The sequence below is a fragment of the Plecotus auritus genome, assembly GCF_963455305.1.
Source record: "Plecotus auritus genome assembly, chromosome: X".
Taxonomy (NCBI): Eukaryota; Metazoa; Chordata; class Mammalia; order Chiroptera; family Vespertilionidae; genus Plecotus; species Plecotus auritus.
Window position 1 is genome coordinate 115327750 of NC_137784.1, and position 72089 is coordinate 115399838.

Consider the following 72089-nt stretch of genomic DNA (forward strand, 5'->3'; position numbering starts at 1 on the left):
GGGGGAACAGATTGATGTACTCAATCAAAGGCTTCTGTAGACAATATAGTCCAGTTATGACTGGGGCTAGAGTGATTCTGAAAGGAGAATTATTTAGAAAGCGTCTCCTGCTGACTGCCAGATTCCTTCCTAATGTCCCCATCATAAGCTGTTAACACTTCTAGCAAAACCATAAAAGAATAGTCTGCAGAATTCATATACTACAATCTCTTCATTTTACCCAAGAGGAATCTGAAGCCCAGAGAGGCCATGTGATTTCCCAAAAGTCAACCCCAGATCCTCTGACTCCTCTAATTGATATTATTTCCTTGCATTGTGCTGTCTCTGCATGAAATGGCATTCAGCTATTCAGCCATTGTTTAATGAATACCTATATTGTGCTAGGTGTTACAGTTAAAGAAATGAGTAAGAAAAAGTCCCATCCTAAAAGATCTCATAGACAGTACTATTCAACTCCCCTCATTTCATTATATTCACAAGAATGAATGTATTATAGGTGTCTTTAGCCTGAGCACAAGGGTGCCCAATGGTAAAGAAGCAATCAGATGGGCTACTTCTCTTGTTAAAGGAAGGCCACAGCATGTCTTGATTGCCCTTCCGTGTGCCATTTACTGGCCTGGGTGCAAAAGGTAGCCTCTGCCTTCAGGAAGTTCAAGGTAGAATACAATGATAGAGGCCAACCTTAAGACAATTCAGTAAACAGTTATGAACATCTGCTCTATTTCAGGCCCTGATCTAGGTGCAGAGGATATGGTAGTGAGCAGAGCTGACAATCTTTCACATTTGCAAGAAATGTGTATGTGTGTGTGTGTGTTTTTTGAGATCTGCATTTGGTTCAGAATATATCTCTATGGAGGTCTTATTACTGGAGTGGTAATGCTAGTTGTAAATGCTAGTTTCTAAAATTGGGATGGGGTGGGTGGGTGAAGGCCACCATCATACCTAGATTTTGGTATCAGGGGGCGTGGGAGAATTTGATGTGTTTTATTCTCTTGCATGGAAGTGGTCAAGATGGAAAGCAATGCTTACTATGACTATGACAATTGAAATTGTCAATACACACTGGATTGCTTAGTCAGGGAACCTCACCCTTTTTTCCAGGGGGATCATGTAGTTCTGGGAGGAGGAAGGCACTTCCCCAGAAAGCAAGTAACCTCATGATTTGGCCTCATTATTATTTTTTTCTTTCATTTCCTAATGCTCTTCTAGTCATGTTGCCAGAAAATTCTTCTAATTTGTAAGAAAGGGCCCCTTCTGTTGTTTCCTAAACACTAATCAGATCAGGCTCCTCAGCTGGTCCTCAGAGCAGCACAGCATGGTTGTTGAACTTTTACTTGGTAGGAGCTAATTGCTTGCCCCCCAAGGATGCTGCTCATCCAAACTATAGCCAAGCCACTTGGAAAAATAGTGCCAATAATATTTCACGTTTGATCTGCAGCTATCACCTGTGTCACAATGGAAGAAATGAGTATGCGTGCCACCCAGATGCAGAAGCCTATAAAGACTGAGTGGAATTCTCGGTGTGTCCTTTTCACCTATTTTCAAGGGGACATCAGCAGCGTAGTGGATGAACACTTCTCCAGAGCTCTGAGCAATGTCAAGAGCCCCCAGGAATTGAGCCTCTTGAGCCAGAATGGAGATGTGATCCTGAAGAATGGTGAGCATGTTGTGGGGGAAGAGGCTGGAATTTCCAATCAAGGCTATCACTGAAAGATAGTTGTCTGATTCTCTTAATGCACATAGACATGTATATATTTGTTGAAGGCAAGCCACATTGTCAGAAAGATGCTGGCACCCCTTTCTTAGAAGTTTAATGTGATAATGGACACTGTTTAATCAAATTAGTTCACCTATTTCATTTTTTCTCAATTGTGTCAAATGCTGGCTGGATTAACTACTCGGTATACAATAAGAGCACCATAACTGTTTGCTATTATTACCTTTATCAGTATTATTATTATTATTATTATTTATTTATTTATTTATTTTATTTTTTTAATAATATATTTTATTGATTTTTTACAGAGAGAAAGGGAGAGGGATAGAGAGTCAGAAACATCGATGAGAGAGAAACATCGATCAGCTGCCTCCTGCACACCTCCCACTGGAGATGTGCCCGCAACCAAGGTACATGCCCTTGACCGGAATCGAACCCAGGACCCTTCAGTCTGCAGGCCGACGCTCTATCCACTGAGCCAAACCAGTCAGGGCTATTATTATTATTATTACTACTACTATTACTACTGGCCTCACAGGGGCAGGAAGACCAAAATATTCACGATATAAAAAAGCATGTCCCATATAAGTACACCCAGACTCCTCTCTACTAATAGTGGATGATCTGATGGCCAGGGATGGGGCCAGAGAGAGGTAGATGGAGCCTTACCACAACCCTCTTTGCACCCTTAACAGTATCAGGGGTGGCTATTGAATTAAGTATTTAGTAATTATTTTAAAATATACATTCTTATATCTCAAAAACAATTATTTCAAGAGCTATGTAAAAATGTGCTCATCAAAATATATGTTTGGAGAAAGCCATAAATAAGCTGGCAAGGCCTGCAGTATGGCTTTTATGGACCCTAGACACTTTGCTTCATAGGCCCATTCCTCCGTAAAGATATGAAAAAGGACATTTTATCCTAAAATTGCATAAAAACAAATATAATCCAGGCTGCATTCATTTTATATATTCATTATAATTATATTTATTTTTTCTTCCAATTTTAAAAGCAGTTAAAATATTTATTTTCATGTATTCATGGGCCCTAGACACTGTACTTGCTGTGCCTAATGGAGAAGTCACCTTGCCAGATGGATGTGATTTGATAGGGCTCTTTATCACCTTTTTGAAATGTGCAAATAGACCAGGGTCTGATTGATTTTTTTAAAATATGTTTTTATATATTTTTAGAGAGAGAGGAAGGGAGAGGGAGAGAGAGAAAAACATCTGGCCCTGACCTGTGACCTTTCGGTGCATGGGATGATGCTCAACCAACTGAGCTATACCAGCCAGGGCAGGTCTGATTGATTTAAGAGCTCTTCATTGCAGTTGCTGAGCACACATTGAATGCCTTGCTTCCACTGGAAAACGTACATGCCTCCAAATTGGACATTTTGTGCAAAGCAGCCATGCAGGGCCTCTGCCCCCATAGGAAGAGCTCCTCTGTTTTTAGATGCCATCACTCTGGCTTTGTTCTTTGGATTTGGACAAGGAGTTGGTATACATCTGATGTATTTACTCACCTTTGCAGAATTTACTTTTCTTTAAGAAATTTATTTTCCACTCAGGAGATGTGATTTTCTTAGACACTCTTGTGGATTAAGTAAACATGTGGAAGGCGATGTGGTAGTAGCATATAATAAAGGAAATGCTGTAGATCTTGTTAAAATGGGAACAAGGAGGTAGATGGAGAGGTGAGGAGGTGATGTTCAAGAGTGTGCTGAGTACTTCAGAGCAGGAGAGGGAATTATGGATCTTGAGTCATTTGGGGAATTGATAGGTGGAAACTGGGATTCAGAGGATCTATCTGGCCCCAAAGAAGGGACAAAACCCCAGGCTCTTTATGGACAGACAAGATATTACTAATTTTGGTTCTTTGATTTAGATCTAAATACATTGGCTTGGATTCATTACAGTCATTCCTTTGTAAGTACCATCCATCCATAGTTCCTCACTTCCTTTATTCTGCTTGCCTGGTAAAACCTAACCTGAGATAAAACCAATTCTTAGCCGAAACCGGTTTGGCTCAGTGGATAGAGCGTCGGCCTGCGGACTGAAGGGTCCCGGGTTCGATTCCGGTCAAGGGCATGTACCTTGGTTGTGGGCACATCCCCAGTAGGGGGTGTGCAGGAGGCGGCTGATCGATGTCTCTCTCTCATTGATGTTTCTAGCTCTCTATCTCTCTCCTTTCCTCTCTGTAAAATTTCAATAAAATATATTTAAAAAAAAAAACAAAAACCAATTCTTAGCCTATTGACCCATTTCTGTGCTTCATTTTGTAGCAACACTCAAAAGTAGTGTCCATGCACATTCTGTCCTCTTCCTCTCCTTTCCTGCTCTCTAGAATCCACTCCTCAAGTTTCATCCTCATCACTCCTTGAAATTACTTTTATCAACGTGAGCCAGTGACCTCCACTTTCCAACTCCAATAGTCCTCTGTTCTCATCTTATTTGACCTATGAACAACATTTGCTGCAATTGATTACTCCCTCCTTTTGGAAATACCTCCTTCACTTGGATTCTATAACATCATACTCTTCACTTTCCTCTTACTTCCCTGGTTACTACTCTTCAATCTCCTTTGGTAGATGTTCTTTTCTCTTCAACTTCTAAATGTTTGAGGCTCCAGGACTCAGGTCTCAGACAAATTCTCTATCTACATCCAGTCCCTATGGGATCTCTTTCTTCTCTTTGTCTTAAATACCATCTGTATGCTGATCAATTTCAAATGTATATCTCCAGTCAAAGATGGATTTCAGACCCACTTATCCAGCTGCCTACTTGATACTTTCACTTTATGCATCTAATAGGAATCGCAAAAAAAACAAACAAAAACAAGCTGAACTATTAATCTTCTTAATCTGCTCCATTCATAGTCCCTCCATCTCAGTAAATGGCAGCTGCATCTTTCTAATTAATTGGAGTCATGTTTAACTCCTCTCTTTATCTCACATCCCATATCCAATTATTAAAAAAATTCTGTAAGTTCTACCTTCAAAATATCTCCAAGATCTTACCACTTCACCCCATCTTCACTGCTATCGCCTTGGTCCAAGAAGCCATCATCTCTCCCCTGGATTTTTGCAGTAGCCTTTGCCCTTGCTCTCCTTCAGTCTATTCTCATGATAGAAATCAGAATATACCATTAAGTAAAAGCCATATCATAGCACTCTCCTGTTCAAAATCCTCCAACAGCTTCCCATCTCACTTGAAATCAAATCCGAAGTTTTTAATGGGGCCCTACCTCATCTGGGCCCATTATCTTTCTGATCTCATATCCTGCCACTTCCCATCTTATTCACTCTGGTCTATCCTCCTTGTTATTTGTAGAACGTGCCAAGTACAATCCTGCCTCAGGCCCTTTGCAACATCTCTCCCCTCTCCCTGAACTGCTCCTTCCCCATATAACTACACGACTTATTCTTTCTTCATTCAAGTTTCCATCCGAATGTCCTCTCATCATGCAATCCTTCTCTGAACAATCTATTACAAAATAGAACCCCAAACCCTCTGTCTTACCTTTTTAGCATTTGTCACCATTAGGCATCTACACTAATAAAAGAGAAAGATGCAAATTGACGGTACCTTCATGACCCCCACCAGCCAATCAGGAGTGAATATGCAAATTAACCCAACAAAGATGGTGGGTTAATTTGCATACATATCTCCCTCCCTTGCTCCATGGCCGAGAAGATGGGGGCATTCTGCACCTCCTCAGCTGCTCTGGGCCTCTGGGAAGCATGGGAAGGCAGAAAGGTGGCTCCAGGCTGGAGCAAAGGTGGTGCCGGCAGCCAGGGGAAGGGAGGCTCATTCTTGCATGAATCTTCATGCATCGGGCCTCTAGTATTATATATTTATGTGCATCTTGTCTCTCCCCACATCCTATACTCTAAATTTCATGGCAGCAGGGACTCAACCTGCTAACTGCTGCTTTCCAATGACCTAGCCCAGTGGTCGGCAAACTCATTAGTCAACCGAGCCAAATATCAACAGTACAACGAATGAAATTTCTTTTGAGAGCCAAATTTTTTAAACTTAAACTATATAGGTAGGTATATTGTTATTAACTTAATTAGGGTACTCCTAAGCTGGCCTTTGCTAAAAACTCAAGGGGCCAAAGAGCCGCATGTGGCTCGCGAGCCGCAGTTTGCCGACCACTGACCTAGCCCAATGCCTGACACATGAAAGGTGCTCAATAAATAGTGCTTGGATTAATGAAATTGTTATTTGGATCACAGGGTATTGATGTCTGCCACAGATAGAATCACTATAGAGAGGGAGTATCATGTGGTATACAGCTTTAGAACTAGGCAGTCTGGGGCCAAGCTAGCTTCAACATTTATTAACAATGTGATCTCATGTACATCACTTCATCTCTCTGTGCCTCAGTTTCCTTATCTCTAAAATTGAGTATTATTTAACTATAAGAATCAATAAGATAATTCATGTCAAATGGCATATAGTAAGTGTCATGTAGGTGTTAGTTAGTGGTGGTGGCACCAAAGCTTGACATGTGTTTTTGATTGTCTAGAGTGGATATGAGTGCCTGCGTTCAAAACATTAGAATCACAGAGCAGCAGGCCCCTGCTGTAAGTCTCCAAGTTGTTCCGGGGCTTCTACTGTGTGGCAGCTGTACTGTTTCTCATGTATTTTGACTTCACTCTATTCCATAAAGCCCTGGTCCACTAAAACTCTGGCACGTGGCCATTGGTTGCCCAAGCCAGCCTTCCCAAGCCAAACAAAGAGGCAGTTTTCATCTCCACTTAACTTCTTGGTTGTTGCATTTTCCCTGAAGTGAATCGCAGATCCTTTGACTGTGAAGATGTCTTCCTTAAAGAGTGTAGTGTGGACTAGGCAAATGTTTGTATAGCTAGTTGTGCAAAGGAAGGAGAAAGCCAGTCTTCCTCAAGGCTTCTCTTATTGCAGTTAGGAGTCATGTTTCTCATAAGCTCTGCCTCAGAAGAGGGCCACATGCTTCTCACTGGAGATGTTATATGAGATACCTGCAGCTTCAAAAATAATGAGAAATGTGTTAGGTGGCCATTCCTGACTGACCATTAGCATCCTCTGAGTCCCTGAGCCATGCCTAGAACAGGCTTCCATTCATGGGCTCCCAGCACTGACTGGCCTACATTCTAAGGGTGCTCTGTCAAGCCAAATATGCAAATCCCAAACATAGGTCTCTGTGGCTAGAAAATGCCATCGAATTTCCTGGCTGCTTTTCCCAAATCAAAGTTGTTGTTGTTGTTTAAGTAAGTTTACGTATGTATAATTTATACTGGCTGTACTTTTCCCTTTAAAAAAAGGACATTGATGATTTCAGAATAGATAACTCAAAAAGCTTCAGTAGTTACCATTATGGAAGGCACAGTCCTGGTGCACATCCCACCCTACATTCTTCCTGTTGCACCCCTGATTCCAGCCCCAGGCCTGGCAACACTGCTTGAGGGCTGCTGAGAAGGTGATGGTGCACACCTGAGTGCCTAGGGGCCTTTTATAGCCTTTCTAAAAGGGTCGCAAAATCCTCCCTCCCTTGCTCCATGGTCTAGTGAGGGTGAGAAATAAATGTTGGGTTTCTTTTTTTAGTGTGAATAGCTGTATGAGATAGAGTCATCCTAGTTTTTTATGACCCATGTGAACACTGACAACTTGGTGTCTTCCTTTTTAGCCAGGGAGAGGAAACTGCCAATGTATATTGAACTCCTATTGGATGCCAGGCACCAGGCTACAATTACTGCATCCGCTTCAGTGTTTATAAAGGTCAAAGATGGACAAACTGAATCAATGTTGTTAGAAGATAGGAGATGGGTTATTTTGGGGTATGGGGGTTAGTGACTGGATGTGGGCATGAGGGGGGCTTCTGGGATGGCGGTCATATTCTGTTTCTTGATCTGGTTGCTCATTACTCAGTTTGTGAAAACTCCCCAGCTGTATACTTTATATTTGTACGTTTTTCTGCATGTGTGTTGTACTTCACAAAACCACTTTACAGTGGATTTCTATATCCTCACAGAATAGGAACTGCAACCCAGAGAGGGTAAATGACACGGTGCATCTCACAAGCGAGTGATAGAGACTGAAATCCAGGTCAGTCAGACTTCAGAGCCAGTCTCTTGACTACTTCACTGTCCTGCCTTTGTAGACTCTGACAACACCCTGGCAAGAGAGTTAATAATGCCCATAAGAACTATAGCTAATACTGTTTACAATGGCTAATATTTACTAAGCACATACTTTCTGTGAGTGAGACCTCTTGTTAGGGTGTATCACATGGATGATCTAATTGAATCCTCATACCAACTTACTGGTTAACTCTTACTGTGTCCATTTCATGGTAAAGAAACTGAGGTTCAAAGAGTCTAGTGACTTGTCCAGGATTCCACAGCTAGAAAGGGGCAGCCATTCATAAGCAAATCAGTTTGACTGCTCTTAGCCACTTTCTGTATTTCACATGTTCTGTATTTCATCTCCATTTTCAGTTGGGAAAAGGAATCTGGATAAATCACCAAAACACTAGGTATCTCAGGGAAGTGATTGTGAAGTATGGTGAGGGACTGAACAGTACCCCACCCCCACTCCCAGTGCCTAAGAACAGGACTGTCTCCTAAAAGCTGTCCCTCTATCTCTGGTATTATTTTTATCTTAGCTAATACAAACAATATAATGCAAAGAAGGCAGAGAGGAGAGAGTCAATGTGTGCAGATTGGGCAGGCCAAAGTTTGGACTTTCATGGTGCAAGATGTGGGTGTGTGTTCTGAGGGATCTCAGTTTCAATTTAATCACAAAGCAGGATTTGTATTAAAGGCAGAGACAGAGAGAGAGAAGGAAGGAAAGAAGAAAGGATGGATTGAAGGGAATCAGGCATTTATGTGTTGGTCTTATCATAATTGTGAACCAGAGTCAATGAATCGAGGTTTTTTTAAAATTTTTACTTTAAAATAACTTTTTCTAACCACAAAAATAATGTGTTAATTTTTGAAGAATTTAGAAAACACGGGAAACAATCAGGGCACAAAACCACGTATGCATCTATGCACACATACTAAGTTTTGCAACATAACATTATTTTGCACAAAATGGGTTGTAACTTTTTTTAATCGACAATAGTCATATATCTCTCGCTATGCCATTATATGTTCTACTACAACATCAAGAATATCTTCCTTATAGACATACCAAATCTATTAAAAGTTTTAGACATTTACGTTATTGCCAATCTTTAACTGTATTATAAATGCCACTTTGAATCATTGTGGCTAAATTTTTACATGCATCATTGATTATATCCTTAAAATAAATTGCTATCAGTGCAATGATTGGGTCAAAGAGTACACACTAATTTTAGGGTTTTGACATGTACTGACAAAGTGCTCCCCAGAAGTGTTATGCCCATCTGCCACCCATCCAACCCTAGTAGTGTGGGGAAATGCCCATCTCACAGTACTCTTTGCAATGTTGGAGAGGCATAACCAGTAAGAGCATGAGGATTGGAATCATACAGATTTATCACTTGCTAACTGTGTAAACTTAGGCAAATTACTTTAACCTCTCTGAGTCTCTATTTTCTCATCTGGGTTGCAGTATAAGACCATGTATGTAGAGTGTTAAGCAAAGTGTCTGCTCCATAGTAAGTGCTCAATAAAGAAAAGCTTTTATAGATTTATAGTTGTTCTTGCCCATCTCTGACATAATCTTCCCTGGGAATGGACAAATACTGAGCACAGGCTTCTGAAATCTCTTTTAGAGCCAGTATCTATTCGATCCTCCACATAATCCCTGAAGTGCTACTGCTGCTGTGGGCTTTTTTGTTTAGTCCTTTCCTCTCTTCCCTTTCTGGCACTGAGGGCAGGACACTCAGGCCTCATACATTACCATTTTGCTTTTTCCTAGGTTGATTACATGAGTGTTGCAAACTAGGAAAGAAACCTATGAATATGAGCCCAAACTGGGTTTATAAACCAAAATAATGATTAACAATAATAGCAATAGCTATCACTATTGAGGGCCCATTATGTACCAGGAACTGTGCCATGTCCTTTACATGGATTGTCTCATTTAATTTCACAACAGTCCGAGAGGCTCAGAGGTGGGAGGGGACATGCTCAGTGTCACACAGCTTGGAAGGAGCAGAGCTGGGATTAGACTCCAAGCCTGTCTGACATCTGACATCAAAGTCTGTGCTCTTAACCACTTTGCATGCTGTTCTCATCAGTGTAGAAAGATTTAATGGAGAAGTATGTGTTTGTGCATATGTTTGAGAATGGATACATGTATGTGTAAGCGTATGTGTACGTTCATTAGAATAATATTTAGTCAGGGCCTACTAAGTGCCAGGCACTGTGCAAGTTCCCGAGAATATGGTGGTGAACAAAAGAAAAATTATCTCAGTCCTCTCAAAGTTTACTGGCTAACAGAGAAGGCCAATAGTGAGTGAATGAATAAATGAAGAAATTACAGATTAGGATTACTGCTATGAAGGAAATAAACAGAACATAGTCATAGTCAATAGCAGGATAACAAACTCTAGATTGGAGGGTCAGGGAGATCCTTTCTGAGAGTGCATTCAGTGCCTAGGTCATATGTACGATATCAGTAAGGCCAGTTCAGATGGAAACTGTCTAGTAGTCAGAGGGTATACATTGTTTTTAATTTGTTCTTAAGACATGTAGTACCCCCATTGAATACAAAGAACGGACAAGATTATACTTAGTTAGCTTAATCACTCTATTTGTGCTATACAGTGCCCTGTATTGGTACTGGCCTGCAGATATCAGTTTTCAAAAGTAGCATCCATCCCCAGGAACAAATCTTATTATATGTTTCCTTGCCCTTGATTTCACTGAAAGAGGCCAACCATTGTAAATGATGTGAAATGTTGGGCAGAATGTCTGTGCCACGTAGGTTAGGGCTTTTTTGCTGTTATCTATATGACATCAAAAAGCTATGGTGGTTAGTGGGAGCACTCCAGTATCACTGGGTAGACCTCTCAGATGTTTTTTTCTTGTACAGAATCCGGGCAAACTGAACATTCAGAAGAGCCGAGAGAGGCACATGTGGAGGGAAAAGAGACCAGACAACCTCTCCAGCCTTCCAACCTTCCTCTGTCTCTACACCCATGTCCCCTTCATTATCTTGGATAGTTGAGAGGCTCCAAGCTTTAAGTATCTGCCAAAACTCTCTCCCTCTTCCCCTTTTGCTTGAGTGGGTATTGAGAATAGAGAAAACATCCATCATGAAACACCCATGTCATGAACTATCCTAGACTTCTTGAGAACTGAAATTCTGCTGCATTTATAGGTACAATTAGAATTAGTGTTTCTGAGACCAAAGGTGCCTCTATCCTCATTAGTTAGTCCGCAAGAAGAAACTAAGTTACTGCTTGACCTTGAATGCTTTGCTTATGTAGGAAGAGGTCCAAACAACCATTTCCCTACCCCATCACTTATCACTCCATCTTAGATTCCTACTTGGCTAATCTGCTTTGCTAACTTGGTCCAGTCTCCTAACATCCCTATGCCCCAAATCCCTCTTGAAAATTGGGTTTCAACCCCTAGATTTGTGTAAGTTATGGACATAGGCAAGTGTTACACTCCTTATAAAGTTCTGTAGAGTCTTCATAGTCTGTGTACTTAAAGGATCAGCTATAAAATAAAGCCAAACAACAGCAACAACCACACACAAATCACCTTTAATCAAGCAATCATTCTAGAAGTTTCCCTGAGGGGCTAGTTGGACAAGGATGCAGAAATGTATATACAAACGTGTTCATCACAATGTTGTTAATATGACAAAATTACAAATAACTGAGTTGCTCACAAATACAATGTTTGCTAGTCATGTTACTACCTAATGATAGAATACTGTGCAACCATTTAAAAAGCTGATGTTGGCTCCATTCATCTCTATGGGGGATATTTGTGGTATTTTAATGATGTGAAAGCAGCCTTAAAAACAATATGTGATGTGAAAACAATGCAGCCCTGGCTGGGTAGCTCAGTTAGTTAGAATGCCATCCCAATATGCCAAGGTTATAGTTCGATCCCCAGTCAGGGCACATATAAGAATCAACCAACGAATGCATGAATGGGTGGGACAACAAATTGATGTTTCTCACTCTCCTCCCTTCCTCTCTCTTTCTCTCTCTTTCTAAAATCTCTCTCCTCTCTCTAAAATCAATAAATAAAAATAATACAATGCATACATGAATACAAACAAATCATAGTAAGAAATACACCTAAAGGTGGACAATGGTGGTCTCTGGATATTATGATGAATTATTTTTTAAATCTTTTCTACATTTCTTCACATTAAAAAATATATTATTAACCAGAAAAATTAAGTTACTTCCATTTTGAAAACAATAAATATACACCTAACATATCTTCTAAATCTTTCCTTCCCAGATAGTGACATGCCTCCAAATCAGTGGCGTTTCTCTTCTCAGTGGACAAAGCCACAACCAGAAGTATCTTTTGCAAATGGCACCGTCAACTGCATCACGAATGGGTTTGGTCCCATGGCTATGGATCAGTACCCACTGCCCCTGACTGGGAGTCCCTCTGTTCAGTCTGGTGAGCTGTGGCATTTCTCCTCCCGAACCAGCCCAGGCTCTCCAGAGCCAGAATACCCTCATGCCTTCTCTTCTGGGCACCTGGTTCCAGAGGTCCAGCCTAATGGGAAATATGAGTCCCTCCTAAATTTGCTCCAGCAAGAGAGATGTGTAGCCTATCCTCAGCAATCTGCCATGTGGGAGAATTGCAACTCCGCCCAAGCAGCCAGAAGCACGGGACTGCCCTTCAACCTGCCTTCCAGCTCAGTCCACTGTAAGTAAATGCTTGCCTCTGGGTGGTTGGTGTTGAGAGTGAGTTGGCATGAAGTGGGTTGTCAAGATTAATTGCTGTTACTCTGGACATGGGGGTTCTGAGGGACAGAATGTTCTGCTTAAATGTTCCATATATCTTCACAAGGCTTCAGTGACATTCACAGTTTAATGAATAAAGGGTTATATAGAGAGCCAGTCAGATGAACTTGACCTGGAATATTCATCCAGTCTGTTGACTTGGACTTATCCTAGAAAAATGATGGCTTGCTGCCTAAAATTGTAGGGGTCTGTATTCACCTCACTGTGAGCCACCAAATAATACATTTATAAAACAGGACTCCTGCCCTGACCAGTTTGGCTCAGTGGATAGAGTGTCGGCCTACGGACTAAAGGGTCCCAGGTTCGATTCCAGTCAAGGGCATGTACCATAGTTGCGGGCACATCCCCAATAGGGAGTGTGCAGGAGGTAGATGATTGATGTTTCTAACTCTCTATCCCTCTCCCTTCCTCTCTGTAAAAAATCAATAAAATATATTTAAAAAAACAAAAAACAGGACTCGGTGCTATACCTCTAAGCTAAACCTCTATTCTCCAAACAGGTTGGCAACTTTCAATGATGTCAGGCTCAGGCAAAAACAAGGGCAATATATACCAGCCATCTGCTCCACACATTAAAATTCAAAGCAACTGTAGAAGCATCCTATTGCTGCCTGGAGACCATGACAGTGCCTGTGCACTTGGCTCCTCCTGCTTGGTTTTCCTTGGAGTCCTGTTCCCTGATCATCACCCATCCCACTGAACTAAAACACTTCTTCACTTACCCACTCATTCAATAAATATTTAATTAGTGCCTACTAGATGAAAAAGACCCATAAAAAAGATTCCTTTCTTTGTAAAAATGTGGGAAAGAATTGGCCCCGGGGTACATTTTCACCAAAAGAGCAACCCACTCTGCTATAAGATTTGCCTTTCATATGAAATACTGGAGATATACACTGAGTGGCCAGATTATTAGGATCTCTGAATGCATAATAATCTGGCCACTCAGTGTGTGTGTGTGTGTGTGTGTGTGTGTGTGTGTGTATATATATATATATATATATATATATATATATATATATATATATATATATATTAGAGGCCCAGTGCATGAATTCGTGCATGGATGGGGGCCAGCCTGCCTGCTGGTCGAACTCCTGGTCAAGGGGACAATTTTCATATTAGCCTTTTATTATATAGGATATACACTGAGTGGCCATATTATTATGCGTTCAGAGATCATAATAATCTGGCCACTCAGTGTATATATAATAGTTTCATGGGGCCAAGTCTGCACTCTGGGTGAATTTTCTTTTATAGTTCTCAAATCCATAAATATCTGTGGTTCTAGTGTCCCATGCCTGAAATAAATTGCTAAAAGCTGCCTTTACTCTGAACTAAGTATATAGTACACAAAGGGTCTGTTCAGCATAGCCTTCCTAAGTCAGACCTTGTGTTCCATCCTAATGTTGAAAAAATTTCCCATTAAGATACCAGTCCATCATTTCCAGAGTTTGATTAAAAATGTAAATATTTAAAAAGAGTAAATTATAAAAATGTCATGATTGGGAAACATATGAAAATTCCTACCCTATATTCTTTGTCAAAAATCTGTTTCTACTATATTCAGAGGGAAGATTAGGCCAACTGTGTTTGTGTATATGCCTGTGTATATACACAGCAGAGCCCTGTTTCAACAGTTGGTTAGAACACATATGGCTTAAATTATTGCCTCCCAAGCATAACTCTATATAGTTTATATCCAATCCAGCAAATACTTAGTGAGCTTGTACTATAGGCAAAACTATAAGGCAGGCACATTCTCAAATGTTTGTCACTACAGTCTTGACTGCTGCAAACTCTTAGCACTTTTCTGCTAATGTTGACATTAGTCATATTAATTAGTGACTGATGCTTCCATATCTGTTGAGGAAGTTAGTGACCCTTACTCAGAAACACTGCCTAGAAGATGGGGACAAGGCCCAGGGGACCTTAAAAACAGACGCTTTTTTGTAGCATCTAAGAGAAAATATACCAAGTGTCCATAAACGGAGGAGCAGCTGATTTGGAGGTGCTGGGGTACAACTAAGCACTTACTAACTTAGCCCTAGGAATTTCATTTTCAATCATATTTTTTCTTTACTAGGTAAGAAATATTTCCGCCCAGATCGTGGATCTGCCAGTGCCAGCCTTGCCAATGCCAGCCTTGCAAGTGGAAGTAAGTATATAGTTCTGCTCTGTGTCCTGAGAACAAACTTGTGGAGAAGCTTGTGGTGTAAAAACCAAGACTTTTAACAACTGAAAAGACTCTCATTTGTATTACTTAGTATTTTCATAGTTAGAACTTGTTTCATAAGAATCTCAAAGATTCCATGCACTTGGAATCTTACAAAATTCTTGACCATTTTCTTATTTTAACATAGATGCAACTCTATTGAGTTTTTGTAAAAATCTGAGCTGGATTTAACTGAGGTTACCAAGGTGACTCAGAAAAATGAACAAGTTCATAAGATTAGCTTGCTCTGTCCCAGATGTCCAGTTTTCAGCCAAGAACACAGGGCCACCCCAGAACTCTACAGTCAGGGAAAATGACACTGGAGACAAAAGGCCAGGACTATGGGCTTCACACTCAATTTGAAAGTGGTGTCAGTAGGAACTTACAAATGAGGACAATCTGGGTGGAATGACATGAGGATTTTTTTTTTTTTTTTTTTTTTTTTTTTTTTTTTAGAAAAGCCAGTGTAAAGAACTTTTATTGCAATAATAAAACTTGAAACTCATATGTAGTGCAGGGGAGGTGGGTGGGAGGTAGGCAGCAATAATTTCTTTCACCAAATCACTACACAGGACAGCAAAGGAGTAAGAGGAGGGAAAAAAAACCCCAGGAAACTTTGAGCTCAGCAGGGGGAGGTGAGCATCAAAACAGGAGATGCTGAAGCTGTGATGACCAGTATCATTTTCTTAAGACAACACTGAAGGATTTGTCATGATGGCTGGACTTTTATTGGGTTTTAAGTGTCTACAAACAGCACCTTCAATTTAAACTTTTGATTAAAGTTCTTAAAATTTAGGGAGTGGAGCCTGGATAGTTATGACATTCTAAAAGTTGTGAATATCTACTGGAAAAAACCCCACAGGATTGGGGGCTGTCGGGGGAAGCCATGCCATGAAGAAGGCTTCAGAGGTCTCTGCTGGCCCGGGGTTGGATACCTGTAGTGTCCAACATCGCAGTGAAAACGATTTGCCTTTAAAAGGCAGAGGGTTTAGGGAGAGTGGGGTATGCTGCCACATCCACATAGCCAGCAACTGCAATAGTGCCTAGCACAGAGGTCAATGCATATTTTATGAATGAGTGAATGCTGGAAACAATAAAAACATTGATAATGGAAATGGTACAAATATATCTGCCAATGTAGTACAAATTATTTTGTTTGAAGCCCTTGTCTGAGAGTAACAAATAAACAAGCCACAAACCACCCTGAGTGATTAATTGTACATGCCCCAATGAGGAGATGGATTTAGGGCTGGTTCAAGAGCCTTAGCATGGCTGAGTCAGATTTTGTATCAGTCTCTGCCCAAGTGAGTGAGCTCTGCTGGGCTTCTAATTAATGAAGTCAGGATTATAAAGTCTCCTAAATACTTGTTAATAATTTATACATTTTTAAATTGTATTAAATTGTAAGCCTTAGAATTATTGAAAATTTGATATGTTTAATTGTTCTAGGCCAAAAATAATAGCAACATGTATGGGTAGTGACTATGAGCCAGATACCTCACACACCATCCTGCTCAATCCTCACAATAACCTCATGATAGGCATATGAGTGTATCTTAGGCGCTTTACACATTAGGTTTTCAGTAAATAGGGATTGAACAAATGAATAAATATTCCTATTTTATAGATGAAAAGACTTGCTTTAAGATCACAGCAAGAAGCAGAGGTATCTCTGCTTTCACAGTGTCAAAATATGATCAAAATCATAAATTACAATAATAAAAAAGAATTCCAACTTAAATTAAATATGTACAATAGTGAAAATTAGCAACTGGTAAGATTGTTTTACTGTATCTGGGTTCAATGTCTATCTGTGGCCAGGACACTATCCTAGAATAAGCAGAGGGATGTAGAAGGCTTAGAAAGCATGCAAAGGAGCAATATTACCTTAGGAAAGGGGCAGGGAATGAGCTTTCACGTGGAGAGTAGTTAAGGAGAGGTGGCTATCCTGCCACTTTGGCTCTTAACAGAGGGATGCAGAAGAACATGGCAACTGGGAAGGGGCAACTTAGGGCTCTGAATAAAAGGATCAGGAAACACAGAAAAACCCATGCATGCTCTTAGTCAGTCTCCCAGTCTTGCCTGATGGTGAGAACCATAGGGGGGAGTTAGTGAAATGCACAGACTCTGCACCCTCACTTTTTGGTTTGATAGATTTGTCATGGGACTCAGTTGCCTCTGTATATTTGATTCTTTATATATTTTATATTAACCTGATTTCAAAGTGAACTGGATGAACCTTTCAGTAGGAATTTTGGTAGTTCTGAAAGATTTCCTATGTGAGGCCCCAGATAAATTTTTGTAAAAAGAAGGAAGGCAGAGTCTCCTCCTGTCCTTCCAAAATGGCCTAGTCCCCACATGTAGGCTATCAGGTACCTCAGATGCAGTGACCATGTGGAAGAGAAGAGCAATCAGCCAGAGGGGTGGTCAGATTTTCTCAAGGTGATTTAAAAACTTTGGTGCCAAAATTTTTAGTGAATTTTATTTTTTTCATTGGTAGAAATAACACTGGATATATATAGCTTCTATGTCCACAGATAATAATAGCATTGGTATTGCTATTTGCCAGACTACATATGAATAAAACTGTCTTCATCTCTCTCCTCATAGAGTCTAGTGGGAAAGGCACCCCCCACCCCAATAAAAGGAAAAACAACAAATTTGTAAGTTATGATTAAGTGCGGCGAAGGAACATACAAGGTGTTGAAATAGGGAAAGATGGGGGGCAACTTTGTATAAAGTGGTCAAAGAAGACTTCTTGGAGGAAGTGGCATGTGAACAGAGGCCCGAAAGAAGTGAGGGAGCCAGCTTTAGGAAGAGTTGGGGTAGAGATGGAGGGAGGTGGAGTAAGCTGCCCCCTGCAAAGACCCAGAAGTATGAGAGGAATGGGTAAAAGGTCAGTGTGGCCAGTGTAGTGAGAAATAGAGTAACACAAAAGCAGGCTGGAGAGGTAGACAGGGACCAGATGACAGAGGGTCTTATGGGTCATGCTGAGAATTTGGATTTTATTTTCTAAGTGATTTGGTGAGCCCTGGAAGACCCTTATTAAATCCAATGTCCACTTAACGAGGTCACAAAAGCTGTGGTAGAGAGGATAGTTTGAAGAAAGGCAAGAATGAAAACAGACCAGTTTGGGGGCAAGAAGCATGAGAAGATGTTAACCTGGATTAGATTGCAGGAGTGGAGATAGAAGTATATGTATCTGATATCTATTTGGGAGGTTTAGCTCTTAGGATTTTCTAATGCTCTGGATGAGAATGGCAAGGAAAAGGAGTTCGATGATGGAGGCGAATGAGGATAACTTCATGGGTGAGGTCATTGAGGAGATCTAAGGGACATAAGGAAGCATTGCCATTTGCTAGGAAGAGAGAACATTCTACTGTTGAAAGTGTACCAAAAAAAAAAAAAAACGATACAGGTACAAATATATTTACAGGCTTGTTTGTGGGGAGTTACAAGGTACTAATCAAATGATTTATATTTTCTCATTCAAATATGGGGCAAGATCATTAGCTGAGATTGAGAATGTGTGATATTGGGCACTGGGAAAGCAAGCCTTCTGGTAGACAAATATGAGCAGGATTTCTGAGTGCTAATCTTAAGTCTGAGATCATGAATTTTATGTGGAAATAGCTGGGTTGTGTGATTTTCACCAGTGTTGTTACATTAGTGTAATGCACAGAGAAGGCAAATGGTGAGGCTCAGCCAGGGTTGAGGTTTTGGCAAGTTAGTATGATGGATCAAGAAAGAGGAAAAAGAGTCTAGGGTATTTCGCAAGTGAGTGATTATCACAAGGGACCATAGTGTCTAAGCTGCACAAAGACTGAAACAGATAGATGGAGGGTGATGGGTAGTGGAGGTTGATGGAATGGAGGATTAGATTATGTAAAAATGCAGTAATAAGACTAAGCCAATGAAATGGGGAGTGGTGGTTGGAGAGTAGATGTTTGAAATTGAGATGACAAGGGTACCACCTGTATAGATGATGACAAAGTCTAGTATGTGACTATGGGAATGTCTGATTGAGGTAGAGTGAAGTAAAAGGTCATCAGGGATGAGGAGAATGGCAAGAATCACAGAAGTGAAGAAAAATAAGAACCAATATCTACCTGTAATAGAAGTGCTATTACTATGCAGTTAACATAGAAAAATTGAGGTTTACATAGGTTAAGTAACTTGCCCAAAGTTAAGGTGAGTAAGTGCCAGAGTCAATTTTTTTCTGACTTCAAAAGTCTTGGTCTTGTCCAGTAAGCTTGAACTGTAGTGTGACCACAAATTCCACTTTACTACAAATAAAGACACTGCCTCTTTAACAAAATAATAGCTTAACATTCACTGAGCATATATATGCCAGGCACTGTTCTAAGGGTCTTACAACATGTGTTTAACTCACTTAATCCTTCCAGGATCTTAAGAGGCAGGTATCATTAGCAATCACATTTAACAAACAGGGGAAGTGGAGCTCAGATAGCTTAGGTCAGTGGTCGGCAAACTCATTAGTCAACAGAGCCAAATATCAACGGTACAACGATTGAAATTTCTTTTGAGAGCCAAATTTTTTAAACTTAAACTTCTAACACCACTTCTTCAAAATAGACTTGCCCAGGCCGTGGTATTTTGTGGAAGAGCCACACTCAAGGGGCCAAAGAGCCACATGTGGCTCGCGAGCCGCAGTTTGCCGACCACGGGCCTAGGTTAACTTGCCCAAGGTCACACAGCTAGGCAGTGGTGAGGTCAAGGTTCAAACCTGTATTCATTTAACCCCCAGAACCAGCTTCTTCCTCATCATGCTTATCTTGTTTTTCAGAAAGCCAGTATCCAGAGAGAAGAAAAGATTTGTTCTTTTACTGAACTTCAGTTTAAAGAAAAGAATTCCTTTTGCCAAACCTGCTCATGATTTTCTACTGTGAAACCAGAGGGTCTAAATACAGCACGGTCTTTTTCTCTTTTTGTCACTAAAGAGCACTGAGTCTGGAGCAAGTTTCCATTCTCCCTAAAATTGTACACTTCTCTTCCTTGGCACCTATACCCTATGGCAGGGGGTTTAAAATTTGCTAAGTGATCCCCAGCACATAAAATCATTAGATGGGGAGCATGGAGGCCCACCTGTTTGCTCATCCCACCCTGCCACTGCACCACTGCTCTCCTACTTAGAAATCATAGTCCTTTTACTTTCTACTATCAGGGTCTTTCAAACCAAGACTGACTGTGGGGTATTCTATGAGGTTGTCCTATTTTTCCAATTGAATAGAGATACCAGGATCAGCATTAAGCTTTCCAAGCTTAACCAGACTGTGATCAACTTCACTCCTGCCTTTACCAAAATCAAAATGAAAAAATGGGGTGGGCAAGGTAATGGGTTGAGGCTGTCCATTCCCCTCATCCTCAAAGTCTGGAAGAAAACTGAGAAGGTCTCAGGATGACCCTGATGAATGAAATAGTTTCACTTGGAAATTTAGATTCCTCAATTCTAAAAAACTGATTCCAAATGGAATTGCTGAGAAATCCGAGGACTAACTTATTGGAAGTTAGTTAGCAAACTGCCTCATTCGAAGTTGGGCCTGGAGTAATTTTTGTATCCCAAGCATTTATTAGCCGCAGTTTCATGAGTTCCTGTCTGCCCTAAGTCTGAGGGTGAGGTCTCTGGAGTATTCATTTGGATCTTGGCGGCACCTTGAAGCTTTCCACAGGGGCCAACATAACTTCCATAAATTTTCCTTTAGCTCTTTCACTGTTAGTAGCATCTGGGAAAATTAATTTTTTTTCAGCACAGAACCTTTGGGGCCACCCATGTAGATAACACACAGTATCTTAGATGGACTAGAGGTGAAAGGAAAGGGTTGGTCCAAGACATAGCGGCAAGATCTCCCTGCAGATTGTTCCTAATAAAATGACAAATTTCTCCAAACTCATTAATCTCTCTAACATAGTAGACAACCTTGCATCCACTATGAGCTTGGTACTTACCATGTGACAACCCTGGAAGACCCTGCAGTCAATGTTCCCCACTCACACTCCACTTGTTCCTGTGTACTGCTCAGAGGGTGAATAATAAAATTTCACTTTTCTGGATTGTGCTGTTCTTTTTTTTCAATTTTTAATTTCTTTATTGATTAAGGTATTACATATGTGTTCTCATCCCCCCATTAACCCCCACCCCCTACTCATGCTCTCACCCCCCTATTGTCTGTGTCCATTGGTTGGGCTTATATGCATGTATACAAGTCCTTTGGTTGATCTCTCCCCCTTACTCCCACCCTCCCCTACCTTCCCTCTAAGGTTTGATGGTCTGATCCATGCTTCTCTGTTTCTGAATCTATTTTTGTTCATCAGTTTATGTTGTTCATTATATTCCATAAATGAGTAAGATCATGTGGTATCTATCTTTCTCTGACTGCTTATTTCACTTAGCATAATGCTCTCCAGATCCACCCATGCTGCTGTAAATGGTAAGTATTCCTTCTTTTTTTTACCGCAGCATAGTATTCCATTGTGTAGATGTACCACAGTTTTTTAATCCACTCATCTGCTGATGGGCACTTAGGCTGTTTCCAAATCTTAGCTATGGTGAATTGTGCTGCTATGAACATAGGGGTGCATATATCCTTTTTGACTGGTGTTTCTAGCTTCTTGGGATATATTCCTAGAAGTGGGATCGCAGGGTCAAATGGGAGTTCCATTTTTAGTTTTTTGAGGAAACTCCATACTGTTCTCCACAGTGGCTGCACCAGTCTGCATTCCCACCAGCAGTGCAAAAGGGTTCCTTTTTCTCCGCATCCTTGCCAACGTGCTATTCTTTTTAAATATATATATATATATATATTTATTGATTTCAGAGAGGGAGAGAAAAATATAAATGGATGAACAAAATAGATCCAGAGAGAACCTACAACCAAGATTACTCTACCCAGCAAAGCTATCATTCAGAATTGAAGGGCAGATAAAGAGCTTCACAGATAAGAAAAAGCTAAAGGAGTTCATCACCACCAAACCAGTATTATATGAAATGCTGAGAGGTATTCTTAAAGAAGAGGAAGAAGAAAAAAGTAAAGAGAAAAATTATGAACAACAAATACATATCTCTCAACAAGTGAACCTAAAAATCAAGTGAATTAAAAACCTGAGGAACAGAATAATCTGGTGAATATAATAGAATCAGGGGCATAGAAAGGGAGTGGACTAATAATTCTCAGGGGGAAAGGGGTATGGGGGGTTCATGAAGAGACTGGACAAAAATACACCTATGGATGAGGACAGTGGGGGGGAGGTAAGGGCAGAAGGTGGGGTGGGAACTGGGGGGAAAAAGGAGAAACAATTGTAATAATCTGAATAAAGATTTATTAAAATTAAATAAATAAAAATAAAAAATAAATAAAAAAATAAAATAAAATAAAAAGAGAAAAAAAAAATAGATCCAGAGACACAGAAGCATGGAACAGACTGACGAATCTCAGAGGAGGGTTGGGGGTGGAGTGGGAGATTAATAGGGGAACTTATATGCATATATGCATAGCCCATGGACACAGACAATAGTGTGTTAAAGGCCTGGGAGGGGTGGGTGCAGGGTGGAGGGGGTCAGTGGAAAAAGGGGAGGTATCTAATATTTTCAACAATAAAGATACATTTAAAAAGCATAAAGATGTGCCCTACTTTATTAAAAAGTTCAATATGTAAAAATCTTTTAAAAAAACAACAACAAATATCAATGATGAGAGAATCATTGATTGGCTGCCTCCTGCTTGGCCCGTACTGGGGTATGCCCTGACCGGGAATCAAACCATGACCTCTTGGTTCATAGGTCAATGCTCAACCACTGAGCAACACCAGCTGGGCTGTTAATTCTAAATTCTTTCACATCCATGGTCTCATGCAAAGTTTCCAGTAACCCTGGGATTGGCATTATTATCTTCACATAGTACATGTGAATACTGAGAGTCAGTTGATAAATGGTCTGCTAAGATCACATAGCCAGGAGTAGAGCCAGTGCTGAAGACATGTCTGACCTCAGAGCTCTTTTCTCTCCAACATAATACTTATCAACATCAGAATGACTCTTAGATAATTTTTCTCCCATCTGCTATATATTTATTGACCACAGGTCTTGTGTGTGTGAATCATTGACTTGGGTAGTAATGCAGTAATCCTCCTGTCTTATGAACAGTTTTTCCAGTGTGTTACATGTTTCCTAGATTAGTTTAAAAAATAAAAAATTACCCAGTACATTTTCTCTCAAAGTTATTTACCTTCAAGCCCAGCTGGTGTGGCTCAGTGTTTAGCATCGACCTATGAACCAGGAGGTCAGGGTTCTATTCCTGGTCAGGGCACATGCCTGGGTTGCAGGCTCGATCCCCAGTTAGGGGGCGTGCAGGAGGCAACCAATCAATGATTCTCATCATGGATGTTTCTATCTCTCCCCTCTCCCTTCATCTTTGAAATCAATAAAAATATATTAAAAATAAGTTTATCAAAAGAGAAGTTATAATTTTATTATTCAGTTTTCCCCAGTACATTATTCTTCCCCTGATGCTTAGCATAGTATCTTTCACAGAGTAGGGACTCAATAAATGTTGAATCTTTTTTAATGGCTTTGTGTATTCTATTATTGAACCTGCCATTATTAGAATGTGACATTATACATAATAAGAGTAATAATAATAATTTAAACACCTATAGCACTTCACAGTTTGAGGCTCTCAGTTCCTGACTTTCATGTATGTGCAACAGATTGCCTGGATCAGACAGGGGTTGTAGATGAGATATTTGTCAAGAGAGAGTCCCCTAACCTGGAGATGGTGGCTATTTAGTGATAACAAGGAAAGGAAACACCTACCTCATACTCATATGGGGTGACTAACCATCCTGGTTTGCCCAGGACTGCCCTGGTTTTTGCACTGAAAGTCCAGTGTCCCATGAAACCCCTAATTCCCAGGCAAACCAGGATAGTTTTTCACCCTAAATCACTTTACATGTATTATCTCATTAACCTTAACAGTAACACTATATAGGAGGTACTATTATTATTGTCATTTTACCAATGATAAATGGAGGCTCAGGGGGGTTAAGTCACATGTCTAGGGTCACACAGCTAGGAAGTAGTGAAGTTTCAACTCTAGTCCTAGTGGGATTGACTCTAAAGTTAGCAGAGAGCTGAAAGAGACAGGTGACCTCAGTCAATGAGGACTGAATTACTGAAGTCTTCCTGTTACAAAAGATATTCTTTGACTTGCTCAGAGAACAGCAGAGAATTTAAGACAACTGGAAGAAGTGCAAATTGGGATAACTTTCATGGCCTGGAGTTGAAAACTCTGGTTCAGCACAGTCATTCTGGTCAAGGTATCCGTTAAAGCCTTCCAAAGGGAGTAAGCTTTGCAGAGTTACTCCAGAACCTGTTAACTTCATTAGCAAAGGGCAAAATTCCCAGAAGCCTGAAAGAATTTCCTCTGACAACAATTTCTAGATAACTTACCAAGTAGTATGGCCGAACTCCACCCTGAGTGGAAATTCAGAATCACAGTCACAGTTTGAGCTAATTATTGTTGTTTTTTCCAAATGACCCACAAAGACCTAGCAGGGAGCACTGTTGTCTTTCATTGGAAAATCAACATCATGACTATTTTCTTATCTTTAAGGTATATAATGCCAGGAACCTATTATAGACTCAAAGTCTTAGAAGGAAATGCAAGGTTGGAAGCTCCAGGATGGAACTTTCAGTAGGCATATGGGCAGAAAAAGCAAAAGTAGTACATGGAAACAAGTAAACAGAGGATGTATCAGAAAGAACTAACAATGCCTTCCAAACCACTGTAAGAGTGTAGGAAACTATACTTAAGAGGTGCCATGAAGGAACATTCTGGAATCAATAATAAGCACACCATTTAAACATTTCCCAAGAAGCTTAGGTAGGAGTTTGTGTCAACATCCCATCAAAGCAATTTAATACATCCTACCCAAGTGCTCTGCACCATGGTAGGTGGGACAAACCTCAGTGTTAACATGTCTGCTCATATCATTGACATCGAGTTTGATTTCATCCTCAAAAATTGAAGGTAGGTCTTTCAAGACTCCATTAGCTAATACCATAACATATAACCATACCAGCAGGTTCCAGAAATTTGGGTACACTTTCTTGCTCATGAGCCAACACATTTTGTGACACAAAAAGAACAATCAACAGATGTTTTAACCAGGCAAAAATTCAACCAATGAGTTCTTCAGACTTAGTTATTGCAACTTGTTACCTGAAGCTGATGAAGTTGATAATTCTAAATAAACCAAAAAAGCATTATTGCCACCCACTTCTTAAAGGAAAGATCTAACTTTCCGAAGGGCAATACCCATCTCTGCCTACTACAGTGCCTGGCACAGGGACATCTTATTCATTAAATTGATATTACTTTTGGCCAACAAATATAACAAGTAAACTGTACGGATCATTCCTAGATCTCTACCCAATGCAGGGTTAGCTGACTTCTTCTGAACTCCCATGGCTCCCTGGGCTTCCCCTATCATAGTGCTGGTCACACGTGTTGATCCCAATGGACTATTTCCTTGTCTATCTTTCCCACTAGACAGGAGCTATGTCTGCCATGATCATTACTGCACCCCAGTGCCATGTTTATGAATGATTGAATGTATAGAATATTAATTATACTCTATGTTCAAGAAGTACAAGACTATGGAATACTATATTTGCCACTCTTTCTCCAGGTTTCCTTTCTCAGCCAAATCTGTGAACTTAGACAAATAACTTGGCTTCCTGGGAGCCAGCTTCAGTTAGAGCAGTGGGCTTGGTGACAGACCTTCAAGGGGGCACAAGGCATTTTCTTACACTAGTACTCTGAGTGATCTAAGGCTGGAGGGAAGAATAGATTGTCCCTCCAGACAAAGTTGACAGGGGAGGCTTAGTTGTTGTGATTCGAAGTAGGGCCTTTGGCTTCAGACAGGGCTTAAGGTCAATCTCTAGTATATTCTAACTTTGGACAATTACCTCATCCCTCTAAAGCAAGCATATCAAACTCATGGCCGGCCACAAATTTGACATGCTTGCTCTAAAGCCCTATTTCTTTAACAGGGCTTGTTTTGAACATCTTATCATTGCCATTGACTATGCTCAAGGTGAATTCATAATTGCTTGTATGTTTAGAATTCTTACAATATTTGAGTAATAGGACTATGATTTACTGAGCACTCATTGTGTGTCAAGCTCTGGCCTAAGTGCTTTAGATGCATCATCTCATTGAATCTTCATAATAACCCTTAAAGGCAAGGATTTGTGTTGCTATTTTATAGATAAGAAAATTACAGCTTGGAGTAGTGAAGTGGCCCAGACCCTGCAGCTGGTAAATTGTAGAGCCAAGATTCAAGCCTGATTTTGTCTGACTCCATACTCTTTTTTTTTAACATATTTTTTATTAAAGTATTATATGTGTACATATCTTACCATTGCCCCCCTGCAACTCACTCGCATACGTGCCCTCACCCCCCCCCAATGTTTTGCATCCGTTGGTTATTCTTATATGCATGTATATAAGTTCTTCGGTTGATCTCTTATTTCCCCCACCTCTCCCTAACCTTCCCGCTGTAATTTGACAGTCTGTTTGATGCTTTACTGCCTCTGTATCTATCTTTTAGTTCATCAGTTTATAATGTTTTTTATTATCCACAAATGAGTGAGATCATGTGGTATTTTTCTTTCATTGACTGGCTTATTTCACTTAGCATAATGTTCTCCAATTGCATCCAGGTTGCTACAAATGGTAAGAATTCCTTCTTTTTTATGGCAGCATAGTATTCCATTGTGTAGATGTACCATAGTTTTCTGATCCAGTCATCTGCTGACAAGCACCTAGGCTGTTTCCAAATCTTAGCTATTGTAAATTGTGCTGCTATGAACATAGGGGTACATATATCCTTTCTGATTGGTGTTTCTAGTTTCTTAGGATATATTCCTAGGAGTGGGATTACTGGGTCAAATGGTAGTTCCATTTTCAGTTTTTTGAGGAAACTCCATACTGTTCCCACAGTGGCTGCACCAGGCTGCATTCCCACCAGCAGTGCACAAGGGTTCCTTTTTCTCCGCATCCTCACCAGCACTTGTTGTTTGTTGATTTGTTGATGATAGCCATTCTGACATGAGTGAGATGGTATCGCATTGTCGTTTTGATTTGCATCTCTCGGATAATTAGTGACTTTGAGCATGTTTTCATGTGTCTCTTGGCCTTCCTTCTGTCTTCATTCGAAAAGATTCTATTTAGGTCTGTTGCCCATTTTTTTATTGGATCATTTATCTTCCTTTTATTAAGTTGTATAAGCTGCCTGTAGATGTTGGAGATTAAACCTTTATCAGTGATAACATTTGCAAATTGTTCTCCCATACAGTGGGGTTTCTTGTTTTGTTGATGGTTTCTTTTGCTGTGCAAAAGCTTTTTATTGTGATGTAGTCCCATTTGTTTATTTTCTCTTTGGCTTCCATTGCCCTAGGGGCAGTATCATTGAAGAAGTTCTTTCAGCATATGTCTGAGATTTTGCTGCCTGTGGATTCCTCTAGTATTTTTATGGTTTCCTGTCTTATGTTTAAGTCCAATATCCATTTTGAGTTTATTTTTGTGTATGGTGTAAGTTGGTGATCTAGTTTCATTTTTTTGCATGTATCTGTCCAGTTTTTCCCAACACCATTTATTGAAGAGACTGTTTTGACTCCATTGTATGTTCATGCCTCCTTTGTCAAATATTAATTGTGTACAGTGGTTTGGGTCCATATCTGGATTCTCTATTCTATTCCATTGGTCTATATGTCTGTTCTTGTGCCAGTACCAGGCAGTTTTGAGAACAGTGGCTTTGTAATACAGCTTGAAATCTGGTATTGAGATCCCTCCTACTTTATTCTTCTTTGTCAGGATTGCTGTGGCTATTCAGGGTCTTTTTTTATTCCAGATGAATTTTTGGAGAGTTCTTTCTAGGTCTGTGAAATATGCCGTTGGTATTTTAATGGGGAGTGCATTGAATTTATAGATTGCTTTGGGTAGTAAGGATATTTTAATGATGTTGATTCTACCAATCCATGAACATGGTATGTTCTTCCATCTATTTACGTCTTCCTCTATCTCTTTTTTCAGTGTCCTGTAGTTTTCCGCGTATAGGTCCTTTACCTCGTTGGTTAAGTTTATTCCTAAGTATCTTAATTTTTTTGGTGCGATGGTAAATGGGATTACTTTTTTAGTCTCTCTTTCTGTAAGTTCACTATTGGTGTATAGAAATGCCATAGATTTCTTGGCATTAATTTTGTATCCTGCTACATTGCCGAATTCATTTATTAAGTCTGTTAGTTTTCTGATGGAGTCTTTCAGGTTTTTTATGTACAATATCATGTCATCTGCAAATAAGGACAGCTTTACTTCTTCCTTTCCAATTTGGATGCCTTTTACTTCTTCTTGTCTAATTGCAATGGCTAATACTTCCAGTACTATGTCAAACAGGAGTGGTGAGAGTGGGCATCCCTGTCTTGTTCCTGTTCATAGGGGAAATGGTTTTAGTTTTTGCCCATTGAGTATGATGTTAGCTGTGGGTTTATCATATATAGCTTTTATTATGTTGAGGTATGATCCTTCTATTCCCACCTTGTTGAGAGTTTTTATCAAGAAAGGGTGTTGGATTTTGTCAAATGCTTTTTCTGCATCAATTGATATGACTATGTGATTTTTATCTCTCAATTTGTTTATGTGATGTATCACGTTAATTGATTTGCGGATATTGTACCATCCTTGCATTCCTGGGATAAATCCTACTTGGTCATGGTGTATGATCTTTCTGATGTACTGCTGGATCCGATTTGCTAGAATTTTGTTGAGGATTTTGGCATCTATGTTTATGAGGGATATTGGCCTGTAATTCTCTTGCATTGTGTTGTCTTTATCTGGTTTTGGTATTAGGGTGATGCTGGCTTCATAGAAAAAGCTTGGAAGTGTTCCTTCCTCTTGAATTTTTGGAATAGTCTGAGGAGGATAGGTTTTAGTTCTTCCTTGAATGTTTGGTAAAACTCCCCTGTGAAGCTGTCTGGCCCCGGGCTTTTGTTTGCCGGAAGCTTTTTGATGACTGCTTCAATTTCTTCCATAGTTACTGGCATATTGAGCTGTTTAGATTCTTCCTGATTGAGTTTTGGAAGGTTATATTTTTCTAGGAATATGTCCATTTCCTCCAGGTTGTCCAGTTTGTTGGAATAGAGTTGTTCATAGTATTTTTTATCAATCCTTTGTATTTCGGCGGGATCTGTTGTTATTTCACCTCTTTCATTTCTGATTTTGTTTATTTGGGTCCTCTCTCTTTGCTTCTTGGTGAGCCTGGCTAAAGGTTCATCAATCTTGTTTATCCTTTCAAAGAACCAGCTCTTGGTTTTGTTGATCTTTTGTATTGTTTCTTTGGTCTCTAGGTCGTTTTTCTCTGCTCTGATCTTTATTATTTCCTTCCTTCTGCTTACACTGGGCTTTTCTTGTTGCTCTTTTTCTAACTCTTTGAGTTCTAGGGTTAGTTAATTTATTACCATTGTTTCTTGTTTTTTGCAGTAGGCTTGTAGAGCTATGAACTTCCCTCTCAAGACTGCTTTCACTGTATCCCATAGATTTTGGATTGTTGTGTTTTCATTGTCATTTGTTGCCATGATGTTTTTTATTTCTTCCTTGATCTCTCTGGTAACCCAGTCATTGTTTAATAGCATGCTGTTTAGCCTCCATGTGTTTGATTTCTTTGGGTTGTTTTTATTGTAGTTGATTTCCAGTTTTATGCCACTGTGGTCTGAGAAGATGCTTGATATGATTTCTATCTTCTTGAATTTGAAGAGACTTTGCCTATGTCCCAACGTATGATCAGTCTATCTTTGAAAATGACCCATGTGCACTTGAGAAGAATGTATATTCTGTGGCTTTGGGGTGAAATGTTCTGAAGATGTCAATTAATTCCATCTGGTCTATTGAGTCATTTAGGATTGATGTGTCTTTGCTATTTTTTGTTTAGAGAATTTGTCCAATGGTGATAGTGGGGTATTAAAGTCTCCTACTATGATTGTATTGCTGTCAATCTCTCCCTTGATATCCTCCAGGAGATTTTTTATGTATTTGGGTGCTCCTGTATTTGGTGCGTATATGTTTACCAGAGTTATTTCTTCTTATTGGATTGCTCCCTTTAGTATTATGAGTGGCCTTCCTTATCTCTTGTTATGTCCTTCACTTTGAGATCTAATTTGTCAGATATAAGTATTGCTACCCCAGCTTTTTTTTTCATTTCCATTCGCCCTGAAGACCTTTTTCCATCCCTTCACCCTCAGTCTGTGTGCGTCTTTTTTTCTGAGGTGGGTTTCTTGTAGACAGCAGATATATGGGTCTTGTTTTCTTATCCAATCCGTTACCCTATGTCTTTTGATTGGGGCATTTAATCCATTTACATTTAAAGTTATTTTGATGAATACTTGTTTGTCGCCATTTTTATTCTTTACCCCTGTGTTCCTTCTTCGCTTCCTATTTCTTTTTATTACAGCAGACCCTTTGTCATTTCTTGTATTGCTGGTTTGGTGGTAATAAATTCCCGTAGTCCTTTTTTGTCTGTGAAGCTCCTGATTTCACCTTCAATTTTGATTGATAGCCTTGCTGGGTACAGTATTCTTGGATTCAGACCCTTCCTTTGCATGACTTTGTATATTTCATTCCATTCCTTTCTGGCCTGATGAGTTTCTGTTGAGAAATCAGTTGCTAGTCTGATGGGGGTTCCTTTGTAGGTAACTTTCTGTCTCTCTCTTGCCGCTTTTAAGATTCTTATTTTGTCATTGGTGTTTGCCAGTTTAATTATAATGTGCTTTGGCATTAGTCTTTTGGGGTTCATTTTGCTTGGGACTCTGAGCTTCTTGGATTTGTGTGGGTTTTTTCTTCCCTATATCAGGGAAGTTTTCTGTCATTATTTCCTCAAACAGGTTTTCTATTCCTTGCTCAGTTTCCTTTCCTTCTGGAACCCCTATTATGCAGATGTTGTTTTGTTTCGTGTTGTCCCGAAGTTCCCTTAGGCTCTCCTCCTGCTTTTTAATTTTTTTTTCCAGAAGCTGCTCTACTTGCGTATTTTTTCCCATCTTGTCTTCTAGATCACTGATGTGGTCCTCTGCTTCTTCTAGTCTACTCTTGATGCTTTCTATTGAGTTCTTTACAGCAGCAATGTCATTTTTCATTTCTTCTTGGTTCTTCTTCATTTCCTCTTGGTTCTTGCTCATATTGTCGAAGTTGTCTTCCATTCTTTTCAGCCACCTTATGACCATTTCTGTGAAATCTTTCTCTGGAAGGTTACTTGCCTCCATTTCGTTTACTTTCTTTTCTTGTGATGCCTGCTTTTCTTTCATATGCGGGCTGTTTCTTTGTCTCCCGTGGTCTCTCTTCTCCAAATGTCTGGTTATGTAGTTCTCTCTCTCTTTATCCCAGGCGAAATCTGACCTTTCTGTGGTGGAGTGTAGAGCTCCTCTGAATCCGCGTGTTTGCGCCAATTGGGGACCGGTGTTCTGGGGCTCGCAGCTGTTCCGTGGGTGCCGCATTTGTGGATTTTCAGGCTTCTGATAAGCTCCACATTCCTTTTCAAGATTGCGTAGACTCCGTGTTTGAGCTCCGGGAGGGGACCCAGCTGCAGTGGGGCCTGCCTGGTCAGGGAAACACCGTCTAGCAGTCCCCCACCTTCTCCTGGAATTTAGCTGTCCCTTAACTTGCCAACAAACACTCCTCGTGCGACCCTCAGCTGTTCTTTCTTTCTGCTCCGGGACAAGGCTCAGAACACGTCTGTCTATTCCGCCGCCATTTTTTTTGACTGCAAGAATCCTGACTCCATACTCTTAACCTCTACACTCATCTGCTTTAGAGTAATTAAGGGGTATTAAAATGGAACCTTGTAAAAGCCATATAAATAAATTGAAAGCTTTTGCCTTCTCTTAAGAGGCCATTAGTTTCAGCAGACTTTCAGTGTCAAATGGAAAAATAATAAGGTTGGCCCATCAGTACAAGCAGCTAGGCCACTGTACCAATATGCTGGGCCCTTCTTCCCATTGCTAGCTAAAATAATTACCATCTATTTAATCACTTGAATGATTCTCAACCTGGACTTGTGGGGATTTCATTTGATTTTCTACTTAATTGTAGAACATCAGAATAATATGTAGATAGACAGTTCTAAAGGACCTTTAAAAACACTACTTAAAAAAAAGAGAAGTCTCCAGTTCTCAAATTTGTCAAATTCATTGAGCTTTGTGTGATGGAAGTGGTAAGTTCCGTCATTCCCTGGGGAGTTTCAACCTCATGGATGCTTTGGCTTAGTTAACATTGTGAATGGCCTTGGTGACTAAAATTGCTCCTGTTGCCCTAGTTTCAGGCCAAAATTTGCAAACTGCTTAGGTTCGGGGAAACATTTTAGTCAAATTGAGTGTGATTTCCACTTCTTTGGAGAGAGGCCAAATGCTGTGCAAGGTTAGAGATAAAAGGAAACCTGGTCCGGATACGGGGGCGTGCATGGAGAGAGTTCTATGCTTGGGGTAGGGGGTGGGGAGTCTCTGCTGCTCTCTGCTGGCCACAGGCTGGTGCTATAGTTGCTGAAAAAGTGACTCTTTCAAACTGCTGCTGCTGGGGCTCCTCTTCCTATTGCTACTACCATTATTACTACCACAAACTAGTAGCACATATAAAGTGCCCTTCCAATGCCAGGTACTGAACTAGGTGCAGTGGAGACAGATGGAACAAGTTCTGGTCAGTGTTCTTGACAAATTCAATATGATGGGGAAGACAGATTACCAGACACAGAATTATAATAAAGTGCAGTTATTGTCACAATAGAGCAAGGACCAGGATATGTGTGTTCCTTCAGTCAGCAGTACTGAGCTCTTACTCTGTGTCAACTTCCAAGTGAGGTTCTGGGAAAACAATAATGCCACCTATTTGCATTTGCACAGAGCTTGATGTTTTAAACATTCACTTAATACACATCTCATTTGGTTATCACAACAAACCTGTGAGATATGCAGACCAAATATTAATATCCCCATTATTTAGATTAGGAAACTGAGGCTCAGATGGGTTGCATGAGGTGCTATATGATATAGAGTTGGTTGTTAGGTTACAGAGCTTGGACTTGACTGCCTGACTTCAAATCCATTCCCATGACTGTTGCACCACACTGCTCTGTGCTGCTTACTGAGATGTAAATAGAGTAATGATTGAGGCCAAGTGCTCCTAGCGTCCAACCACTCTCTATAGACAGTGCCAGGCAAATTATTTCTCTTTGCTTCATGTTCCCCATCTTTTAAATGGGAATAATAACAGTACTTAACTTATAAGGTTATTATGAGGACCAAATGAGTAAACGCTTACGTCAGTAAAATAGTAAACACTTAATGAACATTAGCTCTTAATATCACTCTCAACACATGAGGCAGACAACTTTGGCAACGTGTGAAAAGTCCACCCTGATGGCTCATTTTTCAGTCTTTCAGAGACAATACCTCTTCCTCTTGTCTCTAAGAGTACCTGTAGAAATAACAGGGCTACAGAGGGTAGAGGAACAAAGTCTGCCCTCGTGAGGTGACCTCTGTCTTTCTAGGCACAGGGGTAAGAAAGGAACTGCCAGAGGGACCAGGACTTGTAAAATAGAATTTTAAAATGTTCATGTTAAACACAATGTCATTGAGAGGTAATATGTCAATATTGCTCTAGACTCATCAGTGAAAAATCACATGCCACTCATGTCAATGACCAGAATTATAGCTTACTAGTATACATTAGCAGTTTAATTAAGTCATATTTTTAAAAATATATTTTTATTGATTTCAGAGAGGAAGGGAGAGGGAGAGAGAAATAGAAACATCAATGAAGAGAGAGAATCATCAATCAGCTGCCTCCTGCACATCCCACACTGGGGATCAAGCCTGCAACCCAGGTATGTGCCCTTGACCAGAATCAAACCTGAGACCCTTCAGTCCACAAGCTGATGCTCTATCCACTGAGCCAAACTGGCCAGGGCAAATTAATTAAGTTGAATTTTAAGAGATGAGATGTTTGGTATTCATTTTAATAATTAGAAATGGCTCTTGTTAACAGGACATTTATCAATGAAGGAACTTACAATATGTATCCATGTATGCAGCTGGAAAATTTTATCTGGCTGAAAATAAGTGAATTTTGTAGCAGAAGAAAAACAAAAGAATTAAAAAGTGTTTTTATTGAGCCCAGCCAGTGTGGCTCAGTGGTTGAGTGTCGACCTATGAACCAAGAGGTCACAGTGCAATTCCCAGTCAGTGCACATGCCTGGGTCGCGGGCTCAATCCCCAGTGTGGGGAGTGCAGGAGGCAGCTGATCAATAGTTCTCTCTCATCATTGATGTTTCTATCTCTCTCTCTCTCTCTCCCTCTCACTTCCTATCTGAAATAAATAAAAAATATAGTTTAAAAATGTTTTTATTGAAAAGTTACCTTGTTAAAGAGAATTTAAAAATTATAGAGAATTTATCATTGGACAAAATTCATCTTATCCATATCTGCAAAACAAGGGCTGATACTGAGAATGTGGACAAAAAATTATATAATAGTACTAGAGGCCCAGTGCATGAATTCGTGCATGGGTGGGGTCTGGCCATCCCAGCCCCAATCAGGGCAGATAAGGGCTGGGCCTGTCGGGAAGAGGAGATGGCGGGAGGTTGGCCAGGCATCCCACCTGGATCAGGGCCCAATCAGGGCCCCCCGATCAGGACCAGGCCAGCTGGGGGAAGGGGCCGCCAGTGATTGGCTGGTGGGCCCTACCTCTGATTGGGGTTGGGAGGCCGATTTGGGGCAAGGCTGGCCATGGGGAGGGGATGTGAGTGGTGGGCTGACTGGCCCCATCCCTGAATGGGGTGTGTGTGGGGGTGCCAATTGGGGGCCAGCGGCCTTGGGGAGGGGCCATGGGTGGTTGGCTGGTGAGCCCTGCCCCTGATCAAGGTGGGGGGCTGATCTGGGGCGGGGCTGGGTTGGGGGAGGGGCTGCAGGAGATTGGCCCGTCAGCCCCACCCCCTATTGGGGTGGGGGGGCGATCAGGGGTGGGGATGGCCGGGGGGAGGGGCTGTGGGCCGATCAGGATGGTGGGGGCCCATTGGGGTTGTGGCCAGCTGTGGGGAGGGGCTGCAGGAAGTTGGCTGGCCAGCCCCACCCCCTATTGGGGTGGGGGGTGTGATAAGGGGTAGGGTGGCCAGGGAGAGGGGCTGCAGGCTGTTGGCCACCCATCCCTACTCCCTATTGGGGTAGGGGGGTGCAATCAGGGGTGGGCTGCCTAGGGGGAGGGGCTGTGGGCCTATCGTGGTGGGGCGGGCTGATGGGGTTGCAGCTGGTGAGGGGGATGAAGAGAGGGGGCGTTTGGCCAGCAGGCCCAGCTCTTGATCAGGGTGGGAGAGTCCGATCAGGGGCAGGCCGGCAGGGGGAAGGGGTCATGGCATCGGCCACCGGCCTCACCCCCTGATCAGGCCGGTTTGCCGGCCACAGTGGGCATCAGAGTGACTGGTTGTTAGGTTGTTATGGCTGAGAGGTGCTCCATGCACCTCCTGGTGACCAGTTGTTTGGTCATTTTGGTCGTGACACCTCTTGGCCTTTTATTATTATGATTTGAACTGGATCTTCTATCTATCTGGGATCCCATGAAATTTCTTTTCTCACTTTGCTGCATCTCCTCAACTCTTCTGAGTCTCCTCTTTTGGGTCCTTCATGAGCTCTTCTTTCTCTACCATCTCCTAAATGTTTATATTCTCCAGGGATCTTCCTTTGCCTATAGCCTTTATACACTACACCCTCTTCCTAAGTGATTGCATTCTTTCCCACAACATCAATTAGCAATGATGACCAAATTGATTACTTCAAAATCTCCATCTCCCACTAAGACCTCTCCCAGGAGCTTGAGACTCATTATCCACCTGTCTATTGGACATTGGTACCCAAGATCCCACAGACACTAGTATCTCTTAAATGTGTTCTGCCACCTGTCTTCTCTGCACTGTTTAAATGACACCATCATTAACCCAGCCAGCCAAAGTAAGAACTTGGAAGTCATTCTTTTTTTATTGAGATGTAATTCAATATTCATCCTTTTAAAGTGTACAATCTAGTGCTTTTTAGTAAATTCACAGAGTTGTGCAACCAGCCCCACAATCTAGTTTTAGAACATTCAATTTCTCCCACAAAGATCTCTCATATCCATTAGCAGTTACCCCTCCTACTCCTGAAAATAACTAATCTACTTTCGCCCTCTGTGGATTTTGCCTATTCTGGATATTTCATATAAATGGCATCATACAATATGTGGTCTTTTGTAACTGGGTTCTTTCACTTAGCCTAATGTTTGCAAGGTTTGTCCATGTTGTAGCATTTTGTTTTATGCTTGAATAATATTCCATTGTATAAATGTACCACATTTTATTTATCCATTTATAAGTTGAGGGACATTTTGGTTGTTTCCAATTTTGGTTTTTATAAATTAAGTTTCCATGAACATCTGCATATAAGTTTTTGTGCAACATATGTTTTCGGTTCTCTACAAGCAGAATTTCTGGGTCATATGGTGATCTATGCTTAAGATTTTGAGGAACAGCTAAACTATTTTCCAAAATTAATATGCCATTTTACAACCTCACAAGTAATGTATGATGGTCAAAATTCTTTTGGAGTCATTCTTGATTCCTCCCTTTTCCTTAGTTCACACGTTTAATCAGTCACCCAAGTCTTGCCAATTTAACATCCTAAGCATCTCTCAAAACTGTTCCTTGCTGTCCAGTCCTAGTACTACTGTTTTGATCAGTCCTATGTCATCTCTCATTTGGAATATTGCGATAGTCTCTAAATTGGCTCTTGCCTCTGACTGCTCCTCTACCTGCTGTCAGAAAGAGATTTCTAAAACAAGCATCTGACAACGTCATAGCCCTACTTGAAATCCTTTAAAGCAGTGGCTCTCAATTCTGGCTATGCATTAGAATCACCAAGATAGATTTAAAATATCCTGATGCCCAGGTTGCACCCAAGACCTATTAAGTCAGAATCTCTGGGTTGGGATCCAGGAATCAATAGTGTTAAATCTTTCCAGGTGATTTCAATATGAAGCCAAAATGGAGAAACACTGATTTTTGGTGGCTTCCTATTGCTCCTAGGATACAGTTTAAGCTTCTTAATGGCCCAGAGGTCCATCATCAGCCCACTTATACCTGTTTTTCTGCATCTCTTGTCCCTCCCTTCCTCACACTAAATACGCCAGCCACATGGTATCCTGCAGAAACATGTTTTTTCTTCCCTGTCTCTTCTGCCTGGATCATCCTTCCCAGGTCTCTTCCCCTAGGGAGCTTCTACTCATTCTTTAAGATTCAGCACCCCCAGGTCCATCCATGTTGTCACAAAGGGTAAAATTTTCTTCTTTTTATGGCCAAGTAGTATCCCATCATGTAAATGTACCATAGCTATTTTATCCACTCATCTACTGATGGGCTGTTTCCAAATCTTGGGCATCTTATATAATGAAGAGGTAATATGCAAATTGACCCTCACACCCTCACAAGATGGCTGCCCCATGTCATCACAAGATGGCCACCACAGGATGGCTGCCCCCACATTGTCACAAGATGGCTGCCCCCATGTCGTCACAAGATGGCTGCAACAAGATGGCGGCCCCCACATCATCACAAGATGGCCTATAGGGAGGCCTGCAGGGGAGGGCAGTTGAGAGTGATCAGGCCAGCGAGGAGCAGTTAGGGGGTGATCAGGCAGGCAGGCATAGTGGTTAGGGACAATCAGGCAGGCAGGCAGGCGAGTGGTTAAGAGCCAGCAGTCCCAGATTGTGAGAGGGATGTCCGATTGCTGGTTTAAGCCTGATCCCCTCAGGGATCCCAGATTGGAGAGGGTGCAGGTCGGGCTGAGGGACACCCCCCCACCAGTGCATGAATTTCATGCACCAGGCCTCTAGTTGTAAATAACACTGCAATGAACATAGGGTACATATGTTCTTTCAAATTAGTGTTTTGGGTGAACATTGTGCTAAGTGAAATAAGCCAGTCAGAGAAAGACATATGATTTCACTCATATCTGGAATCTAATGAACAAACTGAACTAACAAACAAAATAGAGACAGACTCATAGATAGAGAACAGCTCTCTGGCAGGAGGCGGGTAGAAACTGGGGGTGTTAGGGAATTGAACAATAAAGGAAAAATAAGAGAAAGAATTCATGGACACAGACAACAGTGTGGTGACTGTGTGGGGAGGAGTGGGGATGGAGGTGGGAGAGGGTACAGGAGGATAAATAATGCAAATAAAATAAAATTTAATAAAAAGATTCATCACCTCTAGGAACTATTCTTATACAAGGTTTCTCTTGCTCTGTGTACTCCTTGAGCCCTATTGGAATCGTCTTTCCCCAGAAGACTGGGACACCCCAGACCCCCACCCTCTGCTTAGCTGATTCACTCATCTCTCATCAGCACCTGAAACTTATTATGCCCTCGATAAAGAGTTGTTGGGTTAATAAATTAATGAATATCCTCAAAAATACAATATTTATTGGTTGACATATTAACAGTCAGACAGTGAAGGCAACTGGGACAGAATAGATAATGACTTCAACCATGGAGAAAGGGCCTGGCATAACCAGTCTAACCATACCAGCATACAGCTTCTCTAGCCAGGAAACTCCCAGGCACCTCAGAACTGTCCTCAACCAGACAAGTGGCTCTTGACTAGAACACACTGAACATAAAATTTGGACTGACCATGAAGCAGATGCCTTAGCAGGTCCTTCCCTGAAACTTCAAAAAAAAACTGCCAAAGAGAAGGGAAGCCACTGTCTGCACCTGAATAAAGACTGCAGTGTGGCAAAAAGTGAAGCACTCTCACTCTCTCTGAGCCCATTCTAGTGCTCTATCCCATCTCTGGGACTTCCATGTTTCAGGCTTCTCTACACTGTCTCAAACTTCAGTATCAAATAAACCCTGCCTGCTCTGACCAATCTCTATATACCTGCCTGGCTCTCATACTTTGGCTCCACCTTGATTATTTGATATCAACTGATTGGCCAACCATACCAAGTTCCAAGACCACAAGCTCTCAGGAGCCCATATCTCTGAGATGGTTGTCAGTCTTACCAGCCTACTGTCTGCTTTATTTCAAGTCACAGACTTGGCTTCCTGATTAGTTATTCACTTTACATATATTTATTTCAGTACTAAAATGAGATACCACATATAAAATGGAATACTAATCAGCTATGAAAAAAGAGAAAATCTTCCCATGTGTGACAACATGGATAGACATTGAGGATATAATGCCAAATGAAATAAATCAGACACAAAAGACAAATACCATATGATCTCACTTATATATAGAATAAGAAACAACACAAACAAAATAAAACAAAACTAACTCATAAAAACAGAGAACAAACAGATCAGTGGTTACTAGAGGAGAAGGGAATTGGGGGAGGGCAAAATGGATAAAAGGAGTCAACTGTATAGTAATGGATAATAACTAGACTTTTGTGGAGGAAAGGAAGATGGCTGCTGACGGGAAGGCAGACTGCAAGATAGTGAGTGAGAAAACAAAGGGAGAGTGTGTGGTCACACGGGAAGTGTTTGTTGGTGAGTTGAGGAACAGCTATACTCCAGGAGACTGTGGGGGACTGCTGGACAGGGATCCCCTGACCAGGCAGCCCCCACTGCTGCTAGGTTCCCTCCCGGAGCGACCGGCTCTGATGCAGAGACTGCGCCATCTTGAAGGGGAAAGTGGATGTTATCAAATGCCTGAAAAACACAGGGAATCTACAACTACGGCACCCACCAAACAGCTGCGAACACGAGAACACCACACTGGTCCCCAAGTGGTGCAAGCACGTGGTTCAGAGGAGCTCTACACTCTCTCATGGAAAGGAGAGAGAGAACTACATAACCAGACACCTGGAGAAGAGAGATCATGGGGAGACAAAGAAACAGCCCTCATAGGTAAGAAAAGCAAGCATCACAAGAAAAGGAAGTAAACGAAATGGAGGCAAGCAACCTGTCAGAGAAAGAATTCAGAGAAATGGTCATAAGGTGGCTGAAAAGAATGGAAGACAAATTCAACAATATGAGTAAGAACCAAGAGGAAATGAAGAAGAACCAAGAAGAAATTAAAAATGACATCGCTGCTGTAAAGAACTCATTAGAAAGCATCAAGAGTAGACTAGAAGAAGCAGAGGACCACATCAGTGAGCTAGAAGACAAGGTAGGAAAAAATACCCAAGTAGAGCAGCTTCTAGAAAAAAAAATTAAAAAGCAGGAGGAGAGCCCAAGGGAAGGTTGGGACAACACAAAACAAAACAACATCCACATAATAGGGGTTCCAGAAGGAAAGGAAACTGAGCAAGGAATACAAAACCTGTTTGAAGAAATAATGACAGAAAACTTCCCTGATATAGGGAAGAAAAAACCCACACAAATCCAAGAAGCTCACAGAGTCCCAAGCAAAATGAACCCCAAAAGACTGACGCCAAAGCACATTATAATTAAATTGGCAAACACCAACAACAAAGTAAAAATCTTAAAAGTGGCCAGAGAGAAACAGAAAGTTACCTACAAAGGATCCCCCATCAGACTAGTGACTGATTTCTCAACAGAAGCACATCAGGCCAGAAGGGAATGGAATGAAATATACAAAGTCATTCAAAGGAAGGGTCTGAATCCAAGAATACTGTACCCAGCAAGGCTATCAATCAAAATTGAAGGTGAAATCAGGAGCTTCACAGACAAAAAAGGACTACGGGAATTTATTACCACCAAACCAGCAATACAAGAAATGACAAAGGGTCTGCTGTAAAAAAAAGAAATAGGAAGCGAAGAAGGAACACAGGGGTAAAGAATAAAAATGGCGACAAACAAGTATTCATCAAAATAACTTTAAATGTAAATGGATTAAATGCCCCAATCAAAAGACATAGGGTAACGGATTGGATAAGAAAACAAGACCCATATATCTGCTGTCTACAAGAAACCCACCTCAGAAAAAAAGACGCACACAGACTGAGGGTGAAGGGATGGAAAAAGGTCTTCAGGGCGAATGGAAATGAAAAAAAAAGCTGGGGTAGCAATACTTATATCTGACAAATTAGATCTCAAAGTGAAGGACCTAACAAGAGATAAGGAAGGCCACTTCATAATACTAAAGGGAGCAATCCAACAAGAAGAAATAACTCTGGTAAACATATACACACCCAATACAGGAGCACCCAAATACACAAAAAAAACTTCTGGAAGATATCAAGGGAGAGATTGACAGCAATACAATCATAGTAGGAGACTTTAATACCCCACTATCACCATTGGACAAATTCTCTAAACAAAAAATCAGCAAAGACACATCAATCCTAAATGACTCACTAGACCAGGTGGAATTAATTGACATCTTCAGAACATTTCACCCCTAAGCCACAGAATATACATTCTTCTCAAGTGCACATGGGTCATTTTCAATGATAGATCATATATTGGGTCACAGACAAAGTCTCTTCAAATTCAAGAAGATAGATATCATATCAAGCATCTTCTCAGATCACAGTGGCATAAAACTGGAAATCAACTACAATAAAAACAATCCAAAAAAGTCAAACACATCTAGACTAAATAGCATGCTGTAAACAAGTAGGGCAGTTACCAGAGAGATCAAAAAAGATATAAAAACCATCATGGCAACAAACGACAATGAAAATACAACAATCCAAAATCTATGGGACATAGCAAAAGCAGTCTTGAGAGTGAAGTTCCTAGCTCTACAAGCCCACAGAAAAAAAAACAAGAAACAATGGTAATAAATTACCTAACCCTACAACTCAAAGAGTTAGAAGAAGAGCAACAAGAAAAGCCCAGTGTAAGCAGAAGGAAGGAAATAATAAAGGTCAGAGTGGAGATAAATGACATAGAGACCAAAGAAACAATACAAAAGATCAACAAAACCAAGAGCTGGTTCTTTGAAAGGATAAACAAGATTAATGAACCTCTAGCCAGGCTCACCAAGAAGCAAAGAGAGAGGACCCAAATAAACAAAATCAGAAATGAAGAGGAGAAATAACAACAGACCCCACTGAAATACAAAGGTTTGTTAAAAAATACTATGAACAACTCTATTCCAACAAACTGGACAACCTGGAGGAAATGGACATATTCCTAGAAAAATACAACCTTCCAAAACTCAATCAGGAAGAATCTAAAAATCTCAATAGACCACTAACTATGGAAGAAATTGAAGCAGTCATCAAAAAGCTTCCAGCAAACAAAAGCCCGGGGTCAGACAGCTTCACAGGGGAGTTTTACCAAACATTCAAAGAAGAACTAAAACCTATCCTCCTCAGACTATTCCAAAAATTCAAGAGGAAGGAAAACTTCCAAGCTCATTTTATGAAGCCAGCATCACCCTAATACCAAAACCAGATAAAGACAACACAATGCAAGAGAATTACAAGCCAATATCCCTCATGAACATAGATGCCAAAATCCTCAACAAAATTCTAGCAAATCGGATCCAGCAGTACATCAGAAAGATCATACACCATGACCAAGTAGGATTTATCCCAGGAATGCAAGGATGGTACAATATCCGCAAATCAATTAATGTGATACATCACATAAACAAATTGAGAGATAAAAATCACATAGTCATATCAATTGATGCAGAAAAAGCATTTGACAAAATCCAACACCCTTTCTTGATAAAAACTCTCAGCAAAGTGGGAATAGAAGGATCATACCTCAACATAATAAAAGCTATATATGATAAACCCACAGCTAACATCATACTCAATGGGCAAAAACTAAAACCATTTCCCCTATGAACAGGAACAAGACAGGGATGCCCACTCTCACCACTCCTGTTTGACATAGTACTGGAAGTATTAGCCATTGCAATTAGACAAGAAGAAGTGAAAGGCATCCAAATTGGAAAGGAAGAAGTACAGCTGTCCTTATTTGCAGATGACATGATATTGTACATAAAAAACCTGAAAGACTCCATCAAAAACTATTAGACTTAATAAATGAATTCAGCAATGTAGCAGGATACAAAATTAACGCCAAGAAATCTATGGCATTTCTATACACCAATAGTGAACTTACAGAAAAAGAGATTAAAAAAACAATCCCATTTAGCATCGCACCAAAAATATTAAGATACCTAGGAATAAACTTAACTAAGGAGGTAAAAGACCTATACGCGGAAAACTACAGGACACTGAAAAAAGAGATAGAGGAAGACGTAAACAGATGGAAGATCATACCATGTTCGTGGATTGGTAGAATCAACGTTATTAAAATGTCCATACTACCAAAAGCAATCTATAGATTTAATGCACTCCCCATTAAAATGCCAATGGCCTATTTCACAGACCTAGAAAGAATTGTCTAAAAATTCATCTGGAATAAAAACAAGACCCCAAATAGCCACAGCAATCCTGAGAAAGAACAACAAATTAGGAGGGATCTCAATACCAGATATCAAGCTGTATTACAATGCCACTGTTCTCAAAACAGCCTGGTACTGGCACAAGAACAGATATATAGACCAATGGAATAGAATAGAGAACCCAGATATTGACCCAAACCTCTATGCTCAATTAATATTTGACAAAGGAGGCATGAACATACAATGGAGTCAAGACAGTCTCTTCAATAAATGGTGTTGGGAAAATTGGACAGATACATGCAAAAAAAATGAAATTAGATCACCAACTTACACCATACACAAAAATAAACTCAAAATGGATAAAGACTTAAACATAAGACAGGAAACCATAAAAATACTAAGGAATCCACAGACATATGAAATCTCAGACATATGCCTAAGGAACTTCTCAGACATATGCCGAAGGAACTTCTTCCCTGATACTGCTCCTAGGGCAATGGAAGCTAAAGAGAAAATAATCAAATGGGACTACTTCAAAATAAAAAACTTTTGCACAGCAAAAGAAACCATCAACAAAACAACAAGAAACCCCACTGTATGGGAGAACATATTTGCAAATGTTATCACTGATAAAGGTTTAATCTCCAACATCTATAGGGAACTTATACAACTTAATAAAAGGAAGATAAATGATCCAATAAAAAAATGGGCAACGGACCTAAATAGAATCTTTTGGAGAGAAGACAGAACGAAGGCCAAGAGACACATGAAAACATGCTCAAAATCACAAATTATCTGAGAGATGCAAATCAAAATGACAATGCAGTAGCATCTCACACCTGTCAGAATGGCAATCATCAACAAATCAACAAACGACAAGTGTTGGCGAGGATGTGGAGAAAAAGGAACCCTCGTGCACTGTTGGTGGGAATGCAGACTGGTGCAGCCACTGTGGAGAACAGTATGGAGTTTTCTCAAAAAACTAAAAATGTAACTACCATTTGACCCAGTAATCCCACTCCTAGGAATATATCCTAAGAAACTAGAAACACCAATCAGAAAGGATATATGCACCCCTATGTTCATAGCAGCACAATTCACCATAGCTAAGATTTGGAAACAGCCTAAATGTCCATCAGCACATGAGTGGATTAGAAAACTATGGTACATCTACACAATGGAATACTATGCTGCTATAAAAAAGAAGGAATTCTTACCATTTGCAGCAGCATGGATGGACCTGGAGAGCATTATGTTAAGTGAAATAAGCCAGGCAATGAAAGAAAAATACCAAATTATCTCACTCATTTATGAAAAATAAAGAACATTATAACCTGATGAACAAAAAGATAGATACAGAGGCAGTAAAGCACCGAACAGACTGTCAAATTACAGCGGGAAGGATGGTGAGTGTTGGGGAGTGGGGGAAAGAGATCAACCAAAGCTCTTGTATGCATGCATATAAGCACAACCAATGGGCACAAGACACTGGGGGGTGTGGGGGCGTGGGATGATGGCATGCGACAGGGGGTGGGGGAGGCTGGGGGAAGGTCAATGGGGGAAAAATGGAGATATATGTACTACTATATGTAATACTTTAAACAATAAAAAATAATAAAAATAAAAAATAAAAATAAAAAATATATAAAAAGAAAAATATTTATTTTACCTAAAAAAAAAAATAACTAGACTTTGGGGCTGATCATTTTCTAGTGTATAAGATGTGAAATTAATAATGTTGTACACATGAAACTTATGTAATAAAAATTAATTAATTAAATAAAATGAAGTACCAACACTAACAGTAATTTTCTATATTTCATGCCAGCTATAAAAGAATGCACCATTCGGAAAAACACAAGAGTATATAAGCAATAGAATATTTTATTATTTTAGCAATGCTTTATTGTTATTTAATTCACGATTTTCACTCAACCTTGGCTATACGTTGAAAATACCTAGGGAGTGAAAAATACTGATACCTATAAGTAAATCAATCAATCAATCAATCAGAAAAGTTACTTATTTAAATAAATACATTTTAAAATACCGATTCCTTTTCCAGAGATTTTTATTTCATCCACTTGGAGCATAGCCTGGACAATAAGCGTTTTTAAATCTCTGCAGATGATTCTAATATGCAGGCAAAATTGAGACCACTTGCCTTGGGTTTACTTCCTAGACACCAAATACACTTCCCCTGACTTGGTTCTGGGCAGTTGACATTGGCAATGCTATGACTTGGTATCTTATAATGGCTTTAGTCCCCCCAATCAGGACTTCCATTTATGCCCAGGATCTTAGAGGCTACTCTAAGGGCATTATTTTGGAATGATAACTGACCACCTCTAGGAGTTTCCTTCCCCGCCCCCCCCAGGCCTTTGAGAGTTTATTACTATTATTCCACCTGTATTTGCAAAGGATTCTGAAGCCTACTCTTCTTTGCAACTTGGCCTTTTAAAAATCACCCCTTCTGGCTTTAATTTTTGGCTTGCTCTTTCTGTGTCCAAACTGAAAACTCAAAGTGAGAGAAACCCACACTACAGAGTGAGTTGCTGGGGTTTGGTGCCAAATTCTAAACGCCCACTTTCCAATCAAGGGTGACTAAACTATGAAGTAGCACAACCCACCCCCTCCTTTTTAGTTCTTCACAGTGCCTGCTATCACCGATTTTATAATTAGTAGTTGATTAGCATAAAAAAGATCTTCCTTCCTGAATGGGGCCTCATAACTGTGCTTTTCAACTTCTTACCTAAATGCAGAACAATTTAGGGTTTTGGTTTGTTTGCTTGCTTGCTATTTGTTTTTACTCAAACTCATTTTGAACAAAGTAGCTTGAAAACAGTGTTAGGCTGTTTCTGCATACAAATAGAAGAGCAGCTCTCTAAGCTTGTGTTTTGTCAATGTAAGAAACAATCAAACCTATGAAGAGTTTATTTGAGCCAAACTTGACAATTGCCAGGAAGCAAAGTCTCAAAGGATTGAGATAATGCTCCAGAGAATGGCAGTTTTGCACCTTATTTTATACTTTACAACAAAAGAGGAGATATATGTAAGTTACATGAAATCTATTGGTAATAGATTAGGGGTGGGAGAAAGCAAAGCAGGGATACTCTGGGATTGGATAAAAAGTAAAATTGGATAAACACCTACTTCTTTTACATAAGTAGGTATTGGATAGTTAACAGTCAACAATTAACTCAATGACAATGAGGGGGACTTGTGGTCTCTGCAGAGTGGTGGCTGTGCTTTGAGGGGTCTGGAAAAAGGAAAATTACTTTGTTAGCCCAATGATATGTTATTGTAGATGCAAAAAGACAATAGACAGGCTCAGTTAAGGTAAAGATGGACCTTTGTCAGGGAAGATACCAGCCTAGGACATGACTATCCACCACAACTGCTTTTGGTTTTAAAAGTTTTAATTTCAGACCATCCTTTGTGATTATTTTAGGTCTCTGAGTTTGCAAGGCCACCATGCAGGCCTTCCCTGAGCTAGTCAGTTTATCATGTGGCCCCTTTTTCATCCAGTTTCCAACAGTGGTAGAAAAATGACTTTTTCCTATTGTAGGAAAAGATAAAGATCAACAGCCATGGTGGACCAAGGCTCAAGATTCACTTAAAGGAAACTGGATCCAATTTTCCATGTGACACTGAGTTTTTATTCCAACGTCAGGGTTTACCAAGTCAGAGCTCTCTTGTTTTAAGGGAAAGTGTGGATTCTACATATTGGATTTTTAGGGTTCATTACTGGCCAACACAGAAGTACCACTGCAGCTCTCTCCTTGAGAAGGTTCCTCCCACAAAACATCCCACTTCCTTTTCAAAATTTACTTATTTTGCTTATCAGCAAGAAAATGAAAATGTCTTGTGCAGTTCTCTATGATCATCTTCCTAACTCAGCAACTAAATGCACCTTTGTCACTTTGATTTATTCAAATGACTTGAAATGTCAACCTGTTGAAAATCTGTAGGGGAACGTGGGTAGTGTCACCCACTGCCCTGAAAAAGCAATGGATTTCAACTCTGAACAGATGTCAGAGAGGCACAAAGCTGAGCCCATAGGATCTCTTCTTGCCATGCTTCTCAATGGAGTGATTCACTTGAGCACACTTATTGAGGAAGCCATGTCTCCTGCCAGTTTGAATAGTACCATCTTGGCAACAAAGTAAATAGTCTCTGAGAGACTTTTCCTCTAACTGATTTCTCAGAGACCTACAGCATAATTTTTATTATTTTTTTAATTTTTCAATTATAGTTTACATTCAATATCATTCTGTATTAGTTTCAAATGTACAGCAAAGTGGTTAGAAAAATCATGTACTTTATGGAGTGGTTCCCCCTGCTGCTTCAAGTACCCACCTGGCCCCATAGATATTTATCATGATACTAGAGGCCTGGTGCACAGATTTGTGCACTGGTGGGGTCCCTCGGCCTGGCCTGCACCCTCTAGCGATCCGGGATCCCTCGGGGGATGTTGGAGGCCCGGTGCATGGATTTAACCCAATTCCCACAGGCCAGGTTGAGGGACCCCTCTAGTGCATGAATCTGTGCACTGGGCCTCTAGTATGCATATAATACCTTTGGTTAATCTCTTTCCGCCCTCCCCTCTACCATCTGATATTCATCAGTCTGTTCCATGTTTCCATGCTTGTGTGTTGAGCGTCTGCCCCTTGGTGGTCAGTGCACATCATTGCTACTGGTTGAACAAACGGTCACTTAGGCTTTTATATATATAGGTTATTGATTTATGCTGCAATTTACATCTCTGTGGCTATTCTGCAACTATCAATTTGTACTGCAGAACCTTTTGATCCCAACCAAAATCTGATCTTATTGGATTAGCAACAGCTCCAACATACTGACAATTTAAATGAGAGTACAACCAGTTGAGGACTTTTATGTGAGGTGTCATTAATTAGGCCATTAGGATGGCCTCACATGGTGCTTGGCACAGAGGTGGAAAGCACTCATTGCATGTTAACTATTGCTATAATTACAAAAAGTTCACTTCCAGTGACTGAAAGGTAGGCTTACTTACTACAATTAGAATTTGACTTTAAACACACTGTGACTATTGCTGTGGTTCTATCCTGCTGGTGGCCAGCCTGGTGCTCTCAAAACCATTAAAAGAAACCTTAGGAAAATGTCTGAATTCTTCTGCTGGGTTGAAATTTGGTGAACTCTAATGGGTTTTGAAATAATTAAATCAGTGTTTGAGGTTTGAAACGGTAAAAGTTCTCTTTTGTTGATTGGGATTTGGTGTGAATTTAGCATTAAGAGTAGACCTGTACTATCCTTGCTTGCTTCTTTAGTAAGAAAGCTGGAGCTAACCCCTTCAAGGAAAGGATAAAACACTTGCAGAGCCTTGTTCAATTTCTCAACAGGGAGTGGCACATTAGTTCAGTGTGTAGGAAGTTGGTCATAAGGTGCTATATATAACAGGTCTGACCTTGTTCTTAGCTGAGGTTGGTTGGCTTCCTCTAGAGAGTTTGCCAAGTGGCCTTTGTGGTTAAACAGCACACTGAGCTCTCTCTTAACTTCTTTTTTAAAGTTGAATTTATTGGGCTGACATTGGTTCACAAAACCATACAGGTTTCAAGGGCACACTTCAACAAAACATCATATGTACACTGCATTGTATGCCCACCACCCAAAGCAAAGTCTCTTTCCATCCCCATTTTCCCCAACTTTGCCCACCTCCACCTATCCCTATTCCTCTTTTCCTCTGGCTATCACCACACTGTTGTCTGTATCTATGTGTTATGTGTATATGTTTTTATTAATCCCTACACCTTCTTTCATCCAGTACCCCAACCTGCCTCTGTTTCTATTTTGTTTGTCATTTTATTTTGTTCATTATATTATACATATAAGTGAGATTATATGGTATTTGTCTTTCTCTCACTGGCTTATTTCACTTAGCATAATAATCTCCAAGTCCCATCCATCCATGCTGTTGCAAATGGTAAAATGGCCCTTTTCTAAGTCCAAGTAGTATTGAGAAGTCAAAAGGATGGATTTGCCTGGTTGCCACTAGTGAACATTTGTGAGTGACTTCTCTATGCTAGGTGCTGTAGGTACAATGAGTAACAAAAGAGTTACTTTTAAATCAGTGTATATTATTTTATGTACAAGGAGCTTGCAGTCTAGTCAGGGAGACAGTGATGTGCTGGAGCCAGGTCCAACTGGCTCATGAGTACTGATAAATTTTCAGAAATTTTGCAAAAACAATTATTAAACACACTGTTATTAAGAGTTAAATTATATAAACTCACAATTAAATACAAATATAATTAAAACAAAGGTAATACCAAACTTTAAGCTTATTGCTTTCTAATTATTGTTCTGACTTTCATTACTATCTATGCTTTTGAGATTACCTACATCTACTGTATCTGTATAATGGAAATACTATATAATGCTGTGTTGCTGAGCATTTCTTCCCAACACAGTGCTGAGTGACTGACTTCACATTAGTAGCAATGTACTTCTACATTGACTGTGGTAGGAGTACTTATATAGCAATCACTATAAACTAGGAATTTTTTTCAGAAAACAAGTTATTAAACATTTACCAACACACCACTGGACACAGACTAGCAAATAGGTGATTACAGTAAATCCAGTGGGTCACAAGGCGATAGGATTTTGGTCTAAAATGGAGGAGTGTGGGAAAGTATTAAGGAAGGCCTCACATAGGAGGCAGTGCTTAAGCAAAGCCATAAAGGATGATTAGGAGTGAAGGTCCAGAAGCAAGATAGGACAGAATTGAATGAATGAAAAGGTTGAGTTCCTTACCTTCAAGACTCTCAGTCTAATGGAAGACATAAATGAGAAATAGGATGAAGGAGATACAGGCTTAAGTGATCTGCTGGGCCTGCTTGGAAGCATAGAGAAGGTCACTCTGTTGGTCGGGGTACAGGGAGGCTTCATAGAGGAGGTGATGTAGCATCTTAAGCTGAGATCAAAAGAAAATATGGAGGGGGGAGGGAGGATTGGGTGAAAGAAAGTGAAGATAAACACTGATTTATCTTTACTTTTTTCTTCTTCCTCTTCTTTAAGAATACCTTTCAGCATTTCATATAATACTGGTTTGGTGGTGATGAACTCCTTTAGCTTTTTCTTATCTGTGAAGCTCTTTACCTGACCTTCAATTGTGAATGATAGCTTTGCTGGGTAGAGTAATCTTAGGGATTAGCCAAAGAACATAGCCCATAGACATATACATCAGGGTTGTGATGGCCTGAGAGAAGGAGTAGTGGGGGATGAGTGGAGGTGGGCAAAGAGAGGAGGAGAAATGGAGACATCTGTAATAATGTCAACAATAAAAATAAAGTTAAAGGAGAAGAAACAAAGATGGCGGCATAGGTGAACACCTAAACTGCTGCCTCGCACAACAATTTCAAAACTACAGCTAAAAGACAGAACGGACATCATCCAGAACCACAGGAAAGCTGGCTGAGTGGAAATTCTACAACTAGAAGGAAAGAGAGGGGCACACGGAGACTCAGAGGAGCTGCAAAAGGCTGAAGTACGGAGACACACATGCAGAGAGGACGGACGGCTGAGTGCCTGGCTAGCTTTCTCTAGTGGAAGAGAGATGGAAGCTCCCGATTGCACTGAACCCCAGTTCCGACTGCACTGAACCCCAGTTTTGGGAGAGACCCTGGGGTCCCAGACTCATACGGGGGGAGTCTGGACTGTCGGGAAAAGAGAGGAGCGCACAGAAACTCAGGGGAGCCACAAAAGGCAAAGGTGCGCGCACAAGTGCACGCAGAGAGAACTAACTGCTGAGTGTGTCTCTGGTTTTCTCTAGCGGGAGGAAGAGAGAAGCTCCCCACTGCGCTGAACTCCAGTTCTAGGCGAGAATCTGGGAATCCAGATTCATTGGGGGAGAAACTGGACTGTCTGGCAGCGGGCAAAACTCGAGGGCAGCTTTCTCTCAGAGGTGCTTGCAGCGATAACTGAGGGACACTGAGACCCAGGGGCCTCATAGGACAGGGCTGACAGGAAGCCAAGGCTGTCTGCTCAGCCTTGAGACTCCACCCCATCCAAGCTGAGCACAGAGGCTTTTGAAAAATTTTTTTAAATAAATCTTTATTCAGATTATTACAATTGTTTCTCCTTTTTCCCCCCATAGCTCCCCTCCACCCAGTTCCCACCCCACCTTCTGCCCTTACCTACCCCCCACTGTCCTCATCCATGGGTGTATGATTTTTGTCCAGTCTCTTCCTGAACCCCCCATACCCCTTTCCCCCTGAGAATTATCAGTCCACTCCCTTTCTATGCCCCTGATTCTATTATATTCACCAGATTATTCTGTTCCTCAGGTTTTTAATTCACTTGATTTTCAGGTTCACTTGTTGATAGATATGTATTTGTTGTTCATAATTTTTATCTTTACTTTTTTCTTCTTCCTCTTCTTTAAGAATACCTTTCAGCATTTCATATAATACTGGTTTGGTGGTGATGAACTCCTTTAGCTTTTTCTTATCTGTGAAGCTCTTTATCTGACCTTCAATTCTGAATGATAGCTTTGCTGGGTAGAGTAATCTTGGTTGTAGGTTCTTGCTATTCATCACTTTGAAAATTTCTTGCCACTCCCGTCTGGCCTGCATAGTTTCTGTTGAGAAATCAGCTGACAATCGTATGGGTGCTCCCGTGTAGGTAATTATCTGTTTTTCTCTTGCTGCTTTTAATATTCTCTCTTTGTCTTTTGCTCTTGGCATTTTAATTATGATGTGTCTTGGTGTGGTCCTCTTTGGATTCCTTTTGTTTGGGGTTCTGTGCGCTTCCTGGACTTGTAAGTCTATTTCTTTCACCAGATGGGGGAAGTTTTCGGTCATTATTTCTTCAAATAGGTTTTCAGTATCTTGCTCTCTCTCTTCTTCTGGCACCCCCATAATTCTGATGTTGGTACGCTTCAAGTTGTCCCAGAGTCTTCTTACACTATCTTCAACTTTTTCGATTTTTTTTTCTTTTTGCTTTTTCGGTTGTTTTTTGCTTCTTTGTATTTCAATTCTTTGACTTGATTCTTGTGTTCCTTTAGTCTGTTGTTGGGTCTCTGTATAATATTTTTTATTTCAGTCAGTGTATGTTTAATTTCTAGTTGGTCCTTTTTCATGTCTTCGAGGGTCTCGTTATATTTATCGGCCTTTTCTAGGATATTCTTAAAAAGCCTTATAACCGTGGTTTTGAATTCTATATCCAGTCGTTTGTTTTCCTCCATTTCTTTCGTTTGTGATCTGTTTCTTTGATGCAGCATTTTCACTGCTTCCCTGAGTTGGTAGGGTAGATTTGTGTGCTAGGTTTCCTATATGGCCCAGTGGGTCGGCCTCCCCAGTTAACCTGAGGTGGACACTCTTGGTGCACCCCTTTGTGGACTGTGTGTACAGCCTTGTTGTAGTTAAGTCTTGATTGTTGTTGGTATCACTGGGAGGAATTGACCTCCAGGCCAGTAGGCTGTAAGAATCAGCTGTGTCTACGCTGGGAGAAGTTCGGTGTTGGAGACAGCCTTATAGGATTAGACTTGCCAAATTGCAATAGCCTCTGTGCTCAGCTTGGATGGGGTGAAGTCTCAGGGCGGAGCAGACAGTCTTGGCTTCTAGTCAGCCTTGCCCTTGTGTGCGTGCGTACCTGCAGACCTCTGCCTTCCCCGGCTCCCAAGTCTCCGCCCGAGAGTCCAGATTCCCCCCACAAGAGCATGGGTCCCCAGGGGCTTGCCTGGAACTGGGGTTCATTTCAATCAGAATTGGGGTTCAGTGCAGTCAGGAGCTTCGGAATCCCTTCTGCTAGGGAAAGCCTGTGGCAACCTCCACAGCCTTTGTGCACACTGGTGCTTGTGCCTCCGGAACCCTGCCTGCCGGGGCTCCCCTGGGTCTCCCCCGGGTCTCCGAGTCCCGGGTGCCTTTCTCTCTACATGACAGTCCAGACTCCCCTGGTATGAGCCTGGGTCCACGGGGTTTAGCCCGGGACTGGGGTTCAGTGCAGTCAGAACTGGGGTTCAGTGCTGTCGGGGACTTCCTTCCTCCTTCCGCCAGAGAAAGTCAGCCAGGCTCTCAGCTGCCCTTCCCTCTGCGCACACAAAGACCCTTTGCCGTACCTCCAATTCTCTGTGAGCTTTTCTCTTTCCTTCTAGTTGTAGAATTTTCACTCAGCCAGGTTTCCTGTGGTTCTGGATGGTGTCCGTTCTGTCTTTTAGTTGTAGTTTTGAAATTGTTTTGTGAGGCAGCAGTTTAGGTGCTTACCTATGCCACAATCTTGGTTTCCTCGGCTTTTGAAATTTTGCAAGTCTTGTCTTATAAGGCTGTCTACTGCACAGAAGTTCTCCCGGTGTAGACACAGCTGATCCTCACAGCCAATTGGACTGGAGGTCAATTCCTCCCAGTGATACCAACAACAATCAAGACTTAACTACAGCAAGGCTATACACACAGTCTACAAAGGGGTGCACCAAGAGTGTGCACCTCAGGTAACTGGGGAAGCTGAGCCACTGGGCCATATAGGACACATAACACACAAAGCTACTCTACCAACTCAGGGAAGCAGTGAAAATGCTGCATCAAAGAAACAGATCACAAACGAAAGAAATGGAGGAAAGCAAATGACTAGATATAGAGTTCAAAACCACGGTTATAAGGTTTTTCAAGAATTTCCTAGAAAAGGCCGATAAATTTAGCGAGACCCTCAAGGATATGAAAAAGGACCAACTAGAAATTAAACATACACTGACTGAAATAAAAGATATTATACAGAGACCTAACAGCAGACTAGAGGATCGCAAGAATCAAGTCAAAGATTTGAAATACAAAGAAGCAAAAAACACTCAACCGGAAAAGCAAAAAGAAAAAAGAATCCAAAAATTTGAAGATAGTGTAAGGAGCCTCTGGGACAACTTCAAGGGTACCAACATCTGAATTATGGGGGTGCCAGAAGAAGAGAGAGAACAAGATACTGAAAACCTATTTGAAGAAATAATGACTGAAACTTCTCCCACCTGGTAAAAGAAATAGACTTACAAGTCCAGGAAGCACAGAGAACCACAAAAAGAAGGAACCCAAAGAGGACCACACCAAGACACATCATAATTAAAATGCCAATAGCAAAAGACAAAGAGAGAATATTAAAAGCAGCAAGAGAAAAACAGTTAGTTACCTACAAGGGAGCACCCATATGACTGTCAGCTGATTTCTCAACAGAAACTATGCAGGCCAGACGGGAGTGGCAAGAAATATTCAAAGTGATGAATAGCAAGAACCTACAACCAAGATTACTCTACCCAGCAAAGCTATCATTCAGAATTGAAGGTCAGATAAAGAGCTTCACAGATAAGAAAAAGCTAAAGGAGTTCATCACCACCAAACCAGTATTATATGAAATGCTGAAAGGTACTCTTTAAGAAGAAGAAGAAGAAGAAGAAGAAGAAGAAGAAGAAGAAGAAGAAGAAGAAGAAGAAGAAAAGATAAAAATTATGAAAAAAAATACATATCTATCAACAAGTGGATCTAAAAATCAAGTGAATAAAAAATCTGATGAACAGAATAAACTGGTGAATATAATAGATTCAGGGGCACAGAAAGGGAGTAGACTGACAATTCTCAGGGGGAAAGGGGTGCGGGGGGTGCGGGAAGAGACTGGACAAACGTTGTACACCTATGGATCAGGACAGTGGTCGGGAGGTAAGAGCAGAGGGTGGGGTGGGAACCGGGTAGAGGGGAGTTATGGGGGGAAAAAAAGAGGAACAATTGTAATAATATGAACAATAAAGATTTATTAAATTAAAAAAAATAAAAGCTGATGAATAAAAAAAATAAAAAAATAAAGTTAAAAAAAGAATTATGTTTTTAAAATGTCTTTTTAAAAGACATTTTTAAAGATAATTAGGAAAGAGAAACCAAGATGGCGGCATAGGTAAGCACCTAAACTGCTGCCTCGCACAACAATTTCAAAACTACAACTAAAAGACAGAACGGACACCACCCAGAACCACAGGAAACCTGGCTGAGTGAAAATTCTACAACTAGAAGGAAAGAGAAAAGCTCACAGAGAATTGGAGGTACGGCAAAGGGTCTTTGTGTGCGCAGAGAGAAGGGCGGCTGAGAGCCTGGCTGACTTTCTCTGGCGGAAGGGGGAAGGAAGCCCCCGACCGCACTGAACCCCAGTTCTGACTGCACTGAACCCCAGTTCCAGGCAAGCCCCTGGGGACCTGTGCTCTTATGGGGGGAATCTGGACTCTTGGGCGGAGACTCGGGAGCCCGGGAAGGCAGTGGTCTGCAGGCGCACACATGCCAGTGCGCACAAAGGCTGTGGAGGTTGCCACAGGCTTTCCCTAGTGGAAGGGAGTCAGAAGCTCCTGACTGCACTGAGCCCCAGTTCTGACTGCACTGAACCCCAGTTCCAGGCGAGCCCCTGGGGACCCACACTCTTGTGGGGGGAATCCGGACTCTCGGGCTGAGACTCGGGAGCCGGGGAAGGCAAAGATCTGCAGGCGCACACATGCCAGTGCGCACAAAGGCTGTGGAGGTTGCCGCAGGCTTTCCCTAGTGGAAGGGAGTCAGAAGCCGGGGAAGGCAGAGGTCTGCAGATGCGCACGCGGACAAAGGCAAGGCTGACTGGAAGCCAAGACTGTCTGCTCTGCCCTGAGACTTCACCCCATCCAAGCTGAGCACAGAGGCTATTGCAATTTGGCAAGTCTAATCCTATAAGGCTGTCTCCAGCACCGAACTTCTCCCAGCGTAGACACAGCTGATCCTTACAGCCAACTGGCCTGGAGGTCAATTCCTCCCAGTGATACCAACAACAATCAAGACTTAACTACAACAAGGCTGTACACACAGTCCACAAAGGGGTGCACCAAGAGTGTCCACCTCAGGTTAACTGGGGAGGCCGACCCACTGGGCCATATAGGAAACCTAGCACACAAATCTACCCTACCAACTCAGGGAAGCAGTGAAAATGCTGCATCAAAGAAACAGATCACAAACGAAAGAAATGGAGGAAAACAAACGACTGGATATAGAATTCAAAACCACAGTTATAAGGCTTTTCAAGAATATCCTAGAAAAGGCTGATAAATATAATGAGACCCTCGAAGATATGAAAAAGGACCAACTAGAAATTAAACATACACTGAAATAAAAAATATTATACAGAGACCCAACAACAGACTAAAGGAACACAAGAATCAAGTCAAAGAGTTGAAATACAAAGAAGCAAAAAACACTCAACCGAAAAAGCAAAAAGAAAAAAAAATCGAAAAAGTTGAAGATAGTGTAAGAAGACTCTGGGACAACTTCAAGCGTACCAACATCAGAATTATGGGGGTGCCAGAAGAGAGAGAGCAAGATACTGAAATCCTATTTGAAGAAATAATGACCGAAAACTTCCCCCATCTGGTGAAAGAAATAGACTTACAAGTCCAGGAAGCGCACAGAACCCCAAACAAAAGGAATCCAAAGAGGACCACACCAAGACACATCATAATTAAAATGCCAAGAGCAAAAGACAAAGAGAGAATATTAAAAGCAGCAAGAGAAAAACAGTTAGTTACCTACAAGGGAGTACCCATACGATTGTCAGCTGATTTCTCAATAGAAACTATGCAGGCCAGACAGAAGTGGCAAGAAATTTTGAAAGTGATGAATAGCAAGAACCTACAACCAAGATTACTCTACCCAGCAAAGCTATCATTCAGAATTGAAGGTCAGATAAAGAGCTTCACAGATAAGAAAAAGCTAAAGGAGTTCATCACCACCAAACCAGTATTATATGAAATGCTGAAAGGTATTCTTAAAGAAGAGGAAGAAGAAAAAAGTAAAGATAAAAATTATGAACAACAAATACATATCTATCAACAAGTGAACCTGAAAATCAAGTGAATTAAAAACCTGAGGAACAGAATAATCTGGTGAATATAATAGAATCAGGGGCATAGAAAGGGAGTGGACTGATAATTCTCTGGGGGAAAGTGATATGGGAGGGTTCAGGAAGAGACTGGACAAAAATCATACACCCATGGATGAGGACAGTGGGGGGTAGGTAAGGGCAGAAGGTGGGGTGGGAACCGGGTGGAGGGGAGCTATGGGGGGAAAAAGGAGAAACAATTGTAATAATCTGAAAAAGATTTATTTTTAAAAAAAGAAGATGAACAATTTATAGAACTAAGGCTGATAAATGACTAATAAACTACTTAAAAAAATAAAAAATAAAAAGATAATTAGGAGTTTCCATCTCTTTTGGAAGCTGAGGCAGAAAACTGTCTTCTTATATATTAAAATTAGAGGCCTGGTGCACAAAATTCATGCATGGGTAGGGTCCCTAGGCCTGGCCTGCGATCAGGGCTGATTGGGGCCTCTGGCTGCCAGCTGGGGCCTCCCTTCCCTGGCTGCTGGTTCCGGCCGGGGTCTTCCTTTTTTCCATGCCGCCCCCTGGTGGTCAGTGCATGTCATAGTGAGTGATTGAACTCCTGAGGGCACACTTTGCATATTAGCCTTATATATAGAGATATGTTAGCAATATTATGCTTAAGAGAAAAAGAGTAATAATTGTTTTAAAAATAATTCATAAGTGCCACACTTTTTTTAGTTGATATAATACTTGATATGTTGCCCTGTGGGTGGGTGGGTGTGGTTAGTTTCAAGGACAGCCTCTGAATTGGTAAGGGCTTCCAAGTTCTGCCTAAATAATATAGGAATGGGAAGGTGGAGTAAATTTGGTGCATTTGTTAAATTCTGAACTAAATGGGATCGAGTCCCTCATTTGGGGGAGTAATTACTACATCCTATATTCAAAAGTCTGGTGTTTGCTAAGCCCTTGGGTTTCATGCACAAAGCACAAACCACACCATTCTCTTCTCAATAATATACATTCCTATAAACACCACAGCTTAACTTTTCCAAGAAAAATTGGCCTTGAGATAAGGATGGATTACATTCTGGTATATGTGTGAGGAACTGTGACCATGTTCCCAACTATGATAATCTAGGAAATGATGTCTCACTTTGATAATAACATCTGGGGAAAATATGTATTCTCTCTTTGCATTTGGTGCCTTAAAAAAAGAAAATTAAAGGTCAGATTAGCAACCTAAAAATGAAACTAGAATGGAGGTAAGAAAAGAAGGAGTAGTGTAACATTCTACCCCCCTGCTGAAAAGAGAAAGTAGATCTAGCTATCTAAGCACTGGGGTGTGAAATATAGGCCATTCCTGTTACAAACAGAATTAATCCCTTTGCAAATAAACTCTTGGAAAGAATCCTGGGCTAAGCTTTCTCAGAGACTTCGCTGTTTTCATTAATTCCTTTGCATTGTACTCAAGTTTCTTGCTTGCAAGAAACAGAAACCCATCTAGCTAATTCAGATAAAGGATAGGTGGAGAAATTGAATTAACTCAGGAATACAGTATTTACTGAGCATCCACTATGAGCCAAGTTCTGAGGTAGGAGTTTCTGATAAGCAGTGACTAGGATGGACACAGTCCATATTCTCATAGAGCTTATCATCTAGCAGGAAAAAAAAAAAGCACTAAACTCATAATTACAGAATTTGTTATCTATAGTAATAATAGCTCAGTTATGTTCCAGGATCTTCCATTCACTCAGGGATTTATTTCTTGGCTACTACTGACAAAATACTATTTAGTATATCATTTAAATGTGTATCTACAGCATTATACCCAAAAGGTATTTCAGGAAGGAATTTTCATTGGTAAATGTATGGCCTTAGTCATGGGAATGATATGTCTAAAAGGTTGTGGGAGTGCTGATTATTTAAACATAACATTATTTTTAAATTTTTATTTTTCAATTAAAGTTTATATTCAATATTATTTTGTATTAGTTTCAGGAGTCAGTATAGTTTAGACATTTGTATAACTTATTATATGATTCCCAGATGTCTCTAGTACCCATCTGGCATCATACATAGCAATTACAATATTGTTGACTATATTCCCTATGCTGTACTTTACATCCTCATGACTATTCTGTACCTACCAATCTGTACTTCTTCCTTCACATTTTTCACCCAGTCACCCAACCTCTCTTCCCTCTGGTAACCATCTGTTTATTCTCTGTATCTATGAATCTATTTCTATTTTGTTCATTCATTTATTTTGAACTTAAGTTTGGAATATAAATGAAATCATACGGAATTTGTCTTTCTCTGTAAACATGACATTATTGAATTTTAAAGTTGTAATATCTATCGAAACAAACAACTGACTTAATTTGTTTGAGTTGCTATAACAGAATAAAATATACTGGGTGGCTTATGAATAACAGACATTTATTTCTCACAGTTCTGGAGGCTGGAAGTCTAAGATCAGTGTACCAGCATGGTTCGGCTCTGGTGAGGGCCCTCCTCCAGGTTTCAGACTTCTCATTGTGTCTGTACATAACAGAAGGGTTGAGGGATCTCTCTGGGGCCTATTTTATAAAGCACTAATCCCATTGATGAGGATTCCATCCTCATGACCTAATCACCTCCCAAAGGCCCACCTCCAAATACCATCATATTGGGGATAAGGTTTCAGCAGATGAATTGGGAGGGTGCACAAACATTCAGTCTATTGCAACAACTATTTTTTACAGTGCTGTAGAATTAATAACATTGTTGACTTGTATTTTGTTCTTTACACAGCAGATATCATGTGCTTTTGACAGTTCTATCATGTGTCAACAATGACTTCCCATCTGAGAAATTGGAGAGAAGGCATTTGCATTAACCCCATGCCCATCAAACATGTTTCTGACTAAAAGCAACTGCCTAAAGGTGATTTGATATATCCAGCAGACACTGAGCCACTGGGCAAGATCATGTTTTTAGCTTTCTTCCAATCATCTCTCTGTCACACCCAGAATAACTACTGAGTAGAGAAAGAGGCCTCTTCTCTTCTCATAGCCATTTCTCTCTTCTATACTTATGGCTCCACCAGTATAGACAGATTTGTGTGACCTAAGAAAACAAACTGACCTAAGATTTGTGAAAAACTCAGCACTTACCATTTTGCAGAAACTTTTTTCCAGTTACAGTTGCATAAAAGAACCTTTAATTTTCACTTTGAACTCTACCTTTGACTGAACCCAAATATCAGAGTGAAATTTAATCAAAACCATAGTGTATATCCCAAAGAAGTGAAGATTTACTTGAAACCTGAAGAATTTCTCAAAGTTATTGAGAGGGCACAGATACAAAGAGCAGCCTCACTCAGATTTACAACAAGGAGTGACATCTAAACCATGGGTTCTAGACATTTGCTACCACTAGAGGTGGGTGGTGAAATAATAATAATTATAATAATAATAACTACTACAAGTAGTTTCATTGTGTATTAAGCTTTTATTATATACCAGGAGATACCATGCTAAGTATTTTTTAAATCTCATTGGCTCATGCCAGCAAACCTCTGGGGTAGTTGTAATTGTCTCTACTTTATTAGATGAATAAAACAAGGTTTATGGAAGTCAACGCAAATGGCCCACATTCTCATATCCCATAAATGTCAGAGCTGAATTTGGGCACACATTTACTTTATGCCAGTGCCCATGTTTTTAACCTAGGCCTTGGAGAGTGGGAAATACTTGAATTAATAATAAAGCTAATTTCCAAAACAAAAGAGCAAAGTGTTGTTATTATGTCTGGATTCCTGTAAATTAATGACAAACATCACACCTATTATATATACAATTGTATACATAGATACTCTGTAAAGTTCAGGGTACTGGTACTCTTGATAATTCTTGTTTTGACTAGATGTGACACCGTTATATAAGTGCTTCTTAGTATGTTAATAAAAATATGCTTATTACCTGACCAGAAATGTTGCTGTCTTGAAGCAAAGAAAAATGTTTTCCTTGGAGTGATCACAATGGCAAAGCTGCTTACTTTGACAATACTATTTCAGCCTATTATACATGGGGAAAGTTTGGATTAGGAGGGTAGGTGAGAAGTAATAGCACTAATAATGGGCATGTATACAGCCTTTCTCAATTGACAAAGGACTTCATATTTGGAGTCTCTTACTTCGTTTCCAGATGTTTGTTGTAAAGTTTTATGTTGAAATAATTATAAATTCACAGGCGGTTGCCAAGAAATACACAGGGAAGTCTTGAGCAGCCTTGTAGCTTCCCCTGATGTTGACATCTTATTCAACTATAATACAATATCAAAGTCAAGAATTTGATATTGGTAAAATCCACAGAACTTATTCAAATTCTACTAGTTAAATACAGGTACTCGTGTGTGTGTGTGTGTGTGTGTGTGTGTGTGTGTGTGTGTGTGTGTGTCTGGGAGGGGCTCTATCTATAGATATAAAAACCTAAGCAACTGTCGCATCTGAAAAAACCAAACGGACGACCGAACAGGCTGTGTGGGACGACCAGGCTGGAAGGGGCGTTAGTGAGGGGCGACCAAACAACTGAGTAGCAGGCTGCATGGGGCGACCAGGCCCATGGGGGGGGGCAGCAAGGGGGGGCAGTAAGGGGTGACCAAATAACTGAGAAACAGGCTGCGTGGGGCAACCAGGCCGGCAGGGGGTTTGGTGAGGGGCGAACAAATGACTGAATAGCAGGCTGCGTGGGGCGACCAGACCGGCTGGGGGACAGTGAGTGGCGACCGAATGACCAAGCAGCAGGCTGCGTGGGGTGACCAGGCCCGCAGGCGGGGCAGTTGGGGGCGACCAGACCGGCGGGGGTGGGGGGCAGTGAGCAGCAACCAGGCTGGTGGGGGGGCAGTTAGGGGCGACTATGCCAGCAGGGGGAGTAGTTGGGGGTGACCAGGCCAGCAGGGGGGGCAGTTAGGGGGGTCAGGCAGGCAGGCAGGTGAGTAGTTAGAAGCCAGTGGTCCCGGATTGTGAGAGGGTGCAGACTGGGCTGAGGGGACCCCCCCACCCATGCATGAAATTTGTGCACCGGGCCTCTAGTACAAAATATTTTTATTACATGTGAAGATTTGTATGAATACTATCATAATGAAAATACTCAACTGTATCATTACCACAAAACTCTCTTGTGTTACCTCTTTACAGCCACACACATCCCCGCCACACACACCCGGCAAACACTAGTCTGTTCTCTATCATAGTTTTGCCATTCTGAGAATGTTATATAAATGGACTTATACAGAATATATTCTTATGAGATCAGCTTTTTCTCCTTCAGTATAATTCCCTTGAGACTCATTCAAGTTGTTGCATATCTCAGTAGTACATTCCTTTGTACTGCTGAGCAGTATTCTATAGTATGGATGTACCAGTTTGTTTAACCATTCACCTATTGAAGGAAATTTGTATAGTTTCCAGTTTGGAGCTATTATGAATAAAGATGCTAAAAACTTTTGTGTACAAGTTCCTGCAGGTGAATTTGGGACAATAAAGTTGTTGTAGTATTCCCTTACTATCTTTTTAATGGCTACAGGATCTGCTGTGATATTCTTATTTTATTCCTGATGTTGGTGATTTACACCTTCTCTTTTTCTATCTTTTCAAAAATTCCTAGAGATTTATCAATTTTATTGAAGGTGTTTTTTTTTTTTTGGTTTGTTTTTGTTTTGCAGAACCAGTTTTTGTTTCATTAATTTTCTCTATTGATTCCCTATTTTCAATGTCATTTATTTCTGCTCTTTTTTTAAAAAAATATATTTTTTTATTGATATTTTACAGAGAGGAAGGGAGAGGGACAGAGAGCTAGAAACATCGATGAGAGAGAAACATCGATCAGCTGCCTCCTGCACACCTCCCACTGGGGATGTGCCCGCAACCAAGGTACATGCCCTTGACCGGAATCGAAACCGGGACTCTTCAGTCCACAGGCTGACGCTCTATCCACTGAGCCAAACCGGTTTCGGCTATTTCTGCTCTTATCATTATTTCCTTGCCCGTGCTTTCTTTGGATTTATCTTGCTCTTCATTTTCTATGTTATTAAGATGATCAGATTATTAATTTGAGACATTTTTCCTTTTCTCATGTAAGCATTTAGTGTTGTAAATTTTTTACATGCACCCCATATATGTTGATATATTTTCAGTTTTATTCAGTTCTATGTATTTTTAAAATTTCTTTTAAGACTGCCTCTTTGACTCAAGGATTATTAAGTGTGTTGCTTAGTTTTCAAGTGTTTGGATATATCACTTTTACCTTTCTGTTATTGATTTATAATTTGATTTTGGTCAAAGAACATACTTTGTATAAAACTGCGCTTTGTAAAAAAGAAAGAAGTCTTACCATTTACAACAGCATGGATGGACCTGGAGAGCATTATGCTGAGTGAAATAAGCCAGTCAGAGGAAGACAAGTACATATGATTTCACTCATTTGTAGAATATAATGAACATCCTAAACTGATGAACAAAAATAGATCCAGAGACATAGAATCATCGAACAGACCGTCAAGCCTCAGAGGAAAGGCAGGGGAGGGTGGGTGGGTGGAGGTTGGGGGATAAGAGATCAACCAAAGAACGTGTATGCATATAAGCATAACCAATGGACACAGACAATGGGGGGGTGAAGGTCGGGGCTGGAGGGTGGGGCAGGCTGGGAGAGGACAATGGGGGGAAGGGGGACATATGTAATGCTTTCAACAATAAATAATTTACAAAAAAATTATATGATTCCATTTATATGAAATGTCCAGAGTAGGCAATTATGTACTAGTAAAGACAGAAAATAGATTGGTGGTTGCTTAGGGCTTGGTAAGACGAGGGGTTGGGAGAGTAATAGCAAAAGGATACAGACTTTCTTTTTGAGGATAAAAACATTCCAACTCTATGATTATACTAAAAACCATTAACTTATAAACTTAAAATGGATGAAATGTATAATATGTGAATTATATATTCAATAAAGTTATTTTTTAATGAGTGAGAGTATAGTCAATTTTTTGCAAAAATTTTGCTTTGAGAAGGAATAGCTAGAGGAGTATGTAGAATCAAAATATAATTTGTTTTAAGATAGGAATTACTAGAGTGTGTTTGAATATTGATGGCCTTGATGCAATGAGAACAAAAAAATTGGTGGTGCAGGGAAGAGAGGTGATACCTGCAGTTATTTCCAACTACCATCAGGATAGCTCCACCTGGAGTTACTATTGGTTTTAACTCAAAATTATATCCCAAATCCATCTAGTTCTCTCCACCTCCACCACTACCACCTTGGTCTAAGCCATCATTATCTCTCAGTGGATTATTGTAATAGCTTCCTAACTTGTTATCTTTGTTGCCACTGTTGGTGCTCTCAAATCCATTATTTACCCTGCAGCTAAAATGATCCTTCTAAAATATTAATCTGATCTTTATTTGCCTGCTTAAAACTCCCCATTGGTCTTACAATATAGTCTGAGCTCCTTAAGTTGGTCTACAAGACTCTAAGATCTGACTCCAAGTCTATATCCACATCTTGGAGCTCTCTCTCCCTTACACATTAGGCTCCAGTCATAGTGACTTTCTTTTTATTCTTGGAATTCATCATCATGCTTTTTTTCACCTCTCTTACCCTGTTCATCTGACAGATTCCTACTCATCTTTTAAAAAATCAGCTATGGGGTTAGCCCCTCCAGTGGAACTTCCCTGACCTCTCTGGAGAAAGGTAAGGATTTTCACTTCTGAGCTCCCATGTTTACACCTTCACTAAAGCACCTACCATAGACAGATATGTCTGCTTCCTCCACTTGACACTGAGATTCTGGAGGACAGGGACTAGTTCTTAGTCACTCTGAATCCCTATACTAGATGGGTGTCAGTCACATAACAGGCCTTTGAGAGTGAATTAAAAAAGAAGAATGACTGCCCTGGAGAAGATGTATTCCAACAAAGCATAACCTTCTGATTCCAACAATAAAATGTGCTGTTTAGTGACATAAATTGTGTTAAGCCTCTAGACGTTGCATGACCACTCATGATGGATGATAATCTGGAAAGAGGTTATGCACAGGTGGGAGGCTGAGCTTCATCTGCCCCCCAAGTCCTCTTCCAAATCTGAGAGTCTCTGATTCCATGAAAGCATGACCTCCTTCTTTCTTTACTTCTGACTGGAATGGGGCGTCTGGACTGGAGGTCATGTCAACTTTGAACTGGCTGAGTAGGCTAGAGTTAGAAAAGGTACTTTCCAGAAGTTTACCATCCCAGGCAGACTCATTGTACCTGGGTTTGCTTTCTCAGCACCTCTGATTTCCCATCTGAAATCTGACTAATACTTGCTAATTGTGTGTTCTGAGATCCTTTGATGAAAATGCCATTGTATGTAAGTATGAAGTATTGCTATGAATAATAAAAATGGATGAAGTTTCTGTTGCTTACTCCTTGAGTGAAATTATAGAAAATGGACATCTTTTGCAAAATCACAGGTCATAACTTCATTGCAGAAAAGAGGCTGGTAAAACATATTCAACCCCTCAGTCATTTGGATTCAACATAGCAATATATTTGCTTTTCTAAAACTCTGTTGTCTATTCAGGATGCTACAACAAATTACCATGGACTGAGTGGCTTATAAACAACAGAAATTTATTGCTCACAGGTCAGAGACTGGAAGATCTGGAGATCAAGGCACTGGTAAATTTGGTGTCTGGTGAGAGCACACTTTTAGCTATGTCCTCACATGGCTGAAGGGGGCAAGAAATCTCTCTGGGGTATCTTTCATAAGGAGCTAGTGTCATTCCACACTCTTGAACTAATCACCTCCCAAAAGCCCCACCTCCTAATGCTATCATATTGATGGTTAGGATTTCAACATATGGATTCTGAGGGGGCATTTTCATCAAAGGATCTCAGAACACACAATTAGCAAGTATTAGTTTTCTGGGGCTTCTTCAGAGGAACTCTGTTGCAGGTCAATGTCAGATGTTGCCTGTGACTTCCCCTGAGCAACCTGTTTGGAACTACAAAGCTATCCACAGTTTGTAGCTGCCTCTGCTTGAACTTGGTGTGCATGCAAAGGACCAAGCTGTGTACCAAGGCTGGCTTCTACCAGCTCTGATCCTGGGGGCAGGTCAGACAAAGGCCCAAGGCATCCTGAGGTCTGCCTCCTCCTGCTTTTGTCAGCTGGCTGCCTGTCATTCTCAGTCACTGAAAGAGCTCCTGGCAGTACACAAGTTTCATGAGGTAGGTTCTTAGTAAATCACCATGTAGGGACGAGAGGTGTTCATCTTATTGATACAGGTTCAAACTCGGTGCCAGTCCTGGGTCTGAGGGTACTCAGCAAAAGTCCCAGGGTGCACCAAGACTAGCTTCCCCTCACTGGGTGCCCAAAGACCTTTGTAGTTGGATAGGGTCTCAGGGAGTCATCAGTAGAATTTATCATGGTCAAACAGACCAAGATTTGAGCATGTGAAGGGAGAGCTCAGCACTGTTCTGGTATGTGAGGGGAAAATGGCCCTTATCCTAGAGCTACACAACTCAGTTTATCCCATATTCTGCCAGAAGCCTGAGCTCAGCAGGCTGGGGCTGCCAGTAGTCAGGACAGTGGGGCTAGTAGGTCTCCTGTGAGGGAGAGGTGTCAGTCAGGCTCGGAGGAAGGCAGGTATAGTGACCCCTTCCCCAGAGCCACACAACTCAGTCTGTCTCAGATTCTACCCAGATCTCCTGAGGATCCTGTGCTCAACACGCTGAGGTTATGAGGAATCAAGAGGGTGGGGCCCCGGGAGCCTGGAGGGTGGGGATAGTGGATCTCCTCTGAGAAGGAGGCACTGGTCAAGTTCAAGGGAAAGTGGGGGGAATGGTTCCCACCCCAAAGGCACACAACTCAGTCACTGACACCCCCTGAGTCTACCTGGACCTCTACAGCTCAGGACAGGCAGCTGACTCCTCATCAGGGTGTGAGATCAACAGAGTGGAATGACAGTGAGTCCAGAGGATAGGACTATTGCTTTCCTCCAAGCTGATGTTGTATGGAGGGGATTGCTGCAGCCAAGAAAGGTAGTGTCTTCACTGTGGGAATAGGTCTCAGCACAGGGATCCTGGTGGCTGTCCCTTCAGCTCTCTCTGCAGAGCCACAAAACCCATCTCTTCAAAATGACTCTTCTCTGCTCTACTCTCCCTCTGCCGGAACCCAGGGTAAGTGGCTGTGAATGAAATTGTATGTATTAGCCCTTTAAGAGTGTGCCTATGTCTCTAACAGACTCTCATATCTCCCTAGCAGATAGAATTCCTGCTGATTTTCACAGCCAAATGTTATGTGGGCACCTCTTCCCAGCTCTGGTGCTCTGGGGCTGGGGATTTTGGCATAGGGTTGAGACCCCACGCTTTTCAGGGAGAAACTTTGCAGCTGAGATATCCCTCCAGAACTTCTTCCACCATACATGGGAGTGGGGCCAGCCCTTTTTATGTATCTGCCCTTCCTACTAGACATGATGTGGCTTCTTCCGTACATCTTTGGTTATAAGACTTGTGTTTAGCTAGTCATTCAGGTTGATTGTTCTATATTTTACTTATAATTCCAGTTTGGTCCTTGGAGGAGGTGAGTGTACCTTCCACCTACTCCACCACTATCTTGGACTGTATAACATGTATTTTGGAAATCATGATGAGATTCATGTCATTGTCAGGCCCATAATTATTTCTTCAGAAAAAAATGTGTGCAAGTAAGATATTATTGCTTGTTACCAACTAGTCAATTGCTCAATCAATCAATTATTGAGTGCCTAGTAGGTACCCAGCACTATTCTAGTTGTTTTAGGAACAAAAGAAATATAAGGCCTCCGAAACACTGAAAATACATTATTATAGATATATTTTCCAATATAAAGTTTCAGCAGCTTCCTAATGGCATTTACATCTGTTGCAATAGGAAGCTACATGTAGTGAAAAGAGCACAAGCTTTGGAATCAGGCTGTGGTGGAATTGAATGCCCATTATTAATTGTGCAATCCTGGAGAAGTTACAGCAAACCACTGTCCTTCACTTTCCTCATCTGCAAAATTATCATAAACAGTATATTTATTAATAAAATATTAATAAATAATGTGGGTATTATTAAATAATAATTAACCATTTGTGGCCAATTAATAACAAATGATAATATTAGATACTACTGATAATTAATAATCAATATTAACTTTAATGCTTGATATCACCACTGGTTATAAAATTATCATTAATTTTATCCTGTTCATCTGATATAAGTATTGATACTAATATTTTTGCAACAAATAGTTATTATAATTATAGCAATACTACATACCTTTCAAGGTTGTTCTTATAATGAAATCATATAATTTAATTGGCATATAGTAGGTGCTCAGTAAATGCTAGCTAGTATTATGATGAATGACTGATATATGTTTAGGTACAGTTGTTTAAGAAGGTATAACTTGAAAAGTTTAGCAGGCATTTTAGGCAGCAGTATAGTGTAGGAATTAAGAGCATGGATTCCCAAGTCTAACAGAATTTGGGTTCAATCCCAGCTGTACCACTTTAACTAATTATGTGACCTTGAACAGATTACTGAACTTCTCAAGTCTAGGCTTTTTGTCTTTCCAATGGGTGTAACAGAATCAACCATGTAGGATTGTTGGCACAAATGAATAAGATAATGATTGGAAATAATTTACTCACGTTTGAATATGTTAGCATCTGTGCTGTGATCACTTTATAAATTACTATTAGTTAGACATCATTTTTCTTTCCAGTACTCATAGATAGAAACAACTCAGCCACTTTGTTTTCATCTCCTTTTGTCATAGATGTCTAAAAATAATATAAAAAAAAAAGATTTAAGGATTACTTTTAAAAAACCACTTAGGAATTTTGGTCAAAATGTTAGAGTAGGTGGAAGCTGAACTTACCTATTCCCATGACCACATCAAAATTACAACTAAATTATAGAACAATCAACCTGCATAACCATCTGAAGACTAGCTGAACAGAAGTCCTATAACTAAGAATATATAGAAGAACCCACGTTGAGACTGGTAGGTGGGGTGGAGATCCAAAATGAACTAGCCCAGCACCCACATGTGCTGGTTGAGAATCCAGAGGAATATCTCAGCTGCAGAAGACCCCCTGAGGGGCATGAACTATCAGCCCCATGCCAGGCTTCCCAGACCAGAACACCAGTGCCAGAAGGAGGAGCCCACATAACCTCTGGCAGTGAAAATCTGTGGGAATTCCGTCTACCCTGGTGAAATGGAAGGCTGGTGGAAACCCAGGCATCCCCCTTTTTTCTTTTAAAAAATATGTTTTTTATTGTTGATAGTATTACAGATGTCCCCCATTTCTCCACCTGTCTGCCTAGCCCCTACCCTCCCTTACACCTTCACCACACTATTGTCTGTGTCCATGGGCTATTTATATAAGTTATTGTTTTTTCTCTTCTCATCCCTCTCACCCCCCATTCTGAGATATTTCAGTATGTTCCATGCCTCCATACCTCCATACTTATTTTGTTTGTCAGTTTATTTTGTTTATTAAATTCCACATATAAGCGAGATTATGTACTACTTGTCTCCTTCTGACTGGCTTATTTCACTTAGCATAATACTTTCCATGTCCCTCCATGCTGTCTCAAAAGGTAAGAGATCCTTCTTTTTTACAGCTGCATAGTATTCCATTGTGTAAATGTACCATAGCTTTTTTATCCATTCATCTATGTATGGTCACTTGGGCTGTTTGCAAATCTTAGCTATTGTAAATAATGCTGCTATAAACATAGAGGTGCATATATTCTTTCTGACTGGTGTTTTGGGATTTTTAGGATATATTCCCAGAAGTGGGATTGCTGGGTCAAATGGCAGGTGTCCTCTTAAAGGGACAGTTCACAAAATTTTTGCTTATAGGCACTTACCCTGGGTTCCGAGTTTGGTGAGTACAGGGGCAGACTGAGTTGTGTGGCTTTGGGATAAGGACTAGAGATCAGCCACCAAAGTCATTGTGTTGAGTTCTCCTCCTACATGGCCCACTGATGCCATCTTTCCTGGGTTGGGCCTTCCCTGCCACAGCATTAGCCTGGTGAGCTACACTAGTTCCACCCTGATGACTCCATCAGGCCTTGTCCTAACCAATTCAGACACAATCTGAGATTCAACCACACAAGTCTGGGCCTGCATTGCAGTCTTTCTTTTTTTAAAAAAAACCTCTCCAGGAATTCCAGTCATGCTTGTGTGTGTGTGTTGGGGGTCGGGGGGAAGGTGCCAAAGACACACATGTAGAAACTGAGTTGTGTGGCACCTAACAGCAACTGACTTGGATCTCCATTTCCTTATCAACAAATGAGCAAGTTGCTCTGCACCACTTCTCAGTGAGATGGAGGAGAAGGCTCTAGCAATTAAAAAATAAAATGAAACAAAACAAAAACCTAAGACAGATACATATATCTAATCAACATATGCACTGTCAACCCAAGCCCCTGAGCACAGCTCGTTCCCTATTCCTCAAACTACACTGGTCTTTTGTAAATTCTCTACCCCATCAAAACTGACCTTGACATTACTTTTAATCTAATTTTATTGATGGTGGTTCTAGGGATGGGAGGGGATAGATAGGACCTTATCCTTCTCTAGCCTCCCTCCCCCTCTCACGCCATTATTCTAACATCTGATCTTAATTAATCTGGGTTTAGAAAATCATTTTGTTCTATGATGCTCATAAAAAGAAACAAGATACAGTGGAAACAGCCCACTGCTGTAGAGTAATAGATCCAAAACAAATGTGTTCCCTGTTAGATTTCTAGGTGAATTATATTTGACCTCAAGTCTCTCCTAATTGAAAATTTTTCTAACATATTTATATTGTGTTAAAAAATGATGGGAGCAATAAACACTATTTTAAAATATGTGCTTAATCTTAAAGTGGGATATGTCTAATCACGTACCTAGTCCTTCCTAACAACTTGACTTTACCCATGTAGAGCTTATGTCTGATGATAGTATCACTATATTCTCAGGCACCCTCTACAAAACCGCAAAAGTCCTTTTAAAAAAAACCTCTTCCCTCTTCATTTTTTTACAATATCTAATAACCCAGTGGTCGACAAACTCATTAGTCAACAGAGCCAAATATCAACAGTACAACTATTGAAATTTCTTTTGAGAGCCAAATTTTTTAAACTTAAACTTCTTCTAATGCCACTTCTTCAAAATAGACTCGCCCAGGCCGTGGTATTTTGTGGAAGAGCCACACTCCAGGGGCCAAAGAGTCGCATGTGGCTCGTGAGCCGCAGTTGGCCAACCATGGTACTAACCAATTAATCAGCAAAGCCTGATCATGCTACCCTCAAATTCATCTATTAAACTCAATGTTGCATCCCCCATTGCTATTTCTTAAATTCAATCCCTTTCATATTTTTGCTCGGATGCAAGTCTTCATTGATGCCCTTTTCAAAATGTAATAAAATAGAAGAAAAACACAACAGCAATTGAATAGCCATCCCATCTTCTCCAGAAAGCCTGTTTTATTTTTGGAGAAAGCACATTGCAAATTATGTGAAGGTGACTCCAATTCCAGCAGTATTAATGCAAGAACAGAAAGTTCCTTTGCAGGGTTTCTTGAATTATACTATTTCTTTGCCCTGTATACATGTGACAACCAGGTCATCAAGGGAGTGTGGCCTTGGAATCCTTGAAAGCAGAAATCGCAAGGAACCCTAAACAATTCTAGAATAAATAGAAATTTCAAAATAAAGCTGCCTAAACAGGAGGCTTCTCAATGGAGAATAAATGCTTGGTGCTCTGGCGGTATCATTAAAGGTCTATTTTTGAAATTTTATAGCAAACACACATTATCTTTGCAATTAGGAAAATATAAACAATAGTGATTTTAAATAGAAAAATAACTTTAAAGAGCAAAAAAAAAAGCACCCCAAAAAACAAAAACACAACAA

The 72089-nt window shown here is 40.6% G+C and overlaps 1 protein-coding gene across 1 annotated transcript; it reads left to right on the forward strand.

Moving 5' to 3' along the window:
• Window positions 1-1455: 1455 nt before the first annotated feature.
• VGLL1 (vestigial like family member 1) lies at window positions 1456-20932 on the forward strand (the record flags this gene model as incomplete). The annotated part of the gene is made up of 4 exons (XM_080653518.1): window positions 1456-1657; window positions 12127-12546; window positions 14731-14802; window positions 19667-20932. 4 exons carry the CDS (start codon window positions 1456-1458, stop codon window positions 19708-19710), a joined length of 738 nt encoding a protein of 245 aa, XP_080509644.1. The 3' UTR covers window positions 19711-20932.
• Between the last annotated feature and the right edge of the window lie 51157 nt (window positions 20933-72089).